This window comes from Leishmania donovani, chromosome 33, assembly GCF_000227135.1.
Source record: "Leishmania donovani BPK282A1 complete genome, chromosome 33".
NCBI classification, from domain to species: domain Eukaryota; phylum Euglenozoa; class Kinetoplastea; order Trypanosomatida; family Trypanosomatidae; genus Leishmania; species Leishmania donovani.
The window spans coordinates 1,082,205-1,149,908 of NC_018260.1; the positions used below are offsets into that span (position 1 = coordinate 1,082,205).

The 67,704-nt window shown below is 58.2% G+C and overlaps 13 protein-coding genes across 13 annotated transcripts in view; all 13 read left to right on the plus strand.

Moving 5' to 3' along the window:
* Positions 1–231: 231 nt before the first annotated feature.
* On the plus strand, positions 232–2,976 carry LDBPK_332800 (hypothetical protein, conserved; the record flags this gene model as incomplete). Its single annotated transcript, XM_003864056.1, has 1 exon — positions 232–2,976. The coding sequence occupies one exon, from the start codon at positions 232–234 to the stop codon at positions 2,974–2,976; it is 2,745 nt and encodes a 914-aa protein (XP_003864104.1).
* Positions 2,977–3,813: 837 nt separating this feature from the next.
* LDBPK_332810 (hypothetical protein, conserved) lies at positions 3,814–7,500 on the plus strand (the record flags this gene model as incomplete). The annotated part of the gene is made up of 1 exon (XM_003864057.1): positions 3,814–7,500. One exon carries the CDS (start codon positions 3,814–3,816, stop codon positions 7,498–7,500), a length of 3,687 nt encoding a protein of 1,228 aa, XP_003864105.1.
* Positions 7,501–9,375: 1,875 nt separating this feature from the next.
* LDBPK_332820 (hypothetical protein, conserved) lies at positions 9,376–11,877 on the plus strand (the record flags this gene model as incomplete). Its single annotated transcript, XM_003864058.1, has 1 exon — positions 9,376–11,877. The coding sequence occupies one exon, from the start codon at positions 9,376–9,378 to the stop codon at positions 11,875–11,877; it is 2,502 nt and encodes an 833-aa protein (XP_003864106.1).
* Positions 11,878–12,656: 779 nt separating this feature from the next.
* Positions 12,657–13,457, plus strand: LDBPK_332830 (DNAJ family-like protein; the record flags this gene model as incomplete). Its single annotated transcript, XM_003864059.1, has 1 exon — positions 12,657–13,457. One exon carries the CDS (start codon positions 12,657–12,659, stop codon positions 13,455–13,457), a length of 801 nt encoding a protein of 266 aa, XP_003864107.1.
* An 846-nt stretch (positions 13,458–14,303) lies between these two features.
* Positions 14,304–16,949, plus strand: LDBPK_332840 (minichromosome maintenance (MCM) complex subunit, putative; the record flags this gene model as incomplete). Its single annotated transcript, XM_003864060.1, has 1 exon — positions 14,304–16,949. One exon carries the CDS (start codon positions 14,304–14,306, stop codon positions 16,947–16,949), a length of 2,646 nt encoding a protein of 881 aa, XP_003864108.1.
* A 1,336-nt stretch (positions 16,950–18,285) lies between these two features.
* Positions 18,286–18,786, plus strand: LDBPK_332850 (hypothetical protein, conserved; the record flags this gene model as incomplete). Its single annotated transcript, XM_003864061.1, has 1 exon — positions 18,286–18,786. One exon carries the CDS (start codon positions 18,286–18,288, stop codon positions 18,784–18,786), a length of 501 nt encoding a protein of 166 aa, XP_003864109.1.
* Positions 18,787–19,854: 1,068 nt separating this feature from the next.
* On the plus strand, positions 19,855–21,234 carry LDBPK_332860 (beta-ketoacyl synthase family protein, putative; the record flags this gene model as incomplete). The annotated part of the gene is made up of 1 exon (XM_003864062.1): positions 19,855–21,234. One exon carries the CDS (start codon positions 19,855–19,857, stop codon positions 21,232–21,234), a length of 1,380 nt encoding a protein of 459 aa, XP_003864110.1.
* A 19,148-nt stretch (positions 21,235–40,382) lies between these two features.
* On the plus strand, positions 40,383–41,891 carry LDBPK_332870 (hypothetical protein, conserved; the record flags this gene model as incomplete). The annotated part of the gene is made up of 1 exon (XM_003864063.1): positions 40,383–41,891. One exon carries the CDS (start codon positions 40,383–40,385, stop codon positions 41,889–41,891), a length of 1,509 nt encoding a protein of 502 aa, XP_003864111.1.
* A 1,984-nt stretch (positions 41,892–43,875) lies between these two features.
* LDBPK_332880 (translation initiation factor IF-2, putative) lies at positions 43,876–46,329 on the plus strand (the record flags this gene model as incomplete). The annotated part of the gene is made up of 1 exon (XM_003864064.1): positions 43,876–46,329. The coding sequence occupies one exon, from the start codon at positions 43,876–43,878 to the stop codon at positions 46,327–46,329; it is 2,454 nt and encodes an 817-aa protein (XP_003864112.1).
* Positions 46,330–48,595: 2,266 nt separating this feature from the next.
* Positions 48,596–51,865, plus strand: LDBPK_332890 (hypothetical protein, conserved; the record flags this gene model as incomplete). Its single annotated transcript, XM_003864065.1, has 1 exon — positions 48,596–51,865. The coding sequence occupies one exon, from the start codon at positions 48,596–48,598 to the stop codon at positions 51,863–51,865; it is 3,270 nt and encodes a 1,089-aa protein (XP_003864113.1).
* Positions 51,866–53,178: 1,313 nt separating this feature from the next.
* LDBPK_332900 (hypothetical protein, conserved) lies at positions 53,179–55,647 on the plus strand (the record flags this gene model as incomplete). Its single annotated transcript, XM_003864066.1, has 1 exon — positions 53,179–55,647. The coding sequence occupies one exon, from the start codon at positions 53,179–53,181 to the stop codon at positions 55,645–55,647; it is 2,469 nt and encodes an 822-aa protein (XP_003864114.1).
* A 1,242-nt stretch (positions 55,648–56,889) lies between these two features.
* Positions 56,890–57,615, plus strand: LDBPK_332910 (ubiquitin-conjugating enzyme, putative; the record flags this gene model as incomplete). The annotated part of the gene is made up of 1 exon (XM_003864067.1): positions 56,890–57,615. The coding sequence occupies one exon, from the start codon at positions 56,890–56,892 to the stop codon at positions 57,613–57,615; it is 726 nt and encodes a 241-aa protein (XP_003864115.1).
* Positions 57,616–60,958: 3,343 nt separating this feature from the next.
* Positions 60,959–67,704, plus strand: part of LDBPK_332920 (hypothetical protein, conserved) — a gene marked incomplete at both ends in the record, with an annotated part of 15,366 nt that continues 8,620 nt past the window's right edge. Inside the window, one exon of the mRNA XM_003864068.1 lies at positions 60,959–67,704. This exon is cut by the window's right edge and continues 8,620 nt beyond it. Coding sequence (XP_003864116.1) covers positions 60,959–67,704 — 6,746 coding nt within the window.

Here is a 67,704-nt window from a genome sequence, read left to right on the forward strand (position 1 = left end):
TCAGGCGTTGCCGGCGCAGCGCGGCGGTATTTGCGCGCACATCACATCTGTCAGCAGCCGCGACAGGGTAGCGATGGGGCCTCTGCGGCGAAGGGGATGCTGAACCCATACGTGCAGGCGCACATGGAGCGACGGCGTCAGCGACGGCAGCTCGCCGACCTTTCCATCGGCATTCCGCTGAGCGCCGAGTTTCCTCCTGCCCCAGCGAAGGCTGAAGCGACTGCGGTGTCGATGCTTACAAGTGATGCCCGGCTTCCAGCCAGCGTGCGCCCGCACCCGCTCGTCGGCGGGGGCTTCTTTGATGTAGCGCGTGGGCAGCTACGCGTGCAAGGCACGGTGAGGTGCTATATACGGACTCGGGTGCCTCTGACGGCATCCTCGGCAGCGCGTGTGCACCAGCGGTCGCGGCTGCACAGTCTTTTTTCTGCCCCGGATGCTGCCACACCTGGCGCCGGCAGCGGCGCATTCCGCCCCGACGAGGACCTGGGCGAGTCTCAGCACCCCTGGTTGCGGCCGGGGTGGCGCCTCGGTGTCTCTCTTGATATACCGCACATGCAGTGCGACGTAGCAGCAGCGGGCGGCGACGACGTGGATCACCCCCGCCGCAGAAGCGTTCCGGCGCCACGGGGCAAGTCGCTGTCGATGGAGTTCCGTTTACTGTCCCTGTCCCCGCGCGACGGCAGCGATGTGGCATTGTACGAGGTGCACACCCACGGCGACACCACCGCCGACGAGGTGGCCGCGGTGTTCCAGGCAGAGGGCCTGCGCGTGGTGAATGACTACGTGCAAGATGTGCCGTTGGCGGTGGCAGTGGAGGAGGTGGCAGCGCGCATGCGAGCGGCTCCACCTGGCCTGCTGCACGAGCTCCCACTCGGGCTGCAGCACCGCCTTCGCTCGGCGACGGCGGAGGAGCTGGTGGCGCTGCCACTGATGCGAATGCCCCTCGAGGATGCCGATCTCCTTGCTGTGCAGCACATGCTCGTACAGCTGTCTTCACTCTCGCCATCGCTGCCGTTTGCTGACGATGTGGAGCGGCTGCGGCAAGTGGTGCTGACCGCGGCGTCGTCCACAAGCGGCAGAGCACGCCACCCCCTCCAGCGCCTTCTTCTTAGCACTCTCTCGTCGTTGAGGCTGGCAAACGAGGTGGAGCGCCGCGTGTACGAGCAGGTGCTTGCGTTGACCCTCGGCACTGGCGTCGAGTGCGCTGGCGTTGTCTTCCCAGATCCATCGGACGCAGGCAACGTGCACGTCTTGCAGCAGCTCTGGCTCACCTATGAGCAGCAGCGACAGCGACAACCGTCCTTGACCGATGCGGCGCGCGCGGCGCGACAGCATCCGCTTGCCTCTTCGCTACGCTACACCACCCGCAGCGTCCTCGACGATCCCGCTGGGCTAACCCGTGTGCCGCTCCTCCAGGATTTGGCGATGGGCTTCGCGTCAGGGGGCGCTGCGGAGTCTTTGAGTGCGCCTGATTGCAACGGCAACGTTCCTCGCGATCGCGGCGAGTGCAGCTTTTCCCAGGCGGCTGAGCTGCTCAGCGTGCTCTCTTACTCGCAGAATGCAGAGGCAGGGCACAGGTTATCCAGCGACGAGGCGCGCGAGACCGCGGCGTCGGCTCTGACGTGTCTCAATGACGCGGCAAGGCGATGGATGCAGACTGAGGTTCCGTCGCCGTATGCGGCGGCCTTTCAAGAGTGGTGCGCCGCTTCCCTGGCTCCGTCGCGCTGCGCCGATACGGCTGCCCCTGATGCGGGCGTGGCCGTTCTCTTGCCATCGCCTGAGAGCCTGTTACGGCGCTGCGACGGCCCAGGCACATCGAAAGAGCGTGGATCCGACCGTGTCGCGGAAAGCCCTCATTCAAGCGATGGCGGCGGCCACGCAGCAGTGCCACAGCGGGAGACGCTCCTGGAGCACGCCCACCTTCCCGTGCGTGTGTTCCTGCGTGTGGAGGAGCTGGCAGAGCTGCGGTGTGCGTACTGTGGAGGGGTGGGGCACACGTGGCAGCACTGCGTCGCGCGCGTCGCAGAGGCTGTGGCTGTGCTGAAGGATGACGGTCTGGTGGACAAGTCGTTGCCACTCCCCGAGAACACCGCAAGCACTGCTGTTGGATCACCGGTCTCTGAGTCCGCGCCGGCACCTCTGGCGGCCTCGGTGATGGACAGCGAAGGCATCACCTCGGCCGACGACGCCGCGGCTGCACTGGCGGAGCAGGCGAACGCTCTCAGGCGGCATCGTCAGCACCAGCAGCAACATATTGCGAGAATCGGCTGCGATGGTGATGCGTCTGCGTCGCTTTCAGTGTCCTCGGCCCCATTCGCAGTCGACGTCCCGCTCATTGCCGTGCCCAATGCCGCTGCAACGCACCGCTTCAAAGCTGGCCACGCCCTGCGCAGCGAGTCTCGCAAGCCTGCCGTGCACCGCCGCGTCATGCGGTGTGTGTACTGCGGTGGCCGTCATCACGTGACGGCGTGCCCGACACTGCGGGCGCAGGATAGCGAGTCCGAGGCGCGCCGCGCCGACGCTGCTGCGGCCGCTTCACCGGACTCAACCTCTTCGACGTCGTCTCCGAACCGCAGCGGGCCGCCGCTCTTCTGCATCAAGTGTGGACAAACCGGCCACCTCTACACGCGCTGCCGCGGGGTGCCCGTGGGCCTTCACCACGCGACTCACTGTCCCATCTGCCTCCAGCCGCGCACCAGCGCGTCGCATGATCCGAAGCATTGTCCTCGGCGGGTGCCCGTGCCAGAAGGCTACCGACGCGACGGGATACCAGCAGCGGAGGAGTGCAACACTCAACGTAAAGCATCCCCTTGGCATCCATTGAGCCAGCCACAGGCGGGTTCAGAGCACGGTTGTCGTCCAGCGACGGCTGACCGACAGCCGTGGAGGGGCAGTATACATGTTGGCGGGGTGCCTCGCCGCGGCCGACGCCGTACCTCTGTGTTAATAGCCGACAGCTTTGTGGACAGCAAGTGAGACACCTGCACACTTACTGCGTGTCTGTGTCGGTGTGTTTGTGTGTGCGCTTGTGTGTGCTGCATGAAGCGCCCGCTTGCGTTTTTGTTCACAGGTCGAATGCAGAACTGCTACTGCCTGCAGTTGTATCTAGCCAGTGGCGTCAACGTGTAGAGTGCAGAGGGGGTTGGTAGGTTGCCGCAGAGATGCGTCTCGCATGCTCTGCGACCTTCGACTCACACTCATGCTCTCAGTTGGCTGCGGTACTTTTATGGGTTGTTATTGCTGGTGTCGGGGATGCAGCAGCCACTCCCTCCACCCCCGCACTCCCGCACTTCTCCACCTACCACCATCGTCATCGTCTCCTCTGCGTGCAGGTGTTTGAGAGATGGTATGTAGAGTGTGGTGGTGGTGGTGATGGTGGTGGTGGGGGAGGGGGCATTTCGCCCTTGTCAGCACATCGTTGGCGTCGAGGGGTGACGGCAAGGGGTGGTGGCACCCTGCCGTCGTGCTTCGCTGGCAGGGGTAGCGAGATGTCTGCCTCACAGCTGGCCACGCTTCTCCTTCTCCTGCCGCTTCCCTCTCGCTCTCTTGCTCTTTCTCTGTTCATGGGTCGCGTCAACGAAGCGAAAAAAAAAACGAGCGATGTGATTCGAAGAGGCCTCCAAGGAATGTACACACGTTCACACACCCAAGCACATACATCCCGGCATTCTTATCCTCCGTGCCACCACCACTATACTCCTTTGCCTCTGCTCCACCCTCCCCCCCTCACACACACACGCACACACACACACACATATATATATATATGCGTAGCGGCCTGGGGGCGACGTGCCACGCGCAGGCAGTGAAGTCATGTGGAGAGAGTGGACAAGTAAGATCAAAAGCTTTGCCGAGGACATCGCGTCGCCCGACTACGACGACGAGAGGCGCTCTAGCAACGGCAAATGTGAAGATGAAGAGGTGGACGGTAGAGTAGAACACACCCACCACCTGCCCCATGATGAGCGCGGCCATGCGCGTCACAGAGACGACGTGGGCGTGGCACGTGCGACAGCGCATGCCCAGCACAACAGTGGTGTCATCTATGGTGGCGCTGGTAGTGCCTCCGCGCTGGAAACCCCGGCACGGCGCTTGGCCTCGCAGCACAGTGAACTGACGGGGGACCCGCATGCAGGTGCCTGCGGCAGTGTCGACGCTGCCGCATATGCACGGGCGTCCTCGGTTTCGGCAGTAGCGACGCCATCATTTCTCTCACTATCGCCAAGCCCACCTCCCACAGCAGCTGCGGGGACACGTCTTCCCGGTAACGTAGGGCCGCTGACGGCGTCTCAAGAAGCGGCGGCCGTCGCACAGTACAATGGAGGCGCACAGACGCCGGCTGAAAGTCCAGGCGATGACACTGTCGGTGCACACTCCTTCTCATCCTCCGCCAGAGGCGCTCAGGCAGCATCAGCGAGTACAGCAGGGCGCCGTGGTCCACCGCAGGCAAGAACGACTTCCAGTCCTCAGCCGGACACATCCCAGCCTTTGCCGGCACAACTCTCAGCACCGCTCTCATCGCCTTCTGCGGTACCCATCTCATTTGTTCCGCCGGCGAAATCTGCAGGGGCGGTGCTTCCTGCACCTGCGGTCACTGCAGCCCCGCCGACGCCGCCAACGCAACAGCAGCATCTACCAGAGAAAACGCAGATGCTCGCTCAGCGCGTTGCTGCTCTCGAAGCAGAGAAGGCTCACCTGCGAAGTGACATAGGCAAGTATCAAGGCGAAGCACGCGAAAAACACGAGCAAACTGTTCAGTACTACGAAGCGAAGCTGAGGGAGGCCGCAGCGACGGCAGCGGCCACCGCCAGCGCGCCGGATGCGAACGCGCAGCAGCAAGCAGACCCGCTGCGCGCTGCTCTCCAGGTAGCCGCGGACGAGCTGAAGGGAGAGAGGGCACTCAAAACAGCACTCGAGGGGCGCTTCGGCGAACTGCAGCAGGAGGCTGACGAGCTCCGCGCGAGTCTCGCCGCGGCTCAGAAGGAAGTAGCGGCCATGACAGCGGCTTCCACTGCAGCATCAGCACCTTCCGAGACACCCGACACGACCCCGCTACCTGCAGAGAAAGATTGGGGTTGGCGTCATTCCGAAGAGCTGAACAGCCTCAAAAACGCAGTGCACGAGAAGACCACGAAGCTAGCGGCACAGACGGCTCAACTGCAGTCCTCGGAGGCAATTCGCCGTTCCCTGGAAGCTAAGTTGCAGGCGGCTCAGAGGGAAGCGATGGCGAACATCACGGACGATCATGACAAGAGTGCGGATGCCGCGCGCGAAGAGCAGCACCGTCATGCGCACCTTCAAAACGAGGTGGACCGGCTGAAATGCGAGCTGGTGGCGGAGCGTCATCGCTCTGCTATGGCAGAGGCGCTATTTGAGGATGCCCAGCGGAAGAAGGAAGACCACGCCGCGCAGCTCGCACATGAGCAAGCCATTTCGACAAGCGTCGCTGCTACTCTAGAGCCGACGAGGAAGTCGGCCTCTGCTTCCGCCGCCACTGCCGCTGCATCGGCAGCTCACGAAGAAGAGCGGCAGCGACTCGCCGAAAAGCTCGACCACATGCAAGCGGAGCGCGGCGTGCTGCAGCAAGAGGTGAGGCAGCTCACGGAGGCGGCGAGCCAGCTACAGTGCACGCTCGACACCCGGGATCACGAGTACGCGGTGGCACAGGCAGAGTGGACCGAAGCCCAGAAGGCTTTGCTGGAGAAGCGAAGCGTTTTCGAGGCTCAGGTGGCGAAAGACCGGGACGCTTACCAAGAAAAGCTGCATCGATTACAGACGCAGCTGGAAGCGGAGCAGAAGCGTGGCAAGGCGCTGGAGGCTGATAAGCAGGCCGCAGAGCACGCTCGCACTGCCGCCGAGACGCAAGCGGCATCAGCGGAGCAGCGATGTGGTGTCATGCAAGCGGAACTCGCAGCCCTCCAGCAGCAACTCAAGCGCCTCGAAGAGGCTGAGCAGGATCGCCAGCAGCAGGAGCGGCAGCGCATCACTGAGTCGGAGGCAAAGGAAAGTAGCGTCAGCATGTCTTTGGCGGTCCTGACGCAAGTAAAGAAAGAGCTGGAAGGAAAGGTGCAGACGCTGGAGGTGATGATGGATCAACTGCAGCGCATGACAGTTGACACGCTGGTGCGCTTAGGCGTGGATGTGGAGCGCGTGGTAGAGGAAAGCCGTAGATACGGCGGTGGCACAGAGCGGGAGCCTTCGGGCGGCGACGACGGCGAAGAGGGCAACAGGGAAGGCGAGAAAGGTTGGGCAGCAGCGCGCACGGAAGTGCCGCTCCTGCAGCTCTTTTCATTGCTGATGACGGAGTGTCTGCAGCAGCACAGCATCGTGCTGCGGGCAGAGCGGGTGCAGCAGGAGTGGGAGCAGACCTACGAACAGGCCCGTCGAGTCAATGACTCGCTCAACCAGCAGATGGCCGATGCGTGGAGCGTCATTGGGAAGCTGCGCGAGGAGTTGTCTCTGAAGGACGAAGCGGCGCGTCAGATGAAGTCACGCGTGGACAGTGGCGACGCTCGGCTCGTGGAGGTGCAAGAACAGCTGGCCGGCGTCATGCATGAGCTGCAAGCGCTGCGCGAGGAGCGTGCGGGCTGGGCAGCGCGGCTGCAGCAGGCTGAGACTGGCGCAGAGGGACAGGCGAGCACTGTGTCCTCCTTGCAAGAGGAACTGAACACGCTACAGGACATGCTGCAGGCAAAGGAGGAGGAGCTGCAGGCGTCCTTACAAAGCAGCGAAAACCTGCAGCTCGTGCTGGATCGAATCCAGGAGAGCAAACGGCATGAGGTGGAGGCCTTGACGTTGGAGTCTCAGCTCGAGGCAGAGGAGCTCAAGAAGCAGCTGGTAGAGGCGCGGCGAATCAGAGATCAGCATGAGAGCGAGGTGGCAGGTGTGCGCGAAGGCTTTGAGCGGCAGCTCGCATCGAAAGACGCGGAGGTGACAACGATGCACCGCAAGCTCGCGGAGATGCGCAAGGCGCTAGAGAAGACAACGTCGCGGCACATGGAGGGCTCGGAGGCGAGCATTGACAAGCGCGTCGTGTCGCAGCTTCTCGCCAAGTACATGCACGCCTTCCTTGCGCAGCGGAAGGAGGCAGAGGACATGCTGAAGGTGCTCAGCGGTCTCCTTGACTGGGATGAGGCAACGCAGGAATATGTAGGACTGTTGCCTGGGCCAAACAACCCGCAGCCGCCGGACGGACCTGCCACACAGCGAGGCGGTGCTCGTCGGGGCCTGTTCAGATGGCTTCGTAGCGGGGGGGCGGAGTCAAATGAGGCGGGACTGGCGTCCAAGTGGGTCGAGTTTCTGCTAAAGGAAAGCGAGAGCAGCGGAGGCGATGGCCGTGCAAACCGCAGCGACGTTGGTGCCACGGCGTCCACTTCTGCTTTGTCTACCTCGGCCCCCGTCCCGGGCTCGCAACCCATCCCCTCATTGAGCTTCCCATCACCTTCTCCGGCGGTGGAAACGGCGACATCGGAGACTGCTGCAAGCCGCCGATCGATGTGAGAGGATCCGCGCAGTTGCTTTCTCCCACGTCCGTCACCGTTATGGGGGTCTTCGACGGGGGTCCAGTTTGTGCGAACATCTACGAGCGCCTCTCGCCGAGTGCCGGCGTACGTTTCGCGCGTCAGCTCGCTTCGCCTTGGAGCCGAACGCGCTGGATCACATTTCTGTTCTAAGCACGTGGAGTCGTTTTCGCGAAGTACGCGCGCGCGAGCGTTTGTCATGCACATGCACACCGACTCTGTTTTAGCTTCGCTCTTCCTTGGATGCCACCTCACTCCTGGTATCCTTTCCGCTCTTCTGTTCCCGCATGGCGCGGTGGGAGGGGCACCCCCCTCCCCCTCCCGTGCGCGGTGTCGCACGGTCCAGCGCACTCCCACCCTCTTATGAGGATGGGCCATGCAGCCCCCCACCCCCACCCACCCACTTCCGGTGGCGACGCGCTTAAGCACCGACGACGTGGGAAGATCAGAGCGGTGTATCGTTACGGGTGTGCCGGCGGTCAGGTCCTAGATTGGCGCTGCGTTGGAGCGACCCGCGGCAGTGAACGCGTCTGTGCCATCCGTGCGTTGGGCAAGCTGTCAGCCTAAACTCGACTTCATCAAACCCGCCGCTTGCACTGCCTACAGAGTGGAGGAAAACCTGGGTGCCACCCCGAGGGGGATGCACCGGATGGCGGCCGGCATAGTCGGCGCGGCTGTGAGGCGACCCGCGAGGCGTGTGGGTGCGCAGAGTGTGTGGCGCGGGCCGTAATCAGATGGCCGAGTCGGCGCATTTGCGGTAGCGCGCGTGCCTACGACAGGCTCCGGGTGGTAGTCGTGGTGGGTCGAGTGGCGTTCGGCTCATGCTTTGGAAACGAATGCAAACGTCGGGCAGCCAACAGCGAATAAAAAGTTCCTCTTCTTGGATCGGCCTCATAAGCTTGTTTCTTTTCTTCTTCGCTAGCAAGTCCTTGCTGTGGTGTTGCACTGGCTCTGCTCATTGTGTCTGTGTGTATGTGTTGTTTGTATGCATGCCCGTGCATGTTTTTGGTTGTCTGTGTGTGTGCGGTCGGCCGCGCATCTCTTTCTTGGTTCTCGCACTCTCATACCAGCAAGTACACAAAGAAAGAAGCCGCAATGCCGAAAAACGGCCAAGAGGCGATCTGCACAACCAGTGCTCTACTCTCTTCTCTTCTCTCCCCCCGCCTCGGTGCATGTGAGGCGTAGAGGATGTCCGTGCCGAAGGGAGTATTGCCGCTGGTCTGGGGGTACCTGTTCTCTGTTGGGTTATGTCTCTCTCTCTCCATTCTTTCGTCTGGATTCTCTACGATGCCCACCCATATCGGGACAAACTCTCACCAAGCTGCGTGTATGCGCCTCTGCGTCTGTATATACGTGTTGCTTCCGCAGTGACGGCGGTGTGTACTCCACCACGGCGAAGCAGCGCAAAAGCCAAAAAAAAAAGAGACAGAGTCGGCGCTGAGGACGTAGACGCTCTCGCCTACGGGTACTTGGCATCAGCGACAAGGAAAGGCAACACAAGACATTCTCGGTTGCGCGCGGTTCAGCGCTTGACGCCGGCGCTCTCAGACGTACACACACACACACACATACACATACACGGTGCTAGCAGGGAGGGGAGGGGTGTAGATCAGTGGTGCTATAGTTTCTTGTAAATACGCTCTGCGCCGCACCCGTGCAAGACAGCGGTGCGGGTTTGCGCGCGCGTGCTCTGCGGGCGTATCGCGACTTCATCACCTCGCGTTTGTCTTCTCAGAGGCGAAGGGGAATGGGGGCGGGCGGGTGATCGTCCATCCTTGTCTTCCTCATTCACGTTCTACGCCGTGTTTGTTACTCTTTTTCTTTTTTTTTTCGTGTAATCGACCTTAGAACGCGAATGTCCACCTATGAGTGGGTGATCGAGCAGGAGAGCCCTGACGGCGTGACTACACGTGTCGTGTTCGACTTCGCCGATGTCAATACCGACAGCCACGGAAATGGCGGCCGCTCGAACATGTCTTCGTCGTCCTACCACCTGCAGCACCGCCGCGATGGACGCGGGCGAGGCTTGAGCGGCGGCACACCGTCGGCCGCCGGTGTCTTTGCTTTCAAGGAAGTCGCTCGCTCTGAGGAAGGCAGCAGTCTGCGCAGCAGTAAGCACAGTAGCTGCAGCCGCTCGCGCCGTCGACGTCAGCACCACCTCGGCACCTCCGGCAAGGGCGGCAGAGAAAGCGTCATCGGCACGATGGTAGGGCCGGGCGGCTCCGCGTACACATCGACGTCTGTGCGGCAGCGCTACCAGCGCATGCTGTTTGGCGGTGTTCTTGGTGGGAGAGCGGCGACTGTTGCTGGTGTCTCGCGAACCACAACGGCCACGCCGGACGCCTCCGCCTCCGTGTTTGCTTCAGGACTTGCGTCGTCTTATCGGATCGACCCAAGCGCCGGCCTCAATGGCGACACCCACTCTTTCAGTTCCAGCCCGCTTCGCGGCACCACCGCTGGTGGCCAGCCACCCAGCACCCTATTTATGTCCGCCTGCGGTGCAGAAATGGTGGACGAGGACGAGAATCAATGCAGCAGCGGCTGCCTGGGCCGGCGGAACCGCTGCAGCACAAGGAGGGGTAGCAGCAGTCACGACGGAGGCATGTCGAGCGTGGCGTGCGCTAGCGCTGCCTGTGACCGGAATGCTGCAGCACCACAGCACGCGGCTTGTGGCATGCGCACCGCCGGTGACACCCCTCGGCGGTCCTCTGTGCTGACTGCAGCCGCCACGACGGCAGCTACCGCGCCGCCTTCGTCTTGTCGTCACCGCCGCGTTGCGGCACACGAGGATAGCGACGATGACGACCTCACGAGCGACACTGGCATAATCAATGGGGACGGCTCGTATTACGTGCTGCGCGACGTGTGGGCGGCACGGGCCACGTGCCCTCGCACCATCACAACAGCTCGCGCGGCCGACTTCCCTGCGTTTCCGCCACTGCACCCCATCAGCGTGGAAAAGGAAGAGGAGCCAGCGAAGACGCTGACTGAGTGCTGTGGTCACCCCGCCGGTGGCACCGATGCCCGCGATGTGCTCAGTCGTATTGCAGATGCCAAGGCCACGCAGCGGGCGCCGGTCTCCCTCGCACCAAGCCAGGAGAACATCCGTCAACAGGCCAAAGCAGATGCAGCGGAGGAGCACCGGCGGTACAACAAGATGCTGCTCAAGAAAGAGCGCCAGTGGCGACGCGATCGAGGGTGGCAGCCAACGGGGTCAAGTGGGGACGGCACGGTCAGCTGTAGGACGCACGGCTGGTACGCGGGCGAAAGCAGCCGAGGTCTCCGTGATGGCGCGTCTGCCGGTACCGGTCGGCGCGGTCGTCGAGAGCGCGCCGTGGCCGTGCGAGGCAGATTGGACGCCTACGAGCCTAGAAGTAGCAGCACCACCGACACTAATGAAGATGACGCGGACGACGAGAGCTGCGACACCTCGTCTCTCTCCTCATTGGAGTGTCTGAGCACCTCGAGCGATGGCTTCGACGTGCGCGAGCTGCGGGCGGACTCGGCCTTCGCAGCTACCGTGCGGTCTCTGGCGAGCCGAGCAGAGCGGGAGCGCAAGAAGATGGAGGCGCGGGAAGAGCAGATGCTCTGGAGTGAGGCTGCGCAAAACAAGGCGACGTCAATCGCGCAACGATCGCCGCTGCACTCACCAGCTACCCTCCGTGGCTTGATGTCTTCAGCAGACGGCGCTGCCGCCACGACGCCAGCGTTGCCGCCATCATTGGCCACCGTACTGCGTCGTGGAGACGCCGTGTCTGCTGGCGGGTCAATCAGAAATGGCGTCGGGAGTGGCAACGCTGGTCGCAGCGGCGCTGTCTCGTCGTTCTTTATTTCACCAATTCACCAGTCTGTGGCAGCAGAGTCGGCGGCATGGACGGCGGGTACGGGGTTCGAGTTTCTGGGGCAAGGTGGCCTTGGCGGCAACGACACCACGTCATCGTCCTCGTTGCCCACCTCACGGCCGGCGCCGTGGCAGCGCCGTAGCAGCGCCTCCACACCTGCAGGGGCCACCATGAGTCGACGTCGCGAGCGGTCAGAAGACAACGAAGACGGTTACGCGGAGGAGCTCAAAGAGTCGTGCGACGGGGTTGCATCATCTTCCGCGACGCACGCGATCGCTGCTGATGCTCAAGCCAGCGCCCACCGTGCTCGCAAGAAGCGTAAGCGAGGCGATCGCGCTCGGCAGTCCGTCGTCGGCGAGTGTGGCGGCAGCCGCGCGTTGCGCCCCGTCGCCGCCCCGTCGAACGGCCCTCCGCTGGAGATCTTGCCGTGCAGCAAGATGGATATGCGGGAAGACCTCCTCGAGTCGTTTCTGATGGAGGCGATGCTGGACGAGGACGACTTTGCGCTTTACTAATGCAGCGCTCGCGGGGTCGGAGGGTGGGATAGAGGGGGCCGTGCGGCTCGGCGGTGACGGCGGCATTACCGCAGAGTCTTGCGCCTTGGACCTCCTCTGCACCCAAGTGCGTGAGTGTGTGTGTGTGTGTGTGGGCGTGCTTCTCCTTCAGTGCTGCGTTGCACGTTTCTTGGTTACATCTTTTTCCGCGTGTGGACAACGGATTCGATTTGGAGGAAGTCACGAGAGGCTGACCAAGAACTAAACCACCGGCAAAGGCAATGGCGTGCAGCGATGGAAAAGACAGTGCCTGTGTAACGGCGGTGCATGCACCTATTTTGTGTGTATTTGTGTGCGTGTGTGTGTGTGCACGGGAGAGTAAGGGAGGGGAGGTGCTCGGACGGCCTCGAGAAAAGGCGGACTCGCTCCCCCCGCCTTCCTTTTCCCTTTCCTCGCCTCTTCTCGCCTTCTGCGCGGAGCACGAAGAGGAGACGGGTGGACTCACGACGATGGAGTCAATCAGGAAGACTTCCGCTGCTCGTGCTCCTTTCTGCCTTTACATACACACAAACGCACAACTCTCTCTTTCTCGCTTCTCGATAATGTCGCGCGCGGTGCACCGTCTCCGTCCTCTGCTTGTTTGTTATGCGGCAACGGAGCGCGCGCATGCATGCATGCCCATGAAGTACACACTGTGGCTTGATTGTCAGGTCTGCAGGGAGGTGTTCATTGCAGCTCGTGCATGCTTACATCTAATGAGTGGAAGAACTATCCCCCTTCCCCCCTCAAAATAGAAGAATATGAGCTCCGCTAATGCCACATCTTCCACAGAGTCCGGGGATGGTGACAGAGTGCAACAGCGGCAGCGGCAGCAGCTGAGTGCTGGTGCTGGCCAGTCACCACACATCACGAAGGAGAACATCGATTCGTTCAACTACTTCCAGCTATTCGGTCTGGCTACTCCGACCGCTACCTCGGCGGCTGCCTCCACAGGAGGTAGCGGTGGTGGTAGTGATGCCGCCATCCCTGACATCGACGTGGCGGCGGTGCGCCGTGTGTACCGCCGTCTGAGCCTGCGCTTCCACCCGGACAAGGACGACTCTGAAGAGGCGCGCCACGCTTTCGAGGTGGTACATACGGCACTCGAGACGATTATCGACCCGACGAAGCTTGCTGCCTATCTTAAAACTCTCGTTGAAGGCAGTGGTGCTGGCGGCAGTCGCGTCCCCGGTGAGGAGGCGCGCCAGCGTCAACGAGCGCATCAGGCTCATGTCGAGGCCCAGTGGGCAGCCACGATGCTTGTGCAGCGGGCGCAGGAACGTCTGGCAAAGGAGGCGGCGGCGCGGCAGGCTGCCCAGGAGCGGGAGGAGGCAACGCAAAGACTTCTGTCCGAGCTGACGAGTTCGTTGAACACACCGTTTCAGTTGATGGAGGCGGAGCTGGTCCGCGACTGGGACGTGGATGAGGAAATGGTGGCAATAAAAACCAAGGAGGTGACGAAGGTGCTGCGCCAACTGGAGTCGGCCGACGGTGCGTGGGCGTCTTACCTAATGCACGAAGGAGCGTCGCGCAAGCGAAACCGCGAGGACACGGCACGGTGATATACCTGATGCAGCCTTGCGCTGCCGTTCTACATCTCTCTCCCGTTCTCGTATTCCTCCAAGCACTTGGCGCTGAAAGCAGCACGGACGCATCTGTGTGCCGTGAACTGCTGCTAAGCATGAGATCGCCATCGTCTCTCTCTGTGTGGTTTTGTGGGCGAGTATGGCGACTCATCCGCTTAAACGAGCTTCTATCTCGCGCTGCTACTCAACCTCCCACCCCCACAGACACATACACCTCCTCTTGTGAAAGCATGGGTTGTGGCCAGTCTGCGCTAACCGGTGGAGCGCGCCTGTGCTTCATCATTGGGAATGTATTGCATGCCGCACTATCCTTCGTTTTTGCTTTATTTTTTTTTTTTCGTGTCCCCCCCCTCTCCTTTTCTCTTGCCGTCCTCGAGCGGCGCGGCCCCAACTACCTATACAACCACACACACTCACACACGCACACGTGATCAAAGGAGCGGCAGTCGCACCGCGCGCACTCGCGTCCAACGCAGCGGGAGGGAATAAACGAAGGCGACGCCCTTCAGCGGCCAGCGCACTGCGAGTGTGTCCTGCTTGCGCGCTGAGCTGCGTTGAACTCGGCCACTGGACTTGCAGGAGGTGCTCATCATCTGCGTTTGACCGCAGCCCTGCGTGGACGCGCCTGCGGCGAAGAAGCCTCCTTCACCACCCACCGTTGCACCTCACCGCCTGCTTTTTGCACCCTCCGCTTGCAGGCCGCGTCTTCTGATCCACGCACGATCACACTCATACACGCATAGATCGCAGCAACAACCCTTCCTTCCACCCTGCGGCACCACCCGCGCATCTTCGCAAGCAGCGCAGCAGCGGCGTTTCACCATGCTCACCAATCGCACTCTGACGGAGGAGCAGACGATTATTCGGCGGCACTTCACCGACTTCTTCGAGAGTGAGCGCTATGAAGAGAAGTACCATGCACGCATCCAGGCGATGATCGTTGCTGGCAAGGCGCGGCTGCTGCTAGACATTGGCGACTTCCTCGACTATGTCCCCATCAGCGCCGGCGGAGATGGTGGCGACGGCGCCGGCACTGGTGGGGCTGGCAGCGAGCTGGGACTGTCGCTGGGTGCCAACATTATCCGCCAGCCAAGCAAGTATATTCCTCTTTTGGAGTTAGCTCTTCATGATGTCGTACTTCGGCAGCAGCCCGAGTACCTAAAAGTCGACTACCGCTCTCGCGCCGTGCACGCCGGCTTCGAGGGCCCCGTTGGTCGCGTTCTGTCGCCACGCGAGCTCTACGCGCGTCACCTGAACACTATGGTCGCGCTAGAGGGCATCGTGACGCGGCAGTCGACGAACCGGCCGCGCGTTCTCGAGACGGTGCACTACTGCGTCGAGACGAACAAGTTCACAAAGAAGGAGTTCCGAGATCAGCTGACGCCGATGATCGACAGCTCGCATCTGCCTACGGTGAACGTGATGCCCAAGACGGACATTGAGGGCCACGCCCTGCGCACAGAGCTTGGCTTGTGCACCTTCATGGACTCGCAGTGTGCGGTGCTGCAGGAGGCACCGGAGCGCGCACCGACCGGGCAGTTGCCCCGCAACGTCGAAGTGCGCTTTGATGACGACCTCGTCGACGCTGTGAAGCCGGGCGATCGCGTACTGCTTGTCGGTGTGTACATGCCATACACGACGTCGGACAGCAAGAGCTTCCAGTCCATCGTGCTGGTGAACCACGTCGTGCCGACGCAGGCCTTCACCTTCCTCTCCCGCCCCATCCCATCCGTGGAGGATCGGCTCACTCGCTTTGCGCAAAGGTGTGCCGAGCAGCTGGGCCCCGGTGGCGTACTGGAGACACTCTCCAAGGCAGTTGCCCCTACCATCTACGGCATGACCGCTGCGAAGCAGGCCATCTTACTGATGATGGTTGGCGGTGTGGAGCGCAAGTCGCACAACTCGCACGTGCGTGGTGACATCAACGTCCTCCTCGTTGGTGAGCCGTCGACAGCCAAGTCGCAGCTGCTACGCTTTGTCCTCGGCATCGCACCGCTCGCCCTGAGTACGACCGGCAAGGGCTCCTCCGGTGTCGGGCTGACGGCGGCCGTGGCGACGGACAGCTACACGGGCGAGCGGTCGCTGAGCGCTGGGGCGATGGTGCTGGCGGACCGCGGCATCCTCTGCATTGACGAGTTCGATAAGATGGGCTCGCAAGACCGGGTAGCGATGCATGAAGCGATGGAGCAGCAGACGGTCACGATCGCCAAGGCTGGCATTCACGCATCGCTGAATGCCCGGTGCAGCGTGTTGGCGGCAGCGAACCCCATTTACGGCTTCTACAGCGTGCAGCACCGCTTGGCATTCAACGTCGGCCTGCCCGAGTCTCTGCTCTCCCGTTTCGACTTGACCTTCATCATTTTAGATCAGCATGCTTCGGACTACAACCGTCGCATTGGCTATCACATTCTGCGCAACCACATGACCGCGGAGGCCGTCAGGTACGACGAAGTCGACTCACGGACGGTGGTTGACAGCGTCGAGGCCGGCAGCGGACGTGAAAGCAGCGGAGCCGAGCTGGACGGCCGTGATGGGCGTCGGGGTGGTCGGGGCGTAGACGGCGAGGATGGTGGCAGCGGTGAAAGCCGTCTTGACTTGCGCATGACGACGAACAGCACCGGTGAGTCGATTGTCAGCATCGACTTTTTGCGAACCTTTCTGCAGATGGCAAAGCGCGGGTCGCCGCTGCTGACCGAGGTGTCGCGCGATCTCGTGTGCCAGCACTACGTGCAGCTGCGCGCGGAGCAGCAGGATGGCGGGCGCGACGGTTTTTTCATCACCCCGCGTACGCTTGACGCAATTGTGCGTCTGTGCACTGCGCACGCCAAGCTTCGCCTCTCGCCGACGGTGGAGGAGTCGGACGTGACGGCGGCGATGGCTCTCCTGCGGGCCTCCGTGAACGCCGCGACGACGGCGACGCAGCAGCGCAAGGATGACAATCAACTTTCGCTCTCGGAGGCGGCCGCCGGTGTTGCTGGAGCGGCACTGGCGCCTGGTCAGAAGCGTCCAAACGCCGCCATGGAGGTGGTGGGGGCACAGAACCGCGCGAGCAAGGCAGGCGCCTACCTCAGCAGCGGCACCGAGGAGTACGTCGCCGACAAGGCGTCAGGCAGGAGCTCGCATCAACGTCTGCGCACCGAAAGCGCCCTCGTCGGCGACAGCGGTCGTGCTAGCGGCGAAGCGGCGGCAGCTGTCTCAGATGCGGCACCTGCAGTCACTACTGGCATCTTCAGTAACGCCGCAGTTGCTGCAGTCGACATCAATCTCAGTCGGCGCGTGATCGAAGCGCTGAAGCAACTGCAGCGCGAGCAACGAGATGGCGTGTCACTGGATGAGCTACATGAGCGCCTAGGTGGGCACACGATCTCGGCAGAGTCGCTGAAGCTCTCCGTGATGCAGCTGCAAGGGGACGCCTTCATCTTTGAGAGTACCGAAGACGGCGGCAGCAACACGATCCAGTTCATTTAAGCTGTGCGGTGAGGTGGGGGGGGGGGCGGGGCAGGGGGTGATGAAAGACGCACCTCCTCACGTTTAGCAATGCCCTCACTTTTTCTCTTTCCTGGTGGTGTAATCGCGTGCATTGTCAGCGCGCGTGCGCTCCGCCTCTCTCTCTTCCTTTTTCCTGTGCATCGATAATGATAGGGACGATGAATGAGTTGAGATTTCGAGTGGCTGTGCCGCCTCTCTCGTTCTTACCCACACACGCACACACAGATATAAATCTATGTAGATCTATTTGTCTGCCTGGTTATCACCAATAGACGCGCAACTCCCGCCTGGAGCTGTTGCTGCGCACGCTGTTGTTGGCATTCTATTCCCTTTGCATGTGTCCTGCGGAAATGCTGATATGTTCGTCTCTCACGTTCTCTCTTTTTTTTTCGCGCGTGTGTGCGTGCGTGTCGAGGCGGCGGAAGGGCTTAGCGTGGGGGGGGGGAGACGGATGGGGGGGGGGAACCCCCTGCCCAGTGAGACGCAGGCCGTGGCACTAGCTTCTTTGTCGTTGTTGTTTCTGTGTCGAGGAACCGCCAGGACTGTGAAAACGGCTCGCATCACTGTTGTCCCCAAGTCGGCCTTAGCCCACGCCCCTTCCCCTGCCCTCGCACCGTTGCACTCGACGACGAGAGAGTGAGAGAGGTAGGAGGGCGTTGTTGCCTCAATGCGTGTCGGTGTATCAGTGTGAGTGTGTAGTCGTTATCTTTTCCCTTTTCTTCGACAACATCTCTCGCTACGCAGGAAGTTGTGACTCCGACGGAAACGAATGGGCCAACCGCGTACGGCGAGAAGACCGGCAGCACGCGAAGTGATCGAGATTAGAAATGGATGCGTCAGCGAGGTCGAGCGGACACCGTCGTCAGATGCGGTCCCTCACTCTCTCCCCCAAACCACCCGAAAGAGCGGCGAGGCAAGAGACAGGGGCGAGGGAGAGAGGACCCTCCCTTTTGGACTCTCTCCCGCTTCCCAATAGCTTGCCTTGCCGACCCTGTGCATTGTGGCGCTAGTATAGACTGTGCTTTACTCCGTAAGCACGGTTGTGCGCTTGCATGTGTGTGCGCCACAGCGCACCTTAGCGGGTGTTTGCGTGCTCCATGCTCGCAGCACGGACGGGTGCGCTTGAAACGCCTTGCAGACTCACTCTCCATTTACGCTCTCTGGTTGAAAACTGCTTTCTTCGGTTCGTCTCCACATTTTTTTTTTGACGGTCATCTTTCTACCACCTCTACTCCTTCATTGTCTGCCGCCGTGCCTGAAGGCGTGTGGGTGCATATTTGTGCGGTGAGGGTAGAGGCGAAGATCAACTAGAGCCATGCTGCGTGGTGGGCTTCAGACATCACCGCGGCTGATGGCTCGGGGCATCGCAGGGCCACAGGTCCTCGGTGCTGAGGTGCCATCCTTTCGCAGCTTTCCGTACCGGGCCCAGGACACGCTGTACTTGTACCGACACTTTCTCCAGCTTATTTACCACCACTACGGGCCTGAAGAGCGCAAGGACTTGCTTTTTCGGCTGCGCAATGAGTTCTCCAGCAAGCGGCACCTGCGAGGCCCTCGTGCCGTCTCGGCGGCGCTGAAGCGTGGGGAGGGGATGCTTGCACTGCAGCGCCAACTCCTTCAATCGCGCGAGGTACGCCGGGGAACGTCACGCGATGGTGGAGCGCAGAGTGTCGACACACTGTGGGATCAGTTCCAGATGGTTTCCGGGAATGTGTTGCCTGGACTCCGCAACTATGAAAAATCGCTCCCCGTCTCGAGCGGGAGCTACGTTACACAGGCGAGCACGAACAACGTGTACTCGCGGCGCCGACGATGATGGCGGGGAGGCATTGATAGCTTGAGAAAAACGCACGAATCCGACACGCGCACGCACACCGTCGAAGATTTCGTGCTTCTGAGGGTTTAGGTGGAGGGGAGCGGGAGGGGGGGGGCGGCTGCGTTCAGACTGCCGAGAAGTGCCGCGCGTGGTCAACTATGGTGCGCAGAGAAAGAGCAGCGGCGAAGAATGCGACGGGCAGCTGCCACTCGCAGAGCGATTCTCCCGCCTTCCTCATCCCCTTGCGGCCTCGACCTCTCCTTCGATACCCGGCTAACAGATTGCGCGTGTGCTTGTTGTACCGGCGTAACTTCCCTCCTCTCGGCGAGCACATACGCATTTTAGCGCTAGCATAGCCCTCACCGGTACAGCTAACCTTTTTGATGCTCACTCCTCCGAGCCATCCCCCACCCACCCACCCACCCGCCAAATCACTTCTCCTCCCTCAGGTATACTGCACATGAGCTGAACAAGGTGCTGCAAAGATAGGTGGCCACAGTGCCAGACTTAAGCATCGGTTATACCAGAAGAACAACCCTCGCAGCAGCGCCGGCTTCCCCTTGTTCTCCCATCGGGCACACGGATGCATGCATGTATGTGTCTTCTGCTGACTCGATGAAACTTATCTCGCTTGCTTGCGTGTGCGCGTGTGAGTCTGTGCCCGTCCTGTGGAAGTGGTGATGGAGGAGTGGCTGATGGACAAAGGCAGCTACGCCGGCACCAACCCCTCTGCCATGTCGGCTGATGCGTGCCCCTGCTCCACCACAGCCACTCTCTCCTCCCGTGCGCCCAGGATCCTCTCCGTGCACGGCGCGACGCCCTACCGCGTCCCACCTCTGTATTGCTCTCTTCCTCTGTCATTCTCGCCCCCCTTCCTCTCTCACTTTCTGGACTTCCGGGTCGCCCGCTCTGTACGCGCTTTCAAGCCGAGACATACACACACGTAGCCATCTTATCTGTGACTCCACCGCATACGGTCCTTCCGCGACAGCTGCACGCGGACAAAGCATGGGCTTCGGCGCTCTTCCGACCCGCACTCCACGCCGTGTCGTGGTGACCGGTATTGGCATGGTCACGCCCCTCGGCGTCACCGCGGTGGACACGTGGGCTGCTGTGTGCCGTGGTCAATCCGGCTGTCGGCCGCTGATTGAGGCTCCGTACTTTTTGCCCGGTTTCCTCGAAAACGACAAGATGCTGTCTCCGCAGCAGAAGGCAGCGGCGCTGGAGAAGCTTGTCGCCGCCTTGCCGTGCAAGGTGGCTGCTTTCGTTCAGCCGCCAGCCGAGGTCGGGTTGGCGGCTGGCAAGGTGGACAAAGCAGTGCCTGCGGCCGATCCGTTCGCGCCCACCGCCCACGAACCGCGGGCGCTTCGCTTATGCGCGCGTGCGGTCGAGGAAGCGCTCGCCGACGCTGCGCTCCAACTCTCCGAGGCCGTGCAGGATCGCTGCGGTGTCAACATCGGCATGGGCATCCCCTCTCTTGCCGACGTGACGGACGTCTCCGCCTACCTGACGGGCGACGCCATTGCCACCGATGCGGGTCATGTGCACTACAGCAAGGTCCCTCCAATGTTTTTGCCGAAAATCTTGGGCAACATGGCAGCCGGCAACACGGCCATCCGCCACAAACTGCGCGGTCCCATCGGCAGCAGCGTGGCGGCGTGTGCAACAGGGGCGCACTGCATTGGTGAGGCGGCCTTGTGGATCCGTGAAGGCCGCGCGGACGTTATGGTGTGTGGCGCAGCGGAGGCCTGCATCACGCCGGTTTCCGTGGCCGGTTTTACAAGGATGCGGGCACTGTGCACGCGGTTCAATGACACCCCATCGTCTGCCTCGCGGCCGTTCGACATTACTCGCGCCGGCTTTGTGATGGGAGAAGGCGCAGGTGTGTTGATCCTCGAAGCGCTCGAGCACGCCGTGGCGCGGGCGGCGCCGCGCGTGTACGCCGAGCTGCGCGGCTTTGGCATATCGTGCGATGCACACCATGTGGCGGTGCCGCACCCCGAAGGGCTTGGTGCCCGCCGCTGCGTGGAGCAAGCCTTGGCGGAGGGAGGGGATGTCCCTGCCTCGGCCGTCGGCTACGTTAACGCGCACGCGACGGGCACCATCGGTGATGAGGTGGAGCTGATGGCGATCCAGCAAGCATTGCGACCTTCGACGGCACCATCCTCTCCGGCGCTGCACGTGAGCAGCGCCAAAGGAGGGCTGGGTCACCTACTCGGTGCTGCTGGCAGCGTCGAGGCCGCGCTGACGGTCTTGGCGTTGCACGAGCAGCGCGCGCCGCCGACGGCGAACTTGACGACGTCGTGTCTCACGAGAGAGCAGCAGGAGTGCGGCTTGGTGTGTATCCAAGGCAGCACCGCGCAGCCAATGCAGAGCTGCGAGGCGGTAATATCGACAAGCTTTGGCTTCGGCGGAATCAACACGGCCTTGCTCTTCACGCGCATGTAGCTCCGGGAGAGACAGATAGGCACACTGAGGGCGAGGAAGGGAAGAGGAGATGCGCAGCTGACGCGCATGCGCGGACTGCTCGTGCCGTATGGTACCGTCAGTGCACCCTCGCCTCTGCCCTTTCCTTTTGTGCTGCCTTCTTCAGTGCGCCGCGCTGTGTCGCTGTGTGGTTCGCTCACCGCCTTCCCCACTTTTCTTCGCAGAGATAACCAAGAGCGCATGGGCCGTTGAAAAACACCATTCTTGCATCGAAGCGGCTTCTCATCGTCCCCGTCTTCCTCACTCGACCCCGCCTCGGATCGGCAGCAGCACAGGCTGCCCAACAGTCGCGCGCCATGCGCTAGGAACGTTTGGGCGTGCTTGCAGGTGTGTGGATGAGTTTGCGCGCACATGTGCGGCAGTGAACTGCAGCCGTCGACCCTAGCCCTTACACGTACACATCTGCACGCATGCGCGCACGCAAGCAAATGAGTAAGCCGGGGCAGCGGCACAGGGCGGCACAGCCCGAGTTTTCCCCGCCAGCCGCGGGGGGGGGGAGAGACTGAAAGACACGGATTGTTGCTGCTCGCGTAGATGCCTCTGGTCGCGCGCATTTTTTTCTCTGGCCGATCTTGGAGCGCTTTTGCCGCTCTTCTCACCTCGCATCTCTTCGGCAATGAAACCCTTTGAAGTCCCTAATTGGAATCCGTGGGTATGGGCGTGTGTGTGTGTGTCTGTGTATGCTTCGGTGCCTGCTGTTGTGCGGATTGGCAGCCCCTGCTGCTTCTGGAAGCGGTGAGGAGAAGCGGAATTTCGCCGCTGCGTCCTCTTCATCTTTTCCGTTTACTCTGAATCTCCACATCCGTGCCCGCACTGCATCCTGTTAGACTTCACAGCCTATCATTGCTCGGCAGAGCGAGAGGGACGGGCGAAACAGGAGCGTCGAGCTGCACACCGATCTGCCCCACAGCGCATGTGTGCGAAGCATGCGGCATATCCCCACCATCCGACCGAGTGGGCGGAGGAGGCACAGGCGCCGAGGGCATGGCGAGCGCGCCCCGAACGGCACCACCGAGTCATCCTGTGTCCACCGTGGAGAGGCACGACATCTTTCTATGGGATGCGGCGGCATGACGCGGCTGAGAGATACGCAGGGCACGCAGGCAGGAGGGGCTGCGGCGCAGGGTCTCCGGGGGCCCTGGCCTGCGGCTGGTCGGCCCCCTCCCTGAGCTTATCCGGCATGCACCTGGGCCACCCCCTGCTACCCGCACGACAGACGCCACGACCTCCACCCCCCCCCTCCCCCTCCTTCAGCAGGACCCTGGCCGCGGCCCCGCCTGCGCCAAGGCGTGCGGTGCAGCCATGTCCGTGTAGGCGCGTCTACCGCGCAGCACGTACCCCGGGAATAGGCGATGAAGGACAGGGAGCGCCCGGCAGGCGCATGACCTGATTCGACGGCGGACGGCGCGCCCCCTAGAGAACCAGGACGTCGCCGCTAATGCGGCACAGGCAGGCGAGCTGTGGTTGTGTAGGCATCTCTGTGTTGACGTGTTCCGGCTAGAAAGCCAGGCTGCAAAGAAAAAGAAACGAAAGCGTCGCATCGCCTTCTCGTCCCGTGTTACTCTCTGTCCCTCTTGTGCTGGGAAAGGTAAAGAGAGTGCGTGCGCCTGAGAAACGCGCGCACACATGTAAAAAGCATGGCTCCGTCGCTTGCTCTTGTGCGCTGCTTGTTTGCAGTGGCGTGCACTCTAGTCATGCGAGACCACCGCACACTCCCCCTCTCAGCGGTGTGCGAGATGACCACCACTCTGCTGTTTGTCCTTTCCCTTGCTCTCGCCCGTGCCTTTTGTGCCTTCGCCCATCGGCTGGTCTCCCTTTCTCGTTTTACATCGCCCACAACTGCACTTGCGTTCATTTTTTTTGTTTTCGCGTGTGTGCGCGCGCTGATTCGCACGTATGCGCATGCGCATGCTTGTGGTTTACTTTGCTCACCTTCCTCGAACATGCATGCCCAAACCCAACTGCGTGAATGCGCACCGCTTCTTCCGAACACACGCATATATATATATATATATATGGCTCTAATCCCCCCCGTCGTGGTGTTCCACGCCCAAAATCAATAACCACCGAACATAAGGTAAGCACGCATCATCATCAATCCCCGGAGACGAAGCACTTCTTTTTTTATTGATTTTGTTTTTCGTTTTGGTTTTAGATTTGTTGGCTTTATTTTTCAAATTCTCTTTTTCCTTTCCTCTCTTGCGCTTTTCTGCCTCCAGTTGGATGCCTTTGTGTTCTCTCTCCTTTCCCCTGTGTCTTCCCCTTCTCTCTCTCCCTCCCTTGACGCCTCGTTTTTTTTTTCTTTCGTCGTTTTTGTATCTCGCTCTCCTTCGTGCCGACCATCACCATCATCTTGCCAGTGTACGTCCCTTATCAGGTCCTGTCTCTGACCTCGCTATCACACGCGCTCTGGTCTCCCCTCTCTCCATCTCTGTCGTTGCTGCTTTCGTCCCCCCATTCACACATCACATCCTTAGCGTCGGCGCGACGGCTCGAGTCTTCACAACTTCTTCCGGCCCTTCGACCTACACATCTACGCCCCCTCTCTTTCCGCGCGGGCCTACGCAAACCCCTGATCACCACTCGACTCTAAACTTCCCTTCCTCGCCCTTCCCTCTCCTTTTTTGTTTTGATTATATTTTCTTTTTTTTCTGTTGCTGTTCCACCCTTTCCGGTTTCTTGTCGTCCCCGTGCTTCATCTCCATATTGAGCTCTCTCACTTCTTTTCCTTTGTCTTTCGATACTTTCTCTTGTTTCTACACCCTCCCGCCTGTCTGTCGGCCTATCTGTCTCTCTGTTGGCGATACTGTCTGCCGATCATCACTGCCCCCCTCCCCTCCCCTCCCCTCCTCGTCCCCACCCCTCGTACTGCGTCCCTCTCTGGGCTCGCACAGCCACTTCTTAACAGGAGCAGCAACAGCAACTCAAGCGACGTATAACACGTAGGTCGCGTCTTTTTTTTTAAAAAGCTCCTCTCCATTTATTGTTTTTTTTTCTCTCGCTCACTTTCGCTTTCCCCACTCTGCGTCCACAAACACCCTCCCCCCACCTCAGCGTCCCTCCCCGTGCCCTCCGCCGGACAGCATCACCGCCTCCATCGCCAGTGACCGTGTTTTTGATCATTTTGTGAACGAGAACGACGAAGACGGCCAGTAGCAACGGCACCCACACGAACGCAGACACGGAGCCGCTTCTCTCCCTCTCGGTTTCAGTTGTGTTGCCGGTCTCTGTCCGTCTGTTGAGACTGTCTTTCAGCCCTCTTCCCCTACGCACCTTCACCCCCTCCTCCTTCACTTCAGTGAGAACTCTTGAACTTTCCCTTGACCTCCGCCGCGTTCCTTCTTTCCCTCACGATCCGCTCCAACTTCCCCTACCCCCTCCTCGTATTTTTGTTGCTTCCCGACTACGAGGATAGGACCACGACGACCGTCATACATACCTCAAGCGGGTATTCGTTTTTTTTTAGGGTGCGCCTCACTCTTATTTCGTTCTCCCTTTCTCTTTCCCTTTTTTTTTCCTAGCCCTCGCGCTAGCAGCCCATCTTCACCATCCTCTCCGTTTTCTGCACAGCCGCCACCGGCGATCACTAGCTTACCGCATTAACAAAAAAAAAAACAAAAGGAAATAATAGCAGTAGCCGACGAAAAAGAAGAGCGGCAGAATACTGGTCGTGGCTGTGTGTATGCCTGTGTCTGTGTATGTTAGGCTGACCGTTGTAAGCTGTTTGTCCCACTCCTTCTTTCTCCCCGTCTGACTTTCTTTTTCGCGCTTCGGCTGCAACCTTTCTCACACCAGCGGCACCATCAGCGCACGGTTGCGTGTGTTTTCTTGTGTTTTGTGTGTGTCGCTTGATTGCGTGCGCTTGTGTGTTTCTCCTTTTTATCGTTGCGTTCCTCTTTTTTTTTGCGCCTCTTGGCTTCGTGCCTGCGTGTCTGTGTGTTGCGTGCGTGTGCGCGTGTCTGTGGAGAGCTTCGCCATCATCGCCTTTGACGCACCGGTTTTGTTCACCTGCACTCGCGCCCTCACGCTCGTGGTTGCCTGTTCGGACCCGAGCAAGCCCCACAATACCGATCACAAAAAAAGGTCGTTGTGTTCAAGGTGTCGAAGAGACTGTGGTGCAGACAAGCACCCATACGCAAAAGCACAAGTACGCGGAACAGCGAGGAGGGAAGGCCCACACGGCTGCTGATACTGCAAGTGTGGGGGAGGTTAGCATACAACGCCGACACACACACACACACACACACACACACGCACGCACATAAGTCGAGAAAAGTCGAAGCTTTCGAAAAGGAGAGGTTGACAATTTTGTTATCTTTTTTTTTATTTTGGCTTTGCTTCAGGCAAGCATATCCTCACACCTACCCCCTCTCCCACGGCCGCTCTTCGCGTTTCACGCCTCCTTTACCCAAGTAAGCGCACACAGAGACGACAAGAGAGGTTCCTCTGCGAGATTGCCACTTGTGCACCCCTCCCCCTTCCCCTTCCTTGTCGACCTGCGCACCAAGCAGCGCTCTCAGCTCTTCCTCTGTCTCCCTCCCTTTCTCTCTCTCCCCGTCTATCCATCCCCTTTTATACCGCTTCGCTGCTGCTTTTTTTTTCGTGCATCGCTTAAGTTTTCTTTTCTGTTTATTCTGTATCCTGAGTGCCCCAGTATATTTGCCGCGTTGTTCGTGGTAGAATGACACGGTGAAAAAAAAAACAAAAATAACAAAGAAAAAGTAAAACAACCCCGAGTACCTGTGTTGCTTGGATTAAGCAAGAAAGTAATCATCTGCTTCATTTTTCTTCCCTTCGCCGTGTCTGTGCGTTTGCGCGTCTGCGTGTGCGTCTTCGCGCTCTCTTCTTATTTTCCCAGTACAGCTTTCGTTTTTTTTTTTGGTGGTGTTTTTGCTTCGCACTTGCTCTCGTTGTCTCGCTTGGCTATTTATCCCTCCTCCTTCCATCACTGCACTCCCCCCTTCTTGTCGTTCTTCGAGTGTTTGCGTGTGGCACAGCTCCTGCGGTTCGCACTACCCCCCGGAACCTCTTCTGCCGTTTCTCTACTTTCTGTCTCTTTTCTTCTTCCCTCCCCCTTTTTTACCACAGTTTGTGCTGCTCTGGGGTGCACTGTTCCGCGTGTGTGCGTGTGTCTCGGTGGTGGCGCATCGCGCCAGAACCACTCGATTCTCTCGTGTTGGATTGCATGTATGTTTGGATTCGCTCTTTGCCTTTACTTGCCTTGACACTTTCTCGGTGTGTCGTTCTCTCTCCCCCTTCCTTTTTTCTGTTGTTGGTTGTTGTTTTCTTGTTGCTCTTGTTCCTCGTCTTCGCGGTCGACGTCTTTCATCGCGGCTTTGTGGTCGCTACTCTCTCTTTTGTGTTTCCGCCCCTCCTTTCTCTGTGTTTGTGCGTGCGTGTGTGTGTTGTGTGTGTGCTCTTTCTCACCTTCCGTTTGGTCGCTTTCTAACAAAAAAATTGATTTTCCTCTCGTGTGGTTTGCCCTGTTTATCACACCTCAAGTCTTCGCTTTCGCCACCTCTCTAGTAGTTGTTTTCTTCTTGACTTTATTGTCGATTTATCTGCGCTTGCTTCTTAGCACTCTGTCTCTCCGTATTTCTTGCCCTTCTCGCTGTCTCGCCTTCTCAATCTCTCTCTCTCTCTCTCGCGCACGTGCGCGCTCTCTTCTTTTTTTTTGCGTTTACACATTTTGCCTTTCTCTATCCGCTTCTTCTTTTTTGGTGTTTGTCGCCTCCCTCCGTGTGTGTGTGTGTTTGTGCGCTCTACTTCTACTTGGTTGTTTGCTCTTCCTTCTTCACTCTTCTCCTCCCTGCTTCGCTCTTTTTCATTGCCTGTTTTCCTGGCGTGTGCGTGTGTCGGTGTGTGCTCGCGCGTTGTATAGCCTCCGCCCTTTGTCTCCTGCGAGTTTACGTGCGCTCATCGGTGTTGTTGTTTCTTGCGCTTATACTTGCTTGCGCGTGCATGCGTGCGTGCGTGCGTGCGCGTGTGTGTGTGTGTGTTTGCGTGTGTACGTTGGAGTGATCTATCACCCTTCTTTGTCGTCTTCTGGTAAGCCTCAGCTGTTTCCTTTCGTCGTCTTTTTCGCCTTTTCTTCTGGTTGTGCGCCTTTCCTTTTCTGTTCTCAGCCCCCCCCCCTCTCTCTATATATATCACCCCACTCTTGATTGTACCTCATCTTGCTCCCTCTTTTTCGCCTGCACGACTTGCTGCTCTTGTTGTGCACTTCTGGTGTTTCTGTTGGTCATCTCTTGCTTGTTTCTTTTTGATGTTTTTTCCCCTGCTGCCCTCTCGTGCGTTGCATTCTCTGTGGCTCTCCTCCCTTGCGCGGTTGTTGTTGGTGGGTTTGTACTCTTTCCCGTTAGCGGCCGCTTTCTGTTTCGTCTGCAGCCTTTGCTCTGGCGGCTTTTTCTTCTTCTTTGCATCCGCGAGCCGGCCAGCGCAAGACACGCCCAAGGGAAAGGAGCACCGAAGCGCAGCCAGCACCGTCATCAATAAAAGTGCAGCAAAGAAAAGAAAAGAGGTGAACACAAGCACGAGCGAAAATAATTCGCTTCTGGCACACTGACCCTCCGCCCTCCCTCCGGTAGGCAATCCTCATTATCTGGCATTAATCTCACTTCCTCCCACACCTTCCACCACCGAAGACGCAACAGAGGGGCGTGACGGAAGAAAAGAAGAAACGCACACACACGCACATACACTCGAGAAAGAGAGGTATAATAATTACGGGATCCGAGCTGAGAAGGCGCACCTCCGTTCGGTCCTTCCTTTTCCCCTCAACACACCGCAAGCACTGTGAAAACCAGCGAGAAGACAAGAGACACAGGAAGTAAGGCAAAGAAGTAGAAGAACGAAGCAAAGAAGCGAGTGCTGAATCCACAAACTATCAACCCTCGATTCAATAACTCACGAGCGTCCACTTGATCACGCCCCTGTCGGCGCACTTGTCTGTACCTGCGCGCGTGTTCGCTGGCTCTTTTTTTTTTCCTATTTCTTTCTTTTTGTTGTTGTTGCCTTCGCCATTGGGGAGTGGGCGGGCGCATTAGCGGAGTCTTTTCTTTTTGTTTGGCCGTCTTTCCCCGTTGCCTTTCTAGCACGACATCAAAATTCTTCTCCGCTGTACCTCAAGTACACACGCACTCACACACACACACACGCACCACTACCACCTTGCTAGGACGGCAAAATCGCGCTCTTCCGCGTACACGCGTAACGTCCAGCTTCTTCCCTCTTAGTCTCTCCTTTCCCCAGGCAAAAAGAAAAGAAAACGAGATTTAGCGTTGTAGGCATCAGCAAACAGCAGAAGTAGTAAGAACAGGACCGGCACGGGTTACGCGGCAGAGCCAAAAGGAATACGAAGAAAAAAAGGAAAAGGGTCCGGGCAAGCGCCTCTACTTCCTGTCTCTCCGGCCGCGTCCGCAATTTAGCCCCTCTCTTTCTTTTTCGCTCCTTTTCTCTTTCCGCCATTGTCTGCCCGTCGCCCCCCCCCCCCGCCTCCTGCGTGATTGTGAGCGGGCACTGAAGCAGATCGACACGGAAAAGCAAGCAAGGGCAGAGCAGGCGAGCGTTCTTGACGTATCTGTGAGCGAAGGACCAGCCGCAAAGGATAGCACAAAGTTTGTACGCGCAAAAGGGAGGCAGTCACGGAAGGGGAGAGTGGCTGGCTCTTGACAGTTTGTCGATACAGCGAGGGGTCGGAAGAAACGCGTCACTGCGAGTGTGCTTGTGTGTGCCTGTACATCTGTCGCTCGACTCTCGTCCATCACCCGACTCGCATTCCCGCTCGGAAGCCTAGCGTGCCTTTTTTATTTATCTTCTGCGTGAGTGTGTAGGGTGGTGTGTGCGTGTGTGTGTCGGCGCTTACGTACTGCTTCAGTGTGCTGTGTGGAGGGTGTCAGGGGGTTTCCGCGTCCACCTTTCTAGTTGTGCTGGCGTCTCTCTGTCTTCTCGTGCTCTCCTTTAGCCTGCTCTGCCTTGCTTGGTTTACCGATTTGCGGATTGCTTCCCTATCCTTCTGTGCCCCGTCATCATCATTTTTTTAGTAATTGAGAGATACGAGCTCGCTATTTCTCTCTCTAGTTCTGTGTTTCTCGGACGTGTTGTCGTTGTTTCCCCTTCTGTTGCCGAGTTCGTATCGCTTCCTCATCGACGCACTTTATTGTATCCTCTACAAGCGCACTTCATCTCCCACTACGCACTCACCAAAGCAGGTCTGTCTGTATTCGCGCCCGTTTTTCTGTGCGTGTGTGTGTGTGTGTGCCTGTTTCCGAGTGTGTTTCTCTAGTGCGTGCGCGCTTCCTTTGCTGCTTTTTCTCCGTGGCTCTCTTTGTGTACTTGATTGATCTACACCCACACCTTCCCCTTCCGTGTTCCTCACGCCCTTTCGTTTTTGGTTTTTGTTTCCTCTCTCCTCCTTTGCCTCCTCTTTTTTTTTCGTCCGTTTCCGTAACCGATCTTAGTTTTCTAGAGCTTGAGCTCTTGGCTTGTTTTTCTCTTCCTCTCTCGTTTCTTTTTGCCGTCTCCGCTGCGTGTTTTTTTTTTGTGTGTGTGCCTGTGTCTGTGCCTGTGCCTGTGTGTGTGTGTGTGTACTTTCGTGCACGTGTGTGTCATTCCGAGTCCCTTTTTTTTTCGTGTGTGTTTCTCTGTTTTTTTTTTTCTCCTGCTTGCTGTCTGTTTTGCGCTGTCGTTGGGTCAGCTCGCTGTTCTCACTATTTAGGTTTCGAAGCCAAACAAATCGAGACGAAGGAAGATTTTTATCGCCTTCACCCCCCCCTCCACCTCCTCTTCCTCTCTCTTCGTTTTCTTGTCGCTTTCCCCTCCTTCCCTTTTTTTTTGCCTTTGCTCTTCTCCTTAAGTGCCTCTCTTTCTATCTCCCTCTTATGCTCGTGCGTCTCTGCGCCGGATACCTTATCGTCTCTTATCTTTCTCTCTTTCAGTATCTGATTTTGTGTGTGTGTGTGTGTGCGTGCATTGGCGCCACGTGAACTCAACAACGAGCAACGCAGTCCCTCTTTCGAGCCCCACTTTCTCCCCGCCGCTTTCTCCTTTCTCCTCCCTCGTCGCCTGACGGGCCCGCAGGACTAATCGGTGGAGGAGGTGATCTTCGAGAGGTATACGTGTGCAACGAGAGGCAAAAAAGAACGAAAACAGCAAAGGTAGTGCCTGTGTGTGTGTGTGTTAGTATTTGGTTGTTTCTCCTCTCTCGTGCAGTCTCTTTTTTTTTTTTCGTCTTTTCTGCTTGCTTCATTGTCTCTTTCTGTGTTCTGTGTGCGTGTGTCTCCCTCATACTTACAGAAATAAGCAACACAGAGGGAGAGTGTAAACGTGTGCAGGAGGCTCAACAGCAACGAGCAACAAAAACGCGAAAAAAAAAAAACGAAGCATCCTTCGTCATCCGTCTTTCTCTTTTTTTTTTCGTTTGTTCTTGGCGTATTCTCGGTGGCTGTTTATTGAGTGAAGTGGGTGAAGAGGCACTCTAGCGAGTCATAAGTTGAAGAAAACATACGTTTATCCCCGCACATAGGGATCTGCGTGAATCGTTTGGCTCCTGGCCTTCCTGTTCCTCCGCCCATTCTTCCTGACTCGACTTGTGCACGCACGCACACGGCGCCCTGTGCCGATGCCTTCATTACAGAGAGACCCGAATTCATGGATGGAGGCTGCTGCCGCGCATCCGCCGCTTACAGCCGTGCCAAACACAGTGTCTGCGTCGCAGATGGGCCACGCGAACACCTCCACGCGGTCGTCGATGCGGAGACGCGTTCACAGTGCTACGGCTGCTTCGGCTTCCACCGTTGGCGCTGGTTCACCGATGCCGCATTTCATTGGGGCAGCGCCGCAGGCATACTCGTCACCGACGTTCTACAGGGATCCGACTGCCTTGCGTGGTAACGACAGAGCCGGCACAGCATCACCGTTTCGGGTGCTTTCTTCGTCACAGCAGCAAGCAGAGCTGCGCGCGAATCGAAGTGACAGTCGCACGATGCCGCCACCGCCGCCGCCGCCGCCGCCAAATCTGGCGCACGAGCACGACAGTCGACAAGAGAGGAGTTTCATCTTTCAGCTACGAGGCCTTCCATTTGCGGCAACCCGAAAAGATGTCGAGTCTTTTTTACGCACCGTTGACTACGACCAGTTGGACGTTGGAACTTTAGCCACTGGAGAGTCGAGTGGCAACGCGTTTGTGGAGTTGCACGGCTTGCGCGCAGCCGAGAAACTGGGCCGCCTGCACAACACGGTCATCACCGTCGCAGCTGATGCCAGCGTACCGGCGCGGGAACGTCCCCGCCCCCGATATATTGAAGTTCTGGACGCTGACGCTGCTAGGAGAGAGCAGGTGCTGCGTATCGACGCTCTCACAGCGAGGAGCGCTCTGCCGCTTCCGCGGCGCTTCCGCGCTGCGGCCGCTGCAGCCGCAAATACTTCCTCTGTATCTGGCACCTCCACTGACGCTTCTCAGCAGCAGCAGCAGCATCCGGTGCGACAAGCGCAGCATCAGGCTTTTGTACAGCCGCCACCGCAGATGTCTGCAGAGGGTGGTGTTCGGTACTTCACCACTTCGCCGATGACGCCGCTATCGGTGTCGTCCACGCTAATCACCCCCGTCTCGTCTCAGCGCTTTCTGGATGTGTCAAGGTATGTCTGCTCCCCAAGCGCGACGTGGAATGCGTACGCGCAGCAGCAACACAGCGCGCCTCCACTGCCATCGTCGACGATGTCAATGCCGCATCTTGTGGCGTCACAGCCAGCGCCTGTAGGTTCCTCTGGCGCACCGCCGATGGTGCGTATCCAGAATGTTGAAGGCAGCGGGGTGATGCGTAGCGCGACTTCAGCACCTTCGGCGTTCTACCAGTTTGCCACTCCTATAGCTCCACAGACGCAAGATCCGCAGCAGCAACGCGTCCCCAGCACACCGAATGTTTCTTACTTTGTTGTCGCTGCAGTACCTTCGCCCGCCACGCTGTCTGAGGCGCGGAGCACCTACTATGTGGCGCCCCTGTCGTCCACGCAAGCGGCCACTGCCGGCAGCTATTACTACTTGGGCAGCGGCAGCCCCTAATGCCCTCTCCCTTTCCCTGCCATCCCCGCTGAACGCCATCTCGAGGTCTCCAACGGTGGCGATAATCATGCGTGATCAGCATCTCTTTTTCTTTCATGTGTGCGTGTTGATGCGCTTTTCTCTCCCTTTTTGTTGTCTCTGTTGTTGTTTTATGTCGTTCTCTTCGTGCTTTTACTGCCGCGCGCTCTCTGCCCTTCGTTTTCTTTTCCTTGGCTTCCTCTCGCCTATCTGATCTCCTTCGCCCTTCTTATTTGATAATGCCTAGCACAACTCGACCTACAAGCTCTCTCTCTCTCTCTGTTTTTGTTTGGTTGTTTGATTTTCTCCGTTTTTTTTTTGTCGCTTTTGGTTTTTGTTGTTGTCGGATCCGTTTCCACTCCTAGATAAACCGGAGATGAGAAGTGAGTGCTACCACGAGCAGGCGCACGCTCTCCCCCTCCCCCCTACACACCACCACCACCAACACTTCTGGACCCGGTTTCTATCGATCACCGATCCCTACTCCCTCCCCTTACGCGTTTGCCCAAGCGATACCTTTTTTGTTGTTCTCTCCCAAGCTCCTGTTTTGCTGCTTGGCTCCTCAGCCCACCCACACCCTTTTTTTATGGTTTCGCTTCATATCTACGAAGTTTATGTTTTTTTTTTTTTGTCTGCTTTTCGTTGCTCCTACTTCGTCTCTGTGTACCGGTGTGTTGCTGTGCGGGTGGCGCCTCCCTTCTCTTTTCTCTCGTTTTCTTTTTGCTTTGTCCGTTGTTCATCTCCCTTTTAAACTGACATTTTCCTCCCTCCTCCTCGCCCCCCCCCCCACGCACGCCTTTCACGCAGTCTTTTCTCCTCTTCCCGCCCCACCCCGCCCCTTTCTTTCTATGTGCGCGTTTGCTTCTTTTTTTAGCTTTCGTTTTGTCTCCGATTTTCTTGCCCCACCCCTCGCTTCCCCTTCTCCGTCTTCAGCGCCTCTCCCCTCTCGTCTCTCCTCCTCATACTCTGCGCGTATACATGTGTGCGTGTGTGTAGTCTACTCGCACGTGCTCCCTCCCCCGACCCTCACCCCGTACAAGCACATACATAAGACTGAAATAAGAAAAAAATCGTTCTGATCATCATCTTTTTCGTTGCTTTCTTCGCTCTCTCTCTCTCTGTGCTCTCGCTTCATCAGTAATATGCTTCCGTCTTCTGTGTATGTGTGTCTGTGTGCTCGCATCTTCGCGAGTACTCCTTTCCGCCCCTTCACAGCCTTCCGTGCGGCATTTTTATTTTTCGTTTTGTTTTGTGTGTTTCTCTAGTATGATGACAGGGTTTGCTTCTTTTCCCCTTTCTTAGGATGGTCTCTCGCAGTCTCTTCAGCGCACTCCACAAACATGCACGTATATGAACGCATACACTTACGCCATTTCTCTTCTGTTCAGTCGTCGCCTTTTTTTTTCATGTATGCCACCCCGCTCTTCCTCTATTTTTTTTTGTGTTCCGCCGCACCCTCTACATGCGCATGCGTGCGTGTGTGCCTCTGCTTTTGTTTGTTTGGTTGCCGTTGTTTCCGGCTTGCTTCCCTCCGTGTGTAGTGGTCCTCTTTTTCTTGCATTTTGTGTAGCTGTTTTCTTTTTTTTTCTGTTTTCTCCGTTTGTTCGTCTTTGATGCAAGATGTCTTTTTTTTTTGCTGTTGTTGTTATCCTCCACTTCATCTTCCTCTCGTCGTCTCTTTTTCCCCTTTCCTTTGTGTGCACGCGCCTGTGCGCGTCTTTGCCTCTTTCCTTCTCTCCCTTTTCTCTCGCACTCTTCTCACAACGATTCTTTCTGCCGCCTTTGCACAAGGCGTCCACAGATGCGGACACTCGAATATATACTGCACTCATGAAACTCGCCCACTCTCCTTACCACCACCCCGTCTATCATCCTCTTCCTTGACAGGAACAGAAGAAGAAACATAAAAGGGGTTGAGGATCTTGTGATACCAGATTTGCGTATTGCTACTGCGTGATCTCACATCGTGCCGTCGCCGCCGTCCCCCCCCCTCCTCCTCCCATCATCCCCGCTTCTTCCACGTACGGATTCCACTTGACTCATCCTCGTTTTTTTTTCTCTGTCGTACACCGAGAGGGTGAAGGCGGCGGGCGTCGGCATCCGAGAGTACGGGGTGGTGCACGCTCTTCCTCCCTGTCTGCTTATCGTTTGCTTTATTTCCTCTTTTTTGTCGATTCTTTTTTTTTCTCTCCTTGCCTTGTGGTGCTTCGGATTTCATTGTACGCGTGTGTGTGTGCGCGTGTGTGCTTTCTTCGAACAGCGACAACAAAACAAAACAGTGACACACACACATACAGACGGAGGGTTTCTATGTGCTGTTATTCTCTTTCCGTTTCTTTCCTTTTCTTCGTTCCCTCTCCTTGTGCACCCCCCTCTTCCCCCCTCCACACACACACACAACGCTGTTTCTCGTCGTCGTCCCCCTTTCCTCCCTCCTTTTCTTCTGTCTTTGCTTGTTTGCTTGTACCGCCAACCCCACTTTTCCCTCTTCTCTCTCCCCCTTTCTTTGTGTTTTGCGCTTTTCTGTGACGATTTCTCATGCGTGCGCTTGCTCTTCCATATGGTTTCTGGTTTTCGGCTGCCCTGACCCCAGCATCATGTCTTTCTTTGTTTTCTCACAAGCGGCGGAAGGTGCGTGCACATCTCTGTACGTGAGGAGGGAGAGAGGCCAACGAGGCGGCGTCGACGACGCGGAGTGCGAATCTGTATGCTGTTGAACGCTCTTCTTCCCCTCACCCCGCTCCTCTGTCTTTCCTCTTGTCCTCTTGCTCCACCTCTGGTGTTGATGCCCTTCTGCCCATCCGCAAAGCCACTTCGTCCGCGGACGCACAGCTGGGCCCTTTCTTTTTCCTGCGCGTGTATGTATGGTGCCCTTGGTCTTGTTTTTCTTTTAGAAGCGTTCTACGCTTTCGTGCGTGTGTACGTTGTCATGTGGTTCTCTGTTTCCGTTCTTCGTCCTGACTTGTTCAGTCTTCCTGCCCGCGCTGTTTCTTTATTTTTTTCTTTCATTTTGGCGCCTTGCGAGTGCGTTCATCTGTGTGTGCGTGTGCGCGTGCGTGCGGTTGTGGCAATATGGGCTATATATGGATACGCTTTTTTTATGTACATCTGCACGGATACTTTCTATGACCCCCACGTGTCCCCGCGCTCTTTTGTTTTATCTTTTTCTCGACCCTACCCGCAGTACGTTCACGTCTGCATGTGTTAGTGGGTGTGCGCATGGCGTCTGCTCCCTCTCCTACTTCTATAGCAACTATATATATGTGCGTAGTCTGCCACTCCCCTTCTGTCTCTTGCTCTTTTTGTTTTTCATCTTCTCCTTTTCAGGTGAGCAGTCGGTTGTGTGAGCGTGTGCGTCGCACCTTACCTGCGCGCTAGTGTGCCACCTCTCTCACGACCTCACCCCCTCCATTTCTGTCCCGTTAAAGGCAACGCGCGCACATTTTAGTAAAGCCAGCAACTCAACTTCGCCCTCCCTCTCTCTCCATCTCTGCGCCGCTGCACACTCACGTAGACCTAGTAGAGACACTGAATAAGGAAAGAAGAAGAGGCGTTCACACATTCACCACACTGTAGCCAACACGGCTACACACCGCTTCCTTCTCCAACTCGCATGAATATGCTTCATGTGGATAGCAACAAAGAAAGTGCAGAACGCCGAAACGTCCTACCCATTCTCCTACATAGCTGTCTCTCTCTTTTTCAATTATTTTGTTTCCTGAATTTTTGTTTTGTGACTCACATTACACCGACCCAGAGAGGTGCGTTGAGGCGGTGGCAGCAGCAGCATTAGAGCCGATGGAGGCACGACAGTGAGCAAGACAGGGATTGGGCTTCTTCATCAAGGTGGTCTTGCTTTTCGTTTTGCCTTTGATAGAAGAGCAGCACCATGTTTGTCTCACCTCCTCCGCCCGTTCCTTTTTGGCTGAGACGGCACGAAGATGGCGCTCACGTAATATGAACTCTCGAGTATCCCAAAAAGAAACATCGATCGCCTTCTAGGCGGCTGCATCCCTGTCGCCTGGCTCGCTATGTCTTCTCCTTTTTATTTTTACCTTCCTTTTGCTTTCTCTCTTTTGCCATTTCCTACCACCACCTCTCTCCTACTTAGATTCGTTTTTTTTTTTGCCCTTGTTCTCTCCTTGGGCTGTCTATGTCCATGTCAATGTGTGTGTGTGTGTGTTGACTGTGATCTGCTCTTCCATCATTTTCTGTTTCTCTGAGCTATTTTATGTTGTTGCTTCTTTCCCACCCGCGGTTCTCGCGTTTTTTGTTTTTGAGTGGGCGCTTCTGTGTGTTTGGTCTTGCTGGTTGTGGCCTTGTTTGGATTTCTCCTTCGGTTTCGCTTCTTTTCGTTTCTTTTTTTTTGTTTGCTTTCGTTGTGTTGTTCGGCCCACCCGCTCACCACACTCCACTCCGCACCCGCCCTCCCCCCTGTGTCGTGTCCGTTGATCGTGCTCTCGACTGTCGACTTTCTCGTTTTTTTTTGGTTGTGTTTTGTCTCCGCCGTCATCTCTCTCGAGGCTTGCCTTCGTCCATGGCTGCATTCTGTCGTCTCTTCCTTTCCGTCTTCCAAGCCTCGTTCGCACCCTCCCTTCCACACTCAAACCCTCCAATGAGGGCTATTTTGTTTTGTATCTCTCTGTGTGTGCATGTGTATGTGCGTCGCAATCGCTGGCGAGGCAAAAGACCTCTCCCCACTCGGTTCTGTGTATCTTCTTCGCTCGCCGCCACTCGACCCCGCCCCACCCCCCATCTGCCCACCACAGCCTCGAAAGCAACACTCAGCATCGCACCTGCAATTTTCTTTACTAAAAGAGCCACTCCAGTTTTATTTTCTGGCGCTCATTTCTTCCCTTCTCGTTTCTTGCCCTGGCCTTCCGCATAACGCTGGCTGCCGCACCATCGTATCAGGATTGAGGACGCCATTTGTGACGTAGCCAAAGGCCTGCAGCCTTTCCTCAGAAATGCCTGCGGACTATCGGTTTGGGCGTGCAGAACTGCGCTGCCGCGGTGCGGCCGAAGTGCGAAATAATGATAACTTTCGGACCAACTCAATACGAATCGTGTCTGCGATGCACCAGACATAAGGCCCTTTCTATGCCCCTTCGGAGCAGCAGGCTACGTGGTCTCCTCGCGAGCAGGCGCATGCCTATCCGCGGGCCCCTTCCGCTCGACGCACCCGCTGCCACAGGACTCATGGCCGCGGCCCCGCCTGCGTCAAGGCGTGCGGTGCAGCCATGTCCGTGTAGGCGCGCCTACCGCGCAGCACGTACCCCGGGAATAGGCGATGAAGGACAGGGAGCGCCCGGCAGGCGCATGACCTGATTCGACGGCGGACGGCGCGCCCCCTAGAGAACCAGGACGTCGCCGCTAATGCGGCACAGGCAGGCGAGCTGTGGTTGTGTAGGCATCTCTGTGTTGACGTGTTCCGGCTAGAAAGCCAGGCTGCAAAGAAAAAGAAACGAAAGCGTCGCATCGCCTTCTCGTCCCCCTGTCTTTGATGCACGTATATATGTATATTCATACGCGCATATACGCATATGTGTATTTACACTCCCTGTGGTGATGTTCTCGAAAGCACAAGCAAGCGCGTATGCGCACACTTTTTTTTCGTATATCGTGCTCATTTATTATTAAGTGTGCTTGTGTGTGTGTGTGTGTATGTGTGTCTGCGTGTTTTTTTTTTTCGGCCTTTTGCGATCAACTCAAAGTACGCCTGCGTCTCAGCCTACGGGTTGTGCCGCAGAAGGATGTGTGAGGAGGAAACGTCGTTTGTCTTCTCTGGCACCGTTGTCCTTCTTCTCTCCGGCAAGTAGTAAAATCGGCGCCACGCACTTTTACTTTCACACTGAAAAAGAAGGGTAAGGCTGGTTTCGACGGGGTTGTGGCGAGATGGGGGAGTTGCTCTTCTTTCATTTGGGGGTTCGCGCACGCACACAAACACTCACACACACACATATACATATATATGCTTGTATCTGCTTTTTAGTTCTCTTCAGTTTTTCTTTAGTTCTGGCCAGCGCTTTCGTGGCGCGGCTCAATTTTTTTTTTTCGGCGGTGGACATCCCATCCTTCTCCCTCTTCTTGCCGTTCAAAAGCAAACAAAAAAGGGTGTTTCGCGCCATGGTAGAGGTCTCTTCTATTTTCTTTTGGGCAGCTTTACGGCCGCGACATATAGGTGCGTGTGTATGCGTGTGTATGGATGTATTTATTAGTGGTGGCGTCGCGGGTCTTTTCCTCTTGAGTTGAGTAGGAGGCGAACTGGCTCTCCTGCATCGTCTTTGTTCTGTTGTTTCTACCCGACCAGCAGTCCCCTCTCCCCTCATCATGCCTGCCACCGCGTGAGGGACACGATGGATGAGGGAAAGGCGGACGCTGCGCTTTCGTAGACGAGATGGAAAACAGCGGCCAGCAATCAAGTGCAGAGGGCAAAGTCCGTTGGCCCTCTATCTGGCGACATGCAAAAGGTCTCTGGCACCGCTCTTCGCAGGCTACTAAATGGTATGGGGCGCCGTCAACGCGGTGATTGTTTTCTTCTCATGGTTTCTCTACCCCCTCCTTCTCATTTTACACGGGTGGGGACAGCAAGCACTTGCAGGCACACGCAAACGCATGTATACTAGCTCGAGTGCGTCTGCACGCACACGCACATGCACATGGAGTGAGCTGCGCGAAATCTGAAGTGCTTCTCTTGCCTTCTCCCCTTACCCCACCCTGAACCAGCATTGTAGGAATGACCAAGACGACTCTCTCTCTCGCCATGCTTTCACGCTTGAACAACGTCTGTGCGAGTAACCGACCTTTTTGTCCGCCCAGCCGTTCAAAAACGAAACCGAAATACGTGCTTGTATGTGGCGTCACATCTGATTCACGCTGAGGAGCCCACAGCGGGGGGGGGAGAGCGTTAGAGGCGTCTTCTCTATTAGAGAAAGATGCAGATAAGCTAAACACGCATATATGTATATGTATGTAAGGCGATAAAAGGAATAAAGAGCTGATTCGATGCCGACAAAAGACGAAGAAAAGTGCGAAGCCACGCAGCGGATCAGGGAAAGTACACAAAAAGAAAGAGGCTCAAGACAACGAAACGTTCCCCTCTCACCCAACGAGAGCAGTAGAGAGCGCTGGCGTGGGGTGCACGCAATGACGCACGAAAGGTGTGTGCTGTGATGGCCTTGTAAAATAAGAAAGAATAACAATCACAGTACGAAGAAAAAAGCAGCAAGGAGGGAATAGCGGATTTGGTCTCGCATTGCGTGCCACACAAACCACAACAAACGGCAGCACGTGGCGTTTTGCTTTGTGCCTTTTGGGCGATAACGAAAAAAAAAAGAAAAGCGAGTGAGACACGCACGCGCGCACACACACACACACACACACAAACACACACGTCCATGTGCAGACACGAAACAAATCCATGCGTGTCTCTGTGTGTGTGTGTGTGTGTCTCTATAGACGTTTCCGTTGCGTGACGGCCTGCCTCCTACTTTCCCTCGTCCGTTCACTGTCCCTTTCTCAGGCTGCTTTTTTTTTTTGTATTACTCTCAACAACAACAAAAAGAAGCATTTGTGAGCTCAATCATAGTGTTCCCTTCGCTCCATCCGTCTCCCTACTTGCATATCCGTCATCTTCCCGCCTCTCTGTTCCGCAGTCGCGCATCAAGCGCAGCTGCTTCTCTCTCTCTCCGTCGTCACTCTTGCCACCGCGGGCGCCTCATATCGTCCAGCCCAGCTGGGGAACCGTTCGTTCTGGCCTCTTTCGATCCTTTGGAGCGGACAAGACCCCCCCCCCTCCCACGCCCACACACGCACACACGCACACACGCACACACACGCAGACGCGGACGCGTCGGCACGTCTCCTTACTTGTCCCTGCCTGGCTGCACCTCTTCGCCGCAAAGCGAGAGCACACGAGAAGAGGTGTCGAGCAATGCGGCGTGCGACTGCGTATCGCCAGATGCGGCAAGTGGCAGTGGTGCCAAGCACCACTGGCGCCTCTCCGGTCCTTAGCGCTGCTGTAGTCCGGTTGATGTCGGCCGCTGCCGGCACCGCCATCCACCGACATACCGACCCACATCGCCGTGCCTCCAGCATGCGGCCTCATAGTCCCTCCTTGGCGAGTGGGACGGCGACGTTGGTGCACAGTTGCCGCTGGCAATCGTCGGCCACGCCACAGAAGGACTTCAGCCACATCACCCATGATCTCGTGTGGGGTCTGTGGAATGAGGGAAACCTCTTCTCTCTCTCCACGGCAGAGCTCACGTACTACTTGCAGCAACAGCAGCAGCGCGCTGGCGGCAGCAGCACGTTCGTGATCGACCCTCAGGCGAAGAAAAGCACTCTTGTGCGCCAAGTGGAGGAGGTACTGTCAGCGGAGCAGGCAAGCATCACGGTGCCGCAGGACGCTGGTGCGACAGTGACCATGACCGGCTCCGACCGTGTCGAGGAAACGCTCGACGAGGCGGACGAGTACGGTGACTGGGGGGCCGAGCCCGGCTTTGAGGAGCGGCGCCACATTGACTACATGGAGTTCAACCCGCTGCGCATGGGCGAACGGTACGAGCCGCTTGTGCCGCGCGCCTACCAGCTACTTCACAGCGACCTCTCCGCCGATGTCGGTCTGACAGCGTTGGACCCGTCCAAGTTTCCTGGGCAAAGCAAGAACAAAATTGCCTACCTTGTCTCAAAAGTGAATGTGGACAAGGCGAACGAGCAGCACTTCCGTCGCGGCCTTGAGTGGTGCCTCGCCAACCTGTGGAACACCAACATGAACGGCGAGCTGAACATCGGTGCCGGCCGCGTCATTTTCTATCGCACCATTGCAAAACAGAACCGCAACACGCTCCCTCTGTGGACGCTGCAGCGGCACCTCTACGCCTACCACCCGTACGTGTGGTTCGCCATCGCCTCCGCCTCCAACGCGGAAGCGATGGAGGCGCTGGCGGAGCGACTTGGGATGAAGCTAGTGCAGGATGCGACGACAAGCTACAAGATCAGCATCCGTCGTTCTAGTGAGCTGCTCGATGGGGAGCTGAACGCGCAGCTGCAGTGCACAAAGATGAACCGGCCGTGGGACAGGTTTCTCGTCACGCACTACGTGCGCTCTCAAATGCCGGATCTGCGCTTTCTCGTGCGTGCGCGTCATCCGATCAAGAAGCGTATTGTGGACGCGTACCTTGAGACGGACATTCTTCGCAGCACTCGAGACTCGGTCCAGTCGGTGCTCTCGCCGGAGCTTGGCGAAGTCTGCTACTGCTGCGAGCGCGTTATCCGAAAGTGGGCGATGCGGACGCAGGCTGGCGTGACGCTGCAGCTCGTGGAGACACGACGTACTCCGCTTATCATCACCAAGGCTGGCGACGAGGGTGAACGGCTCGAGTACGAGTGGATTGTGGTGCTCCCTCAGAAAGCGGAGCGTGTCGATGTCGCGGCCCTGTCGGCGGAGCTGTGGGACTACGGCAATCTGCTGGCAAGGGAGCTGGAGCCGGGCATGGAGGAGTTCCTGTCTCACACAATGACAGCCGCAGCCTCCTACTAAGGTGACCGTGGCTTTCCGTTGCTCTTTGCTTCTATAGCTGGATAGAGGGGACAGCGAGACATGCAGCGGGAGGACGTGAGAGGCTTCGCTGAGGGGGGGGGGTGAGGACAGGCGGGTTTCCATTCCTCACCTTTCCATGGCCTTGTTCTTGCAGTCCTAGGAAGAGACGACGATGTGCTGCAGTTACCCCTCGTCACAGGTGTTCCTTTATTTCTCTCCCTCTCTCGTTAGAGCCGTCACAGAATGTAGTTTGCTCTTTCTCTTTTTTTCTTTGTTAGCTTGCCTACTGTTGTGCATGCGGTTGTCCTCTTGCCTTGTGTTTGCACCTCCCCCTTCCGCTGCATTGCCTTCCCACCTCATTCTCTTCCTTCGTGATACCGCGACACCTTCTCCTCGTGCGTTTGCAGTGGTTTTCTTTCTAAGCTCTTATCGCTTCTCTGCTGACGTTGTTGTTGTTGCTAGGGGGAGGGGGCGCATAGCGATGCACGTGTCTGCCTAGGCGCGAGTCAGGGAGTGCGTCTGTCCGGCATTGGGTAGCATAGGGGAAGAGGAGGAGAAACGGGGAAGAAAGCGGATGCCTCTAAGCTGAGACTCGGCCCATGGAAGAGCAGCCAAAGAGGGCCGCCGCTGCTCACCCTCCGCCTCAACGATCACGCACACACGCACGCACAAACCTGAAGGGTCACTTGCTGCGTGTGCGGCTCACGTACAGATACCCGCCGTATTTTTATCGGGCTAGCATGTGTGTGTGTGTGTGGTTGAAGGTCATTTTTCTTTCCGTGGCTAGAGGGAAAGAGAGAGCAAGGCGTGTGTGTTGATGTGTTTGTACTTTGTGTGCGCTTTTTGTTCTGTGGTTTGTTCGTTTTCTGTTAAGCCACCAGTGGCACTCTTGTCTGTAGGGGAGGGGGCTTAGTGTGTGTCTGTGTGTGTGCGTGGGTCAATCTCTTGGCGCAAGGTGTAAGTTCATGTTCTTTCATGGATCGCCCGATGTTGAGAAGCTGATTGAGAAGCACTAAACATGCCGGGGCGCGTCTCTCTGTGTGCGGGACGGCGGGGACAGGTCTCCATCTTGAAACTCCTCCTTATCCGTGCATGCACGCTCGCACACGTAGAAGCTTCTGTACAGTAATCGACTTAGACGCATACCCGCCAGCATGAACCGATGGGAGAGATCCTTCATGTCGTGCATGCCCTCTATGTCGCAAAGCCAAACTGCACTAAAATGCCTCGCACTCCATCCCCTCCTCTCTTCCCCTTTTTTCTCTCCCCTTTTCTTCTGCGCATCCGTGCCACATCACAAAACCACCTACACAAACAAATCTATCGCCGGCTATAACTACCAACCCTACAACCACCACGGCAACACTCGCCCGCTCCCCACCCCCACTCGCAGCAGCAGTAGCAGCATCCTCGACAAAAAAAAAGGCTGAGCCGCCTACTCTCAACCCAAGCTTTCATCAGTTTTGTTTACCCTTATCTCTCTCTCTCGGAGTGTTCCCTTTTCTTTCCCCCTTTTTTGTTTTTGTTTTGAGCTCTTGTGCTTCACGCATCTTGCTAACATGGTGCTCACCTCCCGATTGTCGCCTTGAACGCATAGAACTCCGCACCACCGCTCTCTCTCTCTCCGTTCCTTCCGTCCTCTGCTTCGCTTGTTCGCAGTCGCAGACACACAGAACAACGACAACAACGACCAACAAACAATCATTAAGACCCGACACACCACAACGACGTCTGCATGTACATCCGTCCAGATAGCGAGAGAAGCCGCCGTCCCCTTCTGACGAAGCGCCACTCGTAGACGCGCATCCACACACGCCAGCGATCAACAACAAGCAAAAGCGCAAGAGAGCAGCAAGACAGAAGATCACACCACAGCTGAAAGCCCCGTCTTAGTGTTTCTCTCACTCTCGCTGGTTGTGTGTGAGCCCTACTGCGTTCCCGCCCTCAAACACTCACATCCGACCACACACCCGCCGCAGGAGCCATGCCACCAAAGGCACCCAAGGGAGCCCCCAAGGCGGCGGCCAAGAAGGGGCCGCCGAACGCCATGCTGGCGAAGCTCAAGATGAAGATGGAGCTTCAGAAGGCGGAAGAGGAGCGTCTGCGCCTCGAGGCCGAAGAGGAGGAGCGCCGTATCCGTGAGGAGGAGAGGCTCGCTGAGGAGCAGCGCAAGTTCGAGGAGGCGGAGCGCCAGAAGGAGCGCGAGCGTCAGAAGGAGGAGGAGCGCCTGGCCCGCAAGGAGCGCAAGGCGGCTGGGAAGAACGACGCCCTCGACCGCATGCGCGCGGCTGGCATGATATTGCCCGATGTAGATCGCATTCGCCATGATGAGGAGGTGCGCAAGGTGGAGGAGAACGCTGCGCCAAAGCCGAAGCCAAAGCCGAAGCCGAAGCCGGTCGTTGCCGCGGCGCCGCCTCCCGAAGAAGAGGAGGAGGAAGAGGGGGAGCCGACCGAGCTGACAGAGTCGGAAGAGGAGATCGACGAGGACGACTGGGAAGCCGTCATGGAGCGCGATGAGCGCCGCGCCACCCGGCACACGAACAACGAGCGCATCCGTGCCGAGCGTGCTGAGCGCAAGGAGACGCGCGAGGCGGAGAAGCGGAGGATGGAAGAAGAGATTCGGTCCAAAAACCACGTTTTGGAGAAGGTGAGCAACCTGCGCTCCCCGATTTGCTGTGTGCTCGGCCACGTCGATACGGGTAAGACCAGCCTGCTGGATCGCATTCGCTCTACCAACGTACAGGGAGGCGAGGCCGGTGGTATTACGCAGCAGATTGGCGCCACGTTCTTCCCTCGCGAGTCCCTCGTGTCTGCCACGGCGGAGCTGATCAAGAAGCACAAGTGCAACCTTAACGTGCCGGGTCTGCTGGTGATCGACACTCCCGGTCACGAGTCCTTTACAAACTTGCGCAGCCGCGGCAGCAGCCTGTGCGACATTGCGATTCTGGTGGTGGATATCATGCATGGTCTGGAGCAGCAGACGCGCGAGTCCATCCGCCTACTGCGCGAAAAACGGTGTCCATTCATTGTGGCACTGAACAAGGTGGATCGCCTGTTCGACTGGCAGCCGCACGAGAACATGGACATACAGCAGTCACTGGAACTACAGAAGGCGCACGTCCGCAGCGAGTTCCACACGCGCTGGTGCCAGGTGAAGAACGAGCTCTCCGCTGAGGGGCTCAACTCGGAGCTGTACTACAACAACAAAGAGGTGCGCAACGTTGTGTCGGTCGTACCGACGTCGGCCCGCACCGGCGAGGGTGTGTGCGACCTGCTCTTGCTGGAGATTCAGCTCGTGCAGCAGTTCATGGAGGGCAAGGTGACCTACAAGGACGATTTGCAGTGTACAGTGCTGGAGGTGAAGCCGATCACGGGGTACGGCTTCACGATCGACGTCATCCTCATCAACGGCGAGCTGCACGAAGGAGACGAGATATGTCTGTGTGGTCAGAACGGCCCCATCTTCACGCAAATCCGGTCGTTGCTGACACCGCAGCCCCTGCGCGAGATGCGTGTGCGCGGCGAGTACATTCACCACAAGTCGATCAAGGCTGCAATGGGAGTGAAGATCTCCGGAAATGACTTCGAGTACGTCATCCCCGGTACCCAGCTCCTCGTGGTGCACGCAAACGACAACAAGGAGAAGATCGCCGAGCTGGTCATGAAGGATGCAACCAATATCAACGAGTTCCTGGACCCCGACGGTCTCGGCGTGAGTGTGCAGAGCAGCACCCTCGGCGCCCTCGAAGCCCTTCTGTCGTTCCTGAAAGGCATGAAAATCCCTGTGGCGAGCATTGCCATTGGACCAATCTACAAGCGTCACATGCACCAGGTGCTATCAATGAAGCGGCGCGAGCCGCGCTACGCTGTGATTCTTGCATTCGACGTGCCGGTTTCCGAGGAGGCGCGCGAGATCGCGAAAAAGAACGACATCGACATCTTCGAAGCGAACATCATCTACCACCTCTTTGACAAGTTCACTCGCTACATGAACGAGTATGAGCAGCGCGAAAAGGACCGCCTGCGCTCTGTCGCGGTCTTTCCGGTGCAGTTGAAGATGATTGCCGAGTCGATCCACTCGACCGACCCCATCATCATCCCAGTCACGGTGGAGCGTGGTCAGCTGCGCCCTGGAACGCCACTGAGCGCGATTCGCAAGAAGGACGACAGCGTCGTCGTTATTGGCCGCGTGATGTCGATGGAGCGCGACAACCGGCCAGTGGAGATCGGCACCCCTGGCATGGACCTGGCTGTGAAGATAAACTCCGGTGAGTCGGGTGTCACCGTCGGCCGGCAGTTCGACAACAGTGACATCATTGTGTCGCATATCACTCGCCAGTCCGTGGATGCCGTGAAGAAGTTCAAAGACGAGCTGAAGCCGGATGATGTGTTGCTGCTGGCCTCGCTCATCAAGGTGCTGAAGGTGCCCAACAAGTAAGCACACAAGGCGAGGAGCAGCGCAGAAAGAACAACAAAACAAACCAAACGAAAAAAAAAAAGGTGGCGGTAGACTGAGAAGGAAGGTGAGAGGGATGGAAAGGGTAGAAGGGGTCTGCACAGGCACACAGGCAGAGCTAGGACCACGGGCGGAGATAAAAAGAAAAGCATGCGTAAGAGGAGGAGAGTGTGTATATGTGTATTGCTAGCTATATGGACCCGCACATATGCGTGTAATGGTGTCGCTCCACACGCCTTCTCGTATGTACTGGTGTGTGCGTGCGTGTGCGTGTTTTCGACTATTGCTGTCGAGTCTCTTGTGGCGTGCAATCACGCGCAAATACGGCTGTAGCAGCTCGCCGCCGCCGTCGCCTCCTACGCCTTACGCTGTCCCTTTCCCACTCCACAGATCCATCAATGAAGGCAACGTTTTGGCGCGCAGCAGTCTGCGCCATCATCCTGTCTATCCTTTCCTCTGTCCCGGTCTCTTTATGTTTCTCCTCATCTCCCTGCGTACGCGATGGCACCGGTGCACTGCCCTTTTCATCCTGCATTGCTTTTTTTTTGCCTTTTCTGACGTTTTGTTCCGCCTGCTCACACGTTCGCACCGTTCGCTATCCTTTTTACTGTTTTTTTTTTTCTTTCGGTTTTGCTTTTTTGTTGTTGTCGGCGATCCCCCCCTACACACACAGAGAGCCACTGTCATTACCCTTTCTTTTTGTCCCTGTATTCGCACACTCGACGTGTGCCGCGGTTGATGACGGTGGTGGCCGACCTTGGAGAAGCGCCTGTGCTTGGTTCCTTTCCTTGCTTTGTATGTGATTAACATGACTCGTAACTAACGCCTCTCCTCCTCCTCTTCCTCCTCGGTGCCTCGCTTTCGTTTTGTTTTTACCTCTTGTGCGTGAGTGTGCCGACTTTTTCGCTAGACAGCAGTCTTGTTGGTGCCGGTGCGTTCATGTCAACGTCTTTCGATCGCGGCGTTGGTGCGGGTGTGCGCGCAGAGAGAGTGGCGCGCGTGTGTTAATTGCGTCACACAAGTGCCTCGCTCTTTCTCTCCCCCAAGTAACTTTTTTATTTTTCATGGTTGTTGGTGTTCTGTCGTTTGCCTTTCTTTTTCTCTTTCTGATATTGATGAGACGCAGATGCTCCTCTCCCTCCTCCTCGTTTCTCGTGCACGCACGTGAGCTAACGGAACACGGCCACTAGACAAGGCAAACAACCAAGAAAAAACATGCCTCTTGAACGTGAGGATGTGAACTCAATGACACCATCATGTTTGAGCAGCGTGTGCGTATGCGTGTAGGTGGTACTGCTGAACCCTCCCCAATTCTTCCCTCATGAGTCAAACTGAGCAGACAAGCATCCCCCCTTGAAAAAAAAAGAAGCTATCAAGAAATAAGCTGCACGAGGTGAAGGGTAAAGGTCATTGGTCTCATCGGCAGCAATGAGGCGAAAAGCAAAAAAAAAAGATATACAGCAGTAGCGGCGGCATGTGCAGCGGCTACTGCACATGATAACGTGAGTCTTTCTACACACAACAAAAACGAAGCAGAAACAGACGACTGCGCAGAGTTGTCGCGGCAGAGAGACCGGTCTCTTTGGTGTTGCTGCGCCGGGCCTGTGCTGCTCGTGGTAAGGCTGCGAGTGGCAGCCAGAAGGGAAGAGGGGCGAAATGCTGAATGGCAGCACGCAGTGTGCATGTCTTGTGCCACCCCTTCCCTTTTCGCTAGCGCACGCCTCGCAACCTCCACTGATGCCCCGTGTCGTATGCAGGTAGGAGTGCGCACTATATCCATAGCGAAGTAGCAGCCATCACCAAGGCGGGCAATTTGAGATGTTGGGTAGTAGTGTCGGTGCGGCGATCCGAGTCGATATCGCGAGTTCTGCGCACACCCGCATGCAGGGACGCACAGCTTTCCATCTATACCAGCATCATCGTGATCAATCAAACGTAGGCTTTGTATGTATCGGTCATCACTCTCACGTCGTCATTTGCTCATGCGTCCTTCTCTTTTCTCTCGTTACGCGGCTGCGCTGTCCCTCGCACTCTGGCTACGGTTCTCTTCATCGTATTTGGCCCGCCCCGCTCCGCGAGAGAGACGCACTCGTGTTACTCCGCTGAGAAGTGAGGGACGGGCTACGGTTGTAGTGGCCACTAAAACGCTAAGGGATCGCTGCGCGTGTGGTGCACGGAGCCACACAAAGACCAGGCCTCGCGCACCTCATCTTCTTTACCGTTCATCGGTGTTTTTTTTTGGTCATCCATGCTGAGGCCGTCGCCCCTGGCGGACTCTGTTGTCCGCGCTTCCGCGTGGGATGACGGCGGGGCGGAGTTCATCTTTGCCGACGGCACCATTATGTCTTTTGTGGACAATATGAACACGTTCGTAGCGGTGCGCAGCAACCCTAGTCCTCGCGACACGCAGCGGGCAGTGAGTCACGCGGCCCGCCGGCGACAGCAGGAGGAGAGGCGGCAGCGGCTGTCGCCGACAACCGCTGCCGCAGAAGTTGAATATGTCGACTCGATCGACGACCCCGACGACGATGATGACGATAACCGCGAACTGTGCTTTACAGCCTGGACGCTCAGCAGGGACGTGGGTAAGGTGCGGGCGGCTCTCCAAATCTTCAACAGCCTCAGCGAACAGCCGCGGCTGCTGGCGTCGCTGCTGCCTTCAGAAATCCCTGCACCTCTTCTCTCGCCTTCCTTGTTGCCAGCTAGCGCTTCTTCGGTGACACCGGCGTATTCGATGGTGGGATCTTGTGGCGTGTGGCAAGAGTCGGGGCCTCCGATCGACACCCTGTTGCTGGAGCGGCGCGCTGACCTGTTCCGGCGACACGTCGTGTTTGGCACCGTTCGCGAGTGGATGCCCGTTTCTTCAGCCGCTACGCAGCGGCAGCCAGTGGTTCCAAGCGCGGCGCGGAACTCTCTACCGGGGCCAGAGTCATGTCTCATAGATGCCACGGCCGCGGCTCCGACTACTCTGGAGCGTGCGGCAGAGTTGAGAGTGGCAGAGAGCCCACCTGCGCACACAGGGTATGGCGATGATTCGAGTGTCGCGCTCCCCAAGGAAGTGCCCGTTGGCACGGTACTCGAGCTATGGTGTGCTCTGCGCCGTGTTTGTATGACGGTTGCGGTGCACCGCGAAACCTTCACAGTGCGGTGGCCAGCTCCGGTGACTCGCAGCGATGGATCGCGACTACCGCAGTCGTTTCACGCGCGAGACACTGCGGCATTGCATCTGTCACCAGGTTCGCCCAGCTGGTCCTCCTCCGTCTCTCCCCCGGGCTCTGCATCGGCGCCACTGCTGTTCACATGCATAGAGCAGACGTTCCCAGTGCGTGATCCACCAGACGCGTGGCGGACGATGCTGCTGCTGGCGCTAGAGCTGGACGCAGAGCTTCCTGGAGCGGAGAAGGAAAGCAGCGCCCCCAGTGCGGCGCCAGCGTCACCGTCTCACACCAGCGTCGGCGCACTAGGCACAGAGCCCGGCGACAATGTCAGCCGTTCTGCTTCCTGGCATGGCTGCTTGCCTGAGCCGCACCGCTGGAGTGGTGCGCTGAACCAGCACCGTAACACCAACCCGTGTCGTTTCTCTCGACTGACTGCATTGCAGGCGGCGCACCTCGCTGCACCGCGGACGGCACGCGCCGTGGACGCGATGCGTGCGCTTCACCCACGTGGAACGCGACTTTGTTGGATGTACGAGGCGAACCACTGCGGCGCGAGTCGGGGGAGCCCGTCTGCCGTGTACTGGTGTCTGCGGGAGTCCGCTGAAGCGACACCCATCAAGGGAAACCTCGGCGGCACCTCGACGGCGGCGCCGCTTCGGGCTACCGAAGTTGTGGTGTGGGTGGCCGAAGATGGCAGTGTTGTGCGAACCACGCTCGAGGGACAGGGCTACACCGTTAGACATCATCGTCTTCACTTGTCATCGTCTGGTGCGATGGCACCAGCGCCGGCTGTTTACCGACTTCAGGCGCACGACATTGCGGCAGCGATGGCGCCAGTAGACAAGCGCCTGCCATCGACTATCACGCCACTGCGCTGCCACGTTCCCGTGCTGCCCCAGTCAGCGTCAGCAGCCGCGGCAGCCTCTCCGGAGGTGCTTGCAGTCGCCATCATTGACCCTCAAAGCCTCTACTGCTTGCCAGCGTCCTTGACGGACGGCCTACAACGAGGCTGCACCGCGGCCACCGTCACTCCTGCGTGTGCGTGCTCTGCCTTGGCGGCGCTCACCGCGATGTTGGTGTCAAGCGAGCAGCGTTTCCCTGGATACATGGACTCGCACTGCAGCGCAACAGCAGGAGCGCTGTCGCTTGCGTCGCTGGGCAGGGGTGTCACGTGTAAGAGAGTAGCGCCTTTGGAAGCCAACGACGCGGTGCGCCGCCTGCGCTTCGGCCGCTACATCGCCTCTGTGGTGGACGTCGCCATTCAATTGTCCCAGGTGAACTGCTCCGCCCAGCGTGCGGCTGACGCCGCCAGGCCATCGACAGGCCAGCCACGACGCGCTGCGTACTGTTGCGCCAGACCGGCAGCGACTTCGCCGTCGTGCTGGTCGCTTAGTGCGCACGGCTTGTCATGCCGCAAGGGAGCCCACTCAGCCGCGGCGACGACCACCTCCCGTAGCGCTTCCGCTGCCTCTGTTGTCTACTTGACAAGTCGGCTGGACGGCATCGGCACCTTCACAGCACTCACCAACGGCACCATTCGGGCCCACTTTGACGATCGCACCCTCCTTACACTCGTCCCCGGCGTGAACGAGATGGACGAAGAGGAGCTGCTGGCGACGTGTGTACTGCGCAACGCCACACGGTGTACAATGCGCGCGGCGCAGTGCCACCCTGGGCACGCGATGCACCGCTACTTGGCCTACGCGCTCCCGTTTCGTCGATATGTGTACTGGCGGGCTTTAAACCCGCGTGAACCGGCTGTCATGGACGGTGGATGTGCTGGGGTCTCGGCCAGCGAAAGACATGCGACAGCGCTGCAGGAGCAACCGCAGCAGCATCAGAGGCAAAGCCCCAGCGCAGCGGAGGTGGATAGACTCGAACACACCACAGCCCGCGACGACGCTTCTGCGTCACTGGCTGGCATCTCCGCAATGGAGGCAGGTGTGTCTCTGATGGAACCCCCGCTTGCGGATGAGTCTGCATGTCTTCTGCCGAGCTTGCGGTCGTGTTCCTTGGCCACATCCTTCGGTGCGTCGGGCGACGACGACGAGCGCGTTGCAACCGTGTTGAGCAACGCCGTTTGGGCTCCAGATGTGAAGTATGAGCCACCACACTATCCGCTGCCTAGTGGCCCGACGTGCTCTCCGCCAGTCTGCCTCTTCACCTCCGATGCCGTGATGTCTCAAGGCACCTTGAGCGACACTTTCCCAGCATGGGGACTGGTAGACACACAGCGAACGATGCAAACATACTACGACGCCGAAGTAGCCGAGGGTGCGGCGCAGCAGGCCCGACTGCAGGAGCTCCTTGATCAAAACGAGGCCCTGTCGAAAGCCACCCGAGCTCTTCTGCGCGACTAGATGGGGAGTGGTGAAGGAGGGTGAAGGAGAAAGATTGCAGTGGAGAGGCCGTGGCTATGAAGCACGCGAGTTTTGTGTTTGCGCATGAGCGCGTGCGTACGCTTTTTTTTTATTGTCACTAGATGCGACTGAACTTCATAGATTCCGCAGAGGAGGAGGGAGAGGGAGGAGAGGCACGCACAGACACAGACACAAGCCCCTGTGCCCATTCTCTTCCCATGTGTGTCACTGACCGGCACGAGGTCTTCGCTCTCTGTATGCTCTTTGCTCAGAGAAGACACCACCTAAGGAAATCACTGGCTTGCGCCGGTTTACAAGTGCGGCAGCGTCTGGAGCGTGGAATCGATGTGCCTGGGCGGCATGCGTTGTTTCCGTTGCGCCTCCTGTGCTCACCACTGTGCAAATGGAGAGGAGAGACGTGTGTGTGTGTGTGTGGGGGGGGGGGTCCATGCCCCCTGGCGTGCAAACTAAAACGTGTAGCAGGCACATTGAAAGGGAGAGACAACGTCCTCCTCACAAGATGCTCACACATGCAAGAGTGGCGGAGGATGTCGTTGGACAGAAGTCTGCCTGCTGCGCAGGTATGCTGTGTGGGGTAAAGGCAAGCGGATTTGCTCTATGGGGCAAACGGAACCCCGGAACACCGCGTTGTCGAACGGCGAGGTCACTCATGCCAATGCACCTCCCCCTTATTCCACGGTTCTCGCTCCCATAGCATATACGTCGTGCTGGTACCCCATCATATGCCGCCTCGTCCGCTGTCCACCGTCCCTACCTCTCTCCTCTACGCTGCTGTCGCACGCGGTGTTCTCCCTGGTGCGCCGCCCGTCTGCATCAACGGCCTCTCGGCACCCCCTCCTCCTCTTCCTCCCTTCTTTTGTTTTTGTTTTGCCCGTGAACGGGAGCGGAAGAGACGGTAAGGGCCGTACAGAGAGGCACCGCGTGAAGTCTCTTGACGCGGGGGAGGGGAGAAGAGCGTCAGCTGCTCAACTCTGCGCTGAAACTTGGTACTAGTTTGACACCTGACGAGCGCACGCACAGCCCCGAGGATGGATTCCCGAGCGTACGACAATACGGCACGTTTTTCTGCGACGATTCCCTCTTCACGGTCGTTGTCTCTCGCATCCTCATCTGCGAAGGCCACGGCGAACTCGGCAGTGGCGAGGGGGAGCAATAATGGCTCGCTGCCGCCGAGCAGCGCCGATTTTCCTGCCATTGGCAACTGTGGGGGGCCGTTGGCGGACGACGGAGGCGGTGTCCACAGGAATTATGCAGCTTCCAGAGTGCTGTTTCCCAAATCGACGACTGCCGCCATGTGGCCGATGCTGATGGCACTCTCCCCGGCAGAGGCCGATCGTGCCAGCGACGCCTCCAGCAGGTACAACCAATACTCCTCTCACACCTCCCCTTCCACGGATGCTGCTCTTCCACAGCCACACGGAGGGTCGCCGCTTCACCTTTTGCGCTGCAGTGGGGATCAGGAGGGGCCGGCCCGTTGCGACAGTGGCGGTGGCTCAGGCCTCGGGCAAGGTGTCCGAGCAGACTCACCCTCATTGGTATTTCCGCTGCCTGTGGTGCCGCAGACGCAGTTGTCGCTGTTGCCGTCGCAGCTGAGGCCCACGGCGGAAGAAGCGCGGTCGAACTGGGGGCATGCATGCCAGGCGTCCTTATCTCCGCGCAGCATCAGTGGAAATGAGCGCGTGGACAGCGGCACCCCCTCACCTCAACAGCCGCTGCCGCCGCAGCGCATGAAAACGTCGTACGCTGTACACCGTGTGCTACCCCGCATGGCGCACCCGCAGTTCACCAACAATCCGCACATCTTGTTCCCGCAGCACGGCACATCGAAATCGGGTTCCTCTACCCACACCTCGCAACCCTGCTCACCGCCTCTGCCACCCCTCAGCAACACCGTAGATGTGGCGGCGGTCCCCTGCGAACCGTCAATGGCTGCTGCCACGATGGACTTGCATCCCATGCGGGAAAAAGTAAACGGCAATGGCGTCACGTCGCCGCCGCTCTCACAGAAGATTCATCGATCACTACTCCACCAGACTGCTTCTCTGAGCACGCTGGACTTTGTAGCTTTACCGTCTCGTGCTCAGATGCCGGCAGAACTCACAGAAGCAGAATCGCCCACGCAACCTCCCGAGGCGCTCAGCGCGAAGCCCGACTTCGTGTTCGACTGCGCCGCCAGGGCCCCCGTAGCGACGATTCCGCTGCTCCTTCCCGCGTCTGCCGCCGACATTGCCGTGGTGCCGTCTACGTCGACCTCATTCTCTTCGCAGCTGGAGGAGGGCAGTGGACCGCTGCTCGGTGTAGCGATGCAGCAGCGGAAGCCGCACACATTGCTGGCGTCAGCTCTTGCCTTCGCCAATCTGCATAACGGCGAAGACAAGAGAAATGTAAGCGGGGCCTTTACGCCCTGTCTTATGGCGGTGCTTTCGCCATTAAACCAACAGCCACGCCACCACCAACACAATCAACCTTCCGCAGTGGCGCTTTCCAAGGCGGCGACGCCGGTGATGAGCGGCGGCTACGGTACGCGAGACTTTCAGCGCGGGACATGGGTGTTCCTGCTCGCCCGCCAGGAGCGCCTAGCGCGCGAGCTACTTGAGGCTGAGGAAACGAGCGAGGCGCTTCGGTGTTTGCCGGCGTCATACGCGGCGTGGCGCACCTACTACCGCCATACCTTGGGCAGCGCCGAATGCGGTGCGGTGCACCTGACTAGCAGCACAGATATGGGCATGTCCCTGTCTTCAGGCGTATCCACCGCATTGACAGCGCAGTTCGCCCCATCCACCATGATGCTGTCCGATACGGGGGACGCGGATGCTTCCTGCGAGGCGACTGATAGCGCATCTCTTTCGCACTGTCGTCTTGCGGACAAGGCGGAAGGGAAGCAGAAAGGCAAGAAACCACTCACGCTACCCCCACACCCGGCGTTCGCGGTGGCTGCCTACCGGCTTGAACTCCTGGAGAGCATCCTCGGTGACGAAATCAGGACAGAGGAGGACGAAGCATTTCACGTCTGCCTTGAGAAGCCGTTCAAGTACGAGCATCGACTGCTCACCGTCGGCACGTTGCCGCTTGAGCGGTTCCTGCGCAGCTGGATCGCCAGTCACCGTGCGCGAAGGCTGCGCCGCGCCCTCCAGCGGAGTAAGGTATGGGACCTGGAGCAGGAGGCCCGTGCCGCACTACATGCGACGAGCAAAACGCTGCAGCGGCGCTTCCAGCTGATGGTGACGGCTCTTGTCGAGCAAGAGCATTACTACCGCCGCGCTTTGGAGCTTCTGTACGCGCAGGATGCGGCGTGGACTGGGGTGGTGTTGCTGCGCTTGCAGGAACAGGTCGAGTGCTTCCCACTTGCGTTCGGCGCCGTCATGAGTAGAGCGCGCGTATGTGGGCGAATGAAAGGTGCGACCCTGTTCTCCAACCTTGCGCTGGCCGAGCAGGCAATTCGCGAAACGATCAGCGGCGAGGAAGCACGGCACCGTGCTGCATTCCCGACCGAGCTCGAAATGCGCGGAGTAAGCCGTATGCAAGAACCACAGGCACGCAAGAAACTTGTCGATCGCGAAGCTGCCGAGCGCGCCGTGGTGCATCAAGTCGTGTGTGCGCTGCAGACTCACTACAGCCTCCGGGAGGTGGATATCGAGGAGGGCATTGAGCGCCAACACTGGCTGAAGCAGCCGATGCAAAATCGCGTCGATTCCGTCGTTGCGAGCGCAACGCCGCCGCCCCTGCGTCGTGATGTTGTCGCATCCGAGGTGGAGCTGTGAGGCTGCAGGAACAGAAAACTGGGCAACGGGTGCGCGCCCGTCTTCTTCGCTTCTCTTTCGCTGGCGTACACGTACATGCACCGCCGCGCTATGCACATTCAGAATTATTCCTCCGGGTCTGTGATGTGGCGCACGTGAGTGAGGGCGTTGCTGATGCCCTTCTCTGTGCATGTGCATGCGTTTGTACCGCCTCGCTCGTATCTTCGTCTGTGTCACTCCTCTTCCCTTGTTTCTCTTGACGAGGAACCAAGCGAAGAAGCGATCCAACCGACGAACCACAGCGTCGGTCTGTCGGTCTGTCTCTCTCTCTTCCATGAAACTTTATTTCACATGTACAGGTGTAACACGTCTCTCTCGATGTGGATCTTGCTGCTGTCTCTGAGTTTGCGCACGCACGCACGTACGTTTGTGTGTGTGTGTGTGTGTCACATCGAGCAGCGAAAACGCTGCGCGAAAAAAAAAACAGCAATGCCCCCCTCCCCCCCAAAAAAAAAGAAAACATGCGCTTCCTCAACCTGCACGAACGTGCCGCTGCTCCTGTGTATTAGTTGGTAGGTGGTGAGCGAGAGAGATGCAGGGAGAAATTGTGAGTGCCTCTCTCTTTCGGACATGAACTTCACGGGGAAGCCAACAGGACGGGAGGATGCCTACCCGGGTTTACTCCGTCTTTTCACAGCATACCGGCCCTATTCAACTTGCACAAGCGACAACGTGTGAGCTCGCTTCCCATGATGTGCTGTGTGCTAGTAGAATACGCCTACGTGCGACAGCGACAAGATGCCTTCTTCTCCAGCTGCTCTTAGAGCTCTCAGTCCCCCCTCCACACACACACACACACACACACACACACCGTTGCGCTCTTGTTCCTTGCCCTCTGTCTGTGTGTGTGAATGAGTCTCCTACGGATCCCTTTAACGCCTCGCAGAGCTCTCTCCCTCTCCTGCCGCTGTTCGACGGCATCGCGCACACATACGCAAAAACACAAAAAGCTGAAAATATCTTTGAAAAGAACCCTCGACGACACGCTTTCAGGCGCACGATAGAGCGTCAGTTGCCTTTATCACTAGCTCGGCTGGCGTCGTTGCCCTGCTTCGACCATTGACTCTTCCCTCTTTCTTTCCCACACTCTCTCTCGCTCCACCGCTTGCTCTCGGTTGTTTGTCGGGCAGCATTTTCATAAAGACGCACGCACACACACACACACAGAGTGAGAGAGAAATTGTCGAGAAGTAGGAAGAGGTGATGCCTCTGACGGCGGCTGGCATGCGGACGCTGATGCGTCAGATGCAGGAGGTGCAAGAGCACCCCGTCGACGGTGTGCAAGTGCGCCCGGCGGACTCGATGAACGAGTATCACTTCGACCTGGACGGTCCGGAGGGGACGCCGTTCGCGGCTGGCCGCTTTCATGTTGCTCTCATTTTCGACGAGCAGTATCCGGAAGTGCCGCCAAAAGGCTTCTTCCGCACCAAGATCTTTCACCCCAACATCTCCGAGCGTGGTGACATCTGCGTGAACGCGCTGAAGCGTGACTGGGCCCCGACGCTTGGGCTGCGTCACATTCTTGTCGTCATCCGCTGCCTTTTGATCGAGCCGAACCCGGAAAGCGCGTTGAATGAAGAGGCGGGACGACTGATCTTGGAGGAGTACGCAGCATACGAGCGCAAGGCTGCCATGTACACCACTATAAACGCCGCGCGTCCGAACGGGATGCCGCGGTTCACGCTTCCCGAGGTCCAGGCGGAGAAGGCGTCCAGCTTGGTCACGGCGGATGCCTCGGCTCCCGTAGCTGGGGAGAGCGGCGCCAGCTCCACCACCGCTGCTGCCTCAGCATCTTCCATGGCAAACGGCAGCACACCATCGACTGCCACACGCAGGCTGACCCTGTCGGAGGCGAACTGCCACCCAGGTGCAGCCACAGCGGCCGAGAAGGCCGAGAAGTCAAAAAAGAAAGCGCTGCGCCGCATCTGAGCGAATCCCAACGCGCTCGAATCCCGATTTTGTGTATGTCTGTCGGCTGAGATGATGTAGTTCCACGTTGCAAGTCTGGATACCTGCACGTGTCGCTGCCGCACCGCATCAGTTCAAGGGAATCCCAACAACAGTGCGGCGACACTCTACTCCTTTTATATATTTCCACTCCATGATGGTCCTAGCACCGTTTCTTGCGGGGTGTGTTGTTGTGCATGCCCTTTGCTTTACAGCTCCCACCCCACCCTCTCCGCGTGCTCTCCATGTGGTGCTGGTGATGGTCGTCTTCCCTGTACTCCTCTTTTTTTGTGACGATGTTTTGTTTGCGGATGCGCGTGTGAGTTTGCATGTCTCCATGTACGCACTCGCCCTTGTGCCGCGGAGGAGATGGACGACGCCAGAGGTGTATCAGATACACACGCACATGGGGCCTGCGTGCAGAGGAGAGGGCAAGGGGAACTCGAAGAGGGCAAACCTACACGCGTGGAGGAGCATGTCGGAGACAGCGGTAAAGAAAGAGGGCCATGCCCTTTCGCTGCGAAGTCTCCCTCGCTCGCTCTTTCTCTGTGTCTCCGTCCTCTGACTGTATCGCTGTGAGCTTTCTGATTGGCTTCTTTGAGCGCCGTGCAAGGCTTTTAACACTCCCGGTTGCCGTTTTTCTGTGCCCTGCCACACCCAGCCAGAGACCAACATACACTTGCTCAATGTGTCATGTGTATCGTGGCCTGATCGTAGCGAAGCTAGCAAGCGTGTTGATCTACTTTTCCGATCCCTCGACTTCTTGTCTTTTTTGTTTTTGTTTCCTTGGCTCTCTCGTCCCGTTCCGTGAGAGACGCGGCAGAAAAGGCCCGGAGAGCATAAAGGAAAAGAAAAGCACGACACGCGAATGCGAACCAGCGGAGACCCGCTTAGCGTCCTTCCTAGACCTTCTCTTCCGCTTGTTGCCGGGTACGCGTCACACGGTAGTCGAGAACCGCCCCACCCCTCCATCCACTTCGGCGATGCGCGCGAAAATTGGGGGGGAGGGGCAAAAGGACGGCTCCTGATCATGGAGGACGTGAGGTGAAGCTCGCCAGGCTCAGCTGACGCACCAACCACCAACTGGACGCACATGCGGCGACGAGTTCGGCATTGGGCTTTCTTCTCTCTTTCTCTTCGTTCTGCTTCTTCACAACATGGCATGTCTCTCATTACGCCTGGTTAAACGCGGTACTCTCTCTGCCCCTCAGCCTCCACTGGCTCACATGCTTCATCACTGCTACCGTCACCACCTCCCCCCCTACTCCTCCTCATCCCCTTTTGTTTCGTTCTCGAGGTTGCCGGCACGCACAAATGTATATCCACAGCCAAACAAAAAAAAGAGAAAAACGTTCTGATCCACATCTATGTGCACGAACAGCAAACGACAATCCAACCACTCCAGCTAGTATTGTTATCATATATATTTATTTATGAGCAGGCTCCCCCTCTCCCTCTCTCTCTCGCTTTCTATATTGTGAATGTTGCGCCTCATCTCACCGCGACAAAGGCTTATACCCGTGTATGTGTGTGTGTTCGCACCTAGGTCGACGCTTCTCTCTCGCGCTAACACGAAACGCTGCTCTGCCCCTTCATCGCCTTCCCTACCGTTTAACAACACAGCGCTAGGCGTGTACGATCAGTGCTGTGCCTGTTTGTGTGCGTGTGTTTCTTTCTTCTTGTCGCTCTTGGCAGTTCTTGCTGCTGGCCCCTGCGGAAAGGGTTGCCCACGTCGCATGGAGAAGGGCGAGCGACAGGCGTAGCGCTCATTGCTGAGTTTTATAGCGCCCTCGCCCCTTGATTTCCGACTTTTCTTCCGGTGTTTTGGGTAACTGTGTGTGTGTGTGTGTCCGTCGGCGTTGAGGTTCTTGTAGCCGTCAGAGGCGTGACGTTGAAAGGAGCGTACTGAGACGGCGACGAGCCCCCGCTATCCATGTGTGGCGGCGCTATCCTGCTTGCGTAAGTCTGTTTTCTCGTCTCCGGCTTCTTGACAGGCTTTGCTCTGTTTTCGCGTGCGTGTTGGTGTGCGAAACACTTCTTGTAATTCGGCTTTCCGTCAGCGTACTTGTCACCACTACCCCTCCGCCTTCCTTTCTAGCCCTCTCTCGCTCCGCGACTGTGTGTCTCCTTTCTTCCGCTCTACCGAACGGTATAGACGTTCGTATTGGCTCGCTGCTTCTCCAGTCCAACCAGAGGTGGTACTTGAGTGTCTGTGGGCTAATGTGCAGCGGTGCGGGCTTCACCTCTCGCCCCTTCCACTCCCTCCCTCTTTTCTCTGCAGTCGTGCTCCTCTTGTGTGGCGGTGTGCACTTCATCCCACTTTGCGTCGACGTTCACGAAGTTTTGGTTTGTCTTTTTTTTTCCCTCCGATCGTACTTGCCGTCGCCCTCTCTTGTGACCCAGCGCCCCTCTCTCTCCCTTCGTGTGTGCGTGCATGCGAATTCGCGTTTTCTTTCTGCTGTTCCTATCTCGTTGTGCTGTCTCTCTCTCTCTCTCGTTGCATTGCTGGCCGCTGCCTCGCGTCGCTCGGTTTCGACGCCGCCGCCCCACCTCCCCCTTCTTCTCTCTGTCGCCACGTTCGCGGCGACCAACGCGGTGGCATCTTTTTTCTTTCTTTTTCCGCTGTTGTCTGTACTGTTGTGGTGATTTCGCTTTAGTTTGTTGTTTCCGCTCTGTGTCGTTTTGTTCTGTTTTTGTTTGGCCCTTCACTGCTGAGCGCAATAGGCCGACACACGCGTGTGTCCACTCGCGGTCTGCCACCGCTTCTCTCCTCCTCGTCTGCTCGTGTGTGTAGGGGGGAGGGAGGGAGGGAGGGAGGGAGGAAGGGTCCTCTCCGCGGTTCGTACCACAGCTGTCAAATTCCACATACCCTACGGCACGCATCTTTTTTTTTGTCGCATCATTATTTGAGGGGGCGGACGAAAGCGTCGCTTCAGTCAACCTGACGACTCACCACCACCACCCCAGCCACACAGCCGCCACACAGCGCAGCAATTGTGGTCATCCCTCATTCGGAGTATCACTCGGACAGCTGTGTTTATGTGTGTGTGTGTGTGTGTGCGGGCAGAGCTATAGTCACGCTAAAAGCGTTCACGTACAGTCTGGCACAAGGATCGAGGAAGAGATCGTCCGCGGCACCGAACGGACGAGCGAAGAGGCAGAGCGAAAGAAAGAGGAGGAGGAGGGGGAGGGCCACACAAGACGTAAAAGAAACAGAAAGCGCGCGTGCGTTCAAGCAGGGCTTCTCGTTCTTTCTCTGCTCTGTCCGCTTTTTACATCACCCAGCCCATCCTTCTCCTATCGTCGTTTTTCTTTGCAGCTTACCATGCAGTCCCTCACGGAGCGTGACTTCGGCCTTGTGGAGAAGCTGTTCAATGTTATCCGCACTCTGCTCGAGTACGACAAGGTGCACAGGCGCCATGAGCGATCTGCAGCCGCTATGCCGGCCGCCTCTAGTGACTCTGCATTTGCAACGATGATGGCCCCCTCGGCCGTGCTCCGCGAGCACCAAAACCAACAAGGAGCTGGCGGCGCTGCCGCACCGCTGCCGGCAGTCAGTGCCGTCGGCGCCAGCACTGGCATGTTAGAGAGGCGAATGTGGACAGAGCTCGCGTTTCTAATGAGTCGTGTCGTCATTTCACAGAAGCTGTTTCTCATGTCGCACGTCACAAGCGACCCAGGCCTGATGTTGACGGAGCTGGCCCGCATGCTTCTGGCCTTCTTGCATGAAAGCTGCGCCGCCGTCGCAGAGAGCGGGAAGGCGGCCAGGATGCGCCACGTCGCCCTGCTCGCACAGGATCGCCTGATCTTCCTTCTCCGAGTCTTCTGCTCTCTCAAGAACTGCACTGCTATGCTTGGCGACACGCTCGACTGCGACAATGCCGGCGCGGCGCTGAAGGTGTACGACGCGATCTGCGACCAGGTCGTCTCTGGCCAACATTTAGCCTGGATGTCGCAGATCTATGTTTGGTTCTGTGACGAGGCAGCGCGGCTAGCCCGCACCGGAGGTGCGATCCCCAGCGCCTATGTTCACGCCACTCACGACGCACTGCGTTGCATCTTAGGCTGCTGCACTGATCACGAGGGCTGTGCAAAGGCGTTTCTTTACTCGGAGCCGGTGGCATGCGTCGCGCACATGTTCTACGGACTCAAGCTGCGCATCTCAGTAGGTGATCTTCTACGGCCGTATGAGGACGAGCACCCCATCGTGGAGGACGCCAAAGGCACTGCCGCTGGCGCTTCTGCACGGCAGACAAGTGCTACAATCACAATCAGCAATAGCAGCAGTGACGGCAACTCTCTCGGAGTTACCGCCCGTGATGAGCTGGAACGAACTGTGATGCCGGCGGGCCCGATCCCACAGCGGCCGCCTGGCGCAGGCCATCTCAAAACACGCTACTTCACCGCACTCACGGCTTCGTTTACACGGCAGCAGCAGCAGCAGCAGATGCCGAGAGTGGGCACAAGCGAATCTGCAAGCAGCGCCACTGTCGCCTCGCTGGTGTGTCCCACTAACTCTTCTACCGCAGCTAGCATCGTGAGCACGTCGTGGGCGTTTGATCTACCAGAGCTGTCGCGGCCACAGCTAAAGACGCTCCTGCTGGGTGGGCGTGAGAACGCCTTTGATTCGCTTCTCTTCGCCGCCCTTGACATCGTCATCGAGGTTATGCGCGTGACACGGGACTACGGGCACTGGATGGTGCTCTCCACCGTCAGCAATCTGCTGCTTCTCAGCAAGAAAAGCATCGAGGTCCGCGATGCGGCGGCGGCATTAACGTTGGGGTCCAGCTCTGCGAGCGCCTCGGAGGCGTCGCCACCGCTGTCGCGGGTAGTGGCAATGTATGAAAACATCGTGGTGCTATTCCAGCTGCTGTTCTCACTGATGGAAGGGACTGGCTTTGAAAAGCGGGCGCGATCCGCGTTGAACGCCGCTTCCGCGCCTGCGACTGCAATTCACAGCGGGACTGAGAAAGAGGCAAAAAAAGGGAACGAGAAGGGCCCTCCACCGCCCCCAGGCTCATCCTTGCTGCGCGGCGGACCGTCGCCGTCCACGCAGCCCTGCGAAGCACGCATCTCTACCACAGCTACGGGTGAGATGGGCCAGCCTCCGGCCACTGCGACGGTGGAGAACAGCGGCGAGGTCGACGCAGTGGACACTGCGCAGGCGCGGGAGTACATAGCACAACAGATAGTGCACATGGTTCTGCAGACTGACGTGCAGGCGGTGTTCGCGGCGACGACGCGTGTGCTGGAATGCGACCGGACGCTTTTTCGTGTATTGCACTCCTTCTGTATGCTTGACGCGCGATCAGCTGAGAAAGCAATGCCCGGAAAAAGGCGCCGCGACCGCAGCTCTGGCGCTGCCGCGACTGGTGCTAATCGAAGGCGCAATCTCAGCGCACCCAAGGCGGCGGACACGACCGCGCTCTACCGAGGCATCAGCGCTGACAACATGGGGAACGCACTCCACAACCCACTCGTATCGCCGACTGGCGCAGCAGTGACAGGTGGCCGCATCTGCGAGGGTGGGAGTGTGTGTGAGCCAGTGTTCGACGCCGGCTACAGATTCTTCGTCACCTCGAACTTTGGAGACATGCGCACCATCGCAAACGATGTGGGATGCAGCAGAACTCTTGATGGCGGCCTGGCTGAGAACTCCGACAGCCGTAGCTCCTCTCGCATCGGTATGGGAACCTTCAGCGTCCGCGGAAGCGGGATGGGCGACTCCGGCACCATCGCCCCATTCTGTGCGGAGCCGCTTCTCGGCAGCGTCTTCTCGACCCCGCAGCGGCACGGCCAGCGACTCACGAATCTGCAGCGCCATCGGCGGAGCGAAGACAGCGGCGGCAGCAAGAAAACAGTGGCCGGTGTCGGCGGGAGCTTTGCCAAAGCCCTCTTGAAGTCCTTCTTTGGAAATCGAACTGCAGGCAGCGGCGCTGTCGCCCTCAAACGCGGCGTCGCGCATGAAGGCAGCGACGACAACGCGGAGCGGGGCTCGTGGAGCGGCTCGTCGAGGTCCTCCTCCGGCTCCTCGTGCGTCGAGAGCAAAGAGAGCGGCGGTGGCAGCCGCAGCGACAGCGGCGCCAGCGACGACAGCGATCTTCTCAGCACTGCGAGGGAGCTGCTCCACGGCAGTGTCGCTGGCTCACTACTCCCGACGCGCAGCTTTGGCGTGAGTGGCAGCCACTCTGCAGCATGGCAACGTGACAACGACAGCCGCCGTGCACTGCAAGGCGGCACCGAACATCGTCATCACCGACGCAAGCGTAGAACGCGGCCAGCATACTCGGCGTGGCGTGACGTGCCGTCGTACACGGCTCTTGCGAGAGAACTCGTTCGCATTTTCAACCTCGTGCTGGCAGACGCCGAGTTGAGTGTAGACGTCCGTCTCGGTGCCGGACTGCTCCTCCCAAGCATTGCACTGCGTGACATCCACGTTTTTCGCCTCTACGAGGGTCGCGTACTCATTCGCAGCTACTTGAACCTGCTCCTGCACGAGCTGCATTACAACATCAAGCTGCGCGGTGTGTCGGCGACTGCGGCGGCAGATCGCGAAGGCCTGCCGTGCGCATACGTTGACGGCGTGCAGGAGCAGCCGCAGAGCGTTTCAGACATCGCTGAGACGACCGCGTCGCCGCCACTGCAGCGTGCGCAGATGAGTAGCAGCAGCAGCAGCAGCATGATGGGCGGCCGTGCGCACCTGACGCAGCGGGAGCTCATCGCCTTTGCTCCGAAGGTTATCAAGACGCTTGAGCAGGCCTTCAAAGTGCTCGGTGTAATACCGCTGACGAGCGACGTGGCCTCGCTAACGGAGCTGCCGCTCTACTTTTACTGCGCCGACGGCGTTGCCCCGCTCGGCGTCGCCCTCGAGTGCTCCTTCACACGCGTTGTTGTCCTGTGGCTCATCGGCCTTGTTGGCGCGCAGTGTGACGAAGACATCGACCGGCACGCAATGGAGGTGCTGCTGCACATCATGAGCCGCGCTGTGGCCCGGGGATCGCTACCGAAGGACAGCAGCACGACACTCATGGTAACTCCCTTCGGTGCCGCCTCGGTGGTTCAAAGCAGCAACGCCGCTGGCGTCGCAGTGCCGGGCGGCCCGACGGTGGCCGCAACACGACTCTCTGCGGAGTGGGCTAATGCTCGCAGTAATGCACGGCTTGCCGCGGACGACAGCGCCGCTGGAGTGATACCCTCGTCATTTGCGGCGCCGTCGACCACGAACAGCACGCGCTTCGCAGCGGCAGCAACGGAGTCGGGAGTGTCGACAGCCCCAGCAAGGTCTATGCGACGTGCCGGCTCACAGCTGCAGAACAGCGGCATCGGTCTCGACGCCGCCGAGACGGACCTGTACGGTTGCCCTTTCAGCAAGTCCTTCTTGGGCTCAACCGAGTTCGGTGGTACCACGACCGCATTAAGCATCGAGGGCGGCTTGGGGGACTGCGGCAGCACCGTCGAGGCGCTCAGCTCTGTGTTTCGAGTGCTGCTCGGCCGCTCGCAAGACTTGCTTTCCCCTGCCGGGCTGGCCACAGTGCTCTCCCTCTTCACGAGTCACGACAGCAACCTCTCGCGACTCGGCCGCGAGTGCATGATACGCTCCCTGGAGATTCCATCGGTGTACCCGTTGTACGCTGACGTGATTCTGGACAGCGATACCTTCCTACTCACACAGACGCTTTCAATGCTATCGACGTACTTGACCTCGGCAGCGCTGACGCCGGTAACTCGGCGAGAGAGGCGGCTGTGGATGCAGCGCTGCGGCTGTGTCGATGCGGTCATACGCGTACTCGTGCGCGTGCTTGACTCACCTCAGTCGACGAACTTTATGAAGGTGATACCGCACCTCTTTCAGTTTCTCTCTGCTTTCGAGTCGGGAGACTGTAAGCCGGCACAGCTGTCGAGCACGAACTTCATCGCGAGCGTCGCGGAGCGGCTGGAGAAGTTGGAGGGCATGGAGTACTTCATCATCGTCACCCAGGCGGTGCTGGATGCCTCCATGGGCACCTACGGCAGTGTCGATGACGGCTACGCGAGCACAGGCGGCCCCGGAGCACACTACACAGAGGTGCAGGTCATTGGCAGCTTCCGCGTCGCCCTCTACAACTGTGCGGCCGAAAAGCCCATCTTCCTGGAGTTGCTTCCGTCGCTGCTGACCTTTGCCAAGGGCCACAGCGACAAGCTCTTCACAAACCTTGCCGAGGTCCTCCTCCGCATTCTGGAGTGTACGAGCATTGTTCGCTCCGAGCGGCTTGCCGACTTCGCTCTTGATCATGGGCTCTCTCAAATGCTTCCCTACCTGGAGCTGTCGGGACGCCACGTGGAGGAGCGACTGCCCTTCACCGGCACCGCAGCGGACCTGCATCGATTCTGGCAACCAATCTTGCTACGCGCGCCGCGCCGCAGCAGGCTCCGTTTCACGTCGCACGGCGGCGTGCAGGTAAACGTGGGGTTGTGGCCGGACACGGGATTCACCATTTCAGCCTGGTTCAAGTTTGACCGGCTGTACCTCACAATGCCGTTGTTCGAGTTTCATGGCGTCCTCAGCGATGGCAGCGGCGCAGTGGCGCCGCTGCGCGGCTCGAGCATGACCGCCTCCCTCTTTGTTTTTGGTGGGGACAGCATGCAGCTGACCATCAACGATGGACGGCGCGTCACGATCAACGAGAACCAGGCGCTGCAGAACTTCGGCCCGCAGACGTGGGTGAACGTCTGTGCCGTCCTGCGCACGACGCACGTCTTGGATGTCTACGTCAGCGGTTTCAAGGCAGGCACGACAGCGTTCCCATACTTCGCCGCAGGCGCGGAGGTGCGCGTGAACGTCGGCTGCACGGATGACGTGACCCACTACGTCACGTCGCTGGGCACTGACGCTTCGCCGCTCTTTTCGATGGGCGACATTGCGCTCTGGGCGCAGTCACTGAGCCGATCGCAGGTGGAGGCGGAGCTCGCGAGCGGTGATGGCACTCAGGGCGCGGCAATGAGTGGTCGATGCCCGGGCGCTTTTCCTGCCAAGATATTGAAGGAGGGCATCCCTCGAGAAATCACGCTGCTTCGCCACATGGGCGTTGGCGGCGGCGGCCCACTGCCCGGCTCCGTCGGCAGCACGCTCAATCTAAGCGTCGGTGGGCTAGGAACGCTGATGAACCCGAAGTCGCAGTCCACCGGCCCCAGCGGCGTGGCTGGACTCTCGCCTGAAACGGTCAACAGCATCACCGCAGGTGTGGGTAGCGACTTCGAGGACGACAAGGTCGCTGGCTCCGGTGGCGCGTGGTCGGCCTCTGCCGCGCGCATGGCCCGGTTTGTGCCATTCGAGAACGAGGACGACATGCTGCGGAATGTGCTGGCACACCCAACCGGCTTCCCGGTAATCGCGAAGCTCGTTGGCCGCTACGCGACCCCGCCGAAAACGTGGGTGGACTACCCGTTACTGTGGGCGACCCGCGGCGGGATTGTGCGTATGTTGGACTGGATGCACCTTGTCACATCCTCGGCGCAGCTGGAGGGCCTCCTGAAGCTCATTCTAGAGTGCGTGCGGCGCACCACGCTCGCGGTCACGCTCGACCCACGCACGTACGTGCTCTTGGCCCACATCCTGACGAATGACGTTGCCCGCTACATGACGAAAACCGCATGTGACCAGCTCCTCGAGCTCGCTTCCGCGCACATCAACATCTTCGACGAAGAGCATCGTGTGGTCATCAACCGGCTCGTCTTTGAGCACATCCTGAGCGACGTCGGCCTCTACGCTGCGCTGCGGCTAGACGCGGCGCTGCACCTTTTGCAGCGTGTGCGGCGCCTCTTTCACACGTCGCAGTGTCGCTACGCGAAGCACAACGCGCGCTTTGTGTCGCCGTATCGCTTCATCGATCGGCTACTGCACAGCCTCATCGGGGTGTCCGCGCGAACATCGTTGCTGCTGCGCCGCGCCGTGGTCCACGTAGCCCAACAAGTTGTTGCGGCATGTGACATGGAGGATGGGCTGGTGCAGATATTTATCTCCCTCATCGCCTTGCTGACGCCGGAGGAGATGACGGTGAGAAGTCGGCGCAACACGCAGGTAAAGGTCGAGCT